General features: G+C 40.1%; 2 protein-coding genes and 1 non-coding gene across 8 annotated transcripts in view; 1 reads left to right on the top strand and 2 right to left on the bottom strand.

Annotated features, from left to right (window-relative positions):
- The first annotated feature begins 9,845 nt into the window (after nucleotides 1-9,845).
- On the top strand, nucleotides 9,846-28,860 carry LOC101432311 (glutathione S-transferase A2). The gene is made up of 7 exons (XM_004466816.3): nucleotides 9,846-9,976; nucleotides 15,558-15,681; nucleotides 18,847-18,898; nucleotides 19,920-20,052; nucleotides 25,318-25,459; nucleotides 27,218-27,349; nucleotides 28,488-28,860. Exons 2-7 carry the CDS (start codon nucleotides 15,595-15,597, stop codon nucleotides 28,608-28,610), a joined length of 669 nt encoding a protein of 222 aa, XP_004466873.1. The 5' UTR covers nucleotides 9,846-9,976; nucleotides 15,558-15,594; the 3' UTR covers nucleotides 28,611-28,860.
- A 4,761-nt stretch (nucleotides 28,861-33,621) lies between these two features.
- LOC131280534 (small nucleolar RNA SNORD35) lies at nucleotides 33,622-33,708 on the bottom strand. Its single transcript, XR_009188139.1, has one exon. It is a non-coding gene; the product is annotated as a small nucleolar RNA SNORD35 (small nucleolar RNA).
- Nucleotides 33,709-66,604: 32,896 nt separating this feature from the next.
- TMEM14A (transmembrane protein 14A) overlaps nucleotides 66,605-68,190 on the bottom strand; it is a 23,154-nt gene continuing 21,568 nt past the window's right edge. For all 6 annotated transcript variants that reach the window (XM_058306882.2, XM_071218523.1, XM_058306883.2 and 3 more), the window contains one exon: nucleotides 66,605-67,196. In XM_058306882.2, the coding sequence (XP_058162865.1) occupies nucleotides 67,157-67,196 (40 nt within the window). In that variant the 3' untranslated portion in view covers nucleotides 66,605-67,156. The remainder of the gene's footprint in view (nucleotides 67,197-68,190) is intronic.

Here is a 68,190-nt window from a genome sequence, read left to right as displayed (position 1 = left end):
CTTCACAGGTGAATTCTACAAAACATTCCGGAAAGAACTAACACCAATCCTGTTGAAACTATTCCAAAAAATCGAAACAGAAGGAACACTGCCTAATTCCTTCTATGATGCCAACATTACCCTAGTACCAAAGCCAAACAAAGACACCACAAGAAAGGAAAATTACAGACCAATTTCTCTAATGAACCTAGACGCAAAAATACTTAAGAAAATACTTGCTAATCGTATTCAACAACACATTAAACGAATTATACACCATGACCAAGTGGGATTTATTCCAGGTATGCAAGGATGGTTCAACATAAGAAAATCAATCAATGTAATACACCATATAAACAGATTGAGAGAAAAAAACCACATGATTATATCTATCGATGCAGAAAAGGCATTTGACAAAATACAGCACCCCTTCCTGATAAAAACACTCCAAAAGATCGGAATACAAGGAAACTTTTTGAACATGATAAAGAGTATATATGAAAAACCTAAAGCCAACATTGTTTACAATGGCGAAATCCTGAAATGCTTCCCTCTAAAATCAGGAACAAGACAAGGATGCCCATTGTCTCCGCTCCTATTTAACATTGTCTTGGAAGTACTGGCTCGAGCACTGAGACAAGAACCAGATATAAAAGGCATTCAAATTGGAAGGGAAGAAGTCAAAATTTCATTATTTGCAGATGACATGATCCTATATATAGAAAACCCTGAGAGATCTACAACAAAGCTCCTAGAACTCATAAATGAGTTTAGCAAAGGCGCAGGTTATAAGATCAATGCGCAAAAATCAGTAGCATTTCTATACACCAATAATGACCAAGATCAGGAGGAAATCAAGAAACAAATACCATTCACAATAGTAAATAAAAAAATCAAATACTTAGGAATAAATTTAACTAAAGAGGTAAAAAACTTATACATCGAGAACTATACAAGATTGTTCAAGGAAATCAAAGAAGACCTAAATAAATGGAAGAATATTCCCTGTTCATGGATAGGAAGACTGAATATTATTAAGATGTCTATCCTACCAAAACTGATCTACACATTCAATGCAATCCCAATAAAAATCAACACAGCCTTCTTTAAGGAACTAGAAAAACTAACTGTGAAATTTATTTGGAATAGAAAGAGGCCCCGAATAGCCAAAGACATATTGAAAAAGAAAAACGAAATAGGAGGAATCACACTTCCTGACTTCAAAACATACTACAAAGCTACAGTAGTGAAAACAGCATGGTACTGGCATAAGGAGAGACACACAGACCAATGGAATTGAATTGAAAGTTCAGATATAGAACCTCATGTATATAGCCATATAATATTCGATAAAGCCACCAAACCCTCTCAACTGGGAGAGAATGGCCTATTCAACAAATGGTGCCTGGAGAACTGGATAGCCATATGTAGAAGAATGAAAGAGGATTACCATCTCACACCTTATACAAAGATCAACTCTAGATGGATCAAAGACCTAAATATAAGAGCCAAGACCATAAAGACCTTAGAAAGCAGTGTAGGGAAACATCTACAGGACCTTGTAATAGGAAATGGCTTCATGAATATCACACCAAAAGCACGAGCAGCAAAAGAACAAATAGATAAATGGGACTACCTCAAAATTAAAGCCTTCTGCACCTCAAAGGAGTTTGTCAAGAAAGTAAAAAGGGAACCCACACAATGGGAGAAAATATTTGGCAACCATATATCTGATAAGAGACTTATAACTTGCATATATAAAGAACTCATATATCTCGAAAACAAAAAGATAAACAACCCATTTAAAAAATGGGAAAAAGATTTAAACAGACACTTCTCCAAAGAAGAAATACAAATGGCTAAAAAGCACATGAAAAAATGCTCCAAATCCCTAGCTATCAGGGAAATGCAAATCAAAACTACAATGAGATACCATCTTACTCCCATAAGATTGGCAGCCATGAAAAAAACAGTAGAATACAAATGCTGGAGAGGATGTGAAGTAAGGGGAACACTCATCCATTGCTGGTGGGAATGCAGAAGGATCCAGCCATTCTGGAGGACAGTTTGGCAGTTTCTCAAAAAATTATCCATAGATTTGCCATATGACCCAGCAATACCACTGCTGGGTATATACCCATCAGATCTGAAAACAAGGACACAAACCGATATATGTACACCAATGTTCATAGCAGCATTGTTCACCATTGCCAAAAGTTGGAATCAATCCAAAAGTCCATCAACAGATGAGTGGATCAACAAAATGTGGTATATACACACAATGGAATACTACTCAGCTGTAAGAACCAATACACTACAATCGCATGTGATAACATGGATGAACCTTGAGAATCTTATGTTGAGTGAAGCAACCCAGGCATTGAAGGACAAATACTATATGAACTCAATGATATGAAATAAGTTAACTGCCTCAGAGAGCTAGAGTCTGGAAAAGTGGCTTACTGGAAATCGGGGGGTGGAGGAAGGCTGTGAGTTAATGTCTGTAGGGGTGGAATCTGTGATGAGCTGGGGGTAAGTATGAGCACAAAGAAGGGACAAAATGGGGGCAAGGGGTTACCTTCGGGTGGGGTTTTCTGGGTTTGAGGGGGGCTGGGGATGGGAAGAGGGGTAATATGGTCCAAGAAATAGGTGGGAGGGAGGGGCAACATACAAACATGGGAGAGTGCCAGAAGTTCGTTGAGAACTAAATGTTGAGTAAAACGTATCAAAGTATAAGTAGGAGGGTTACCTGGTTAGGACGCTCAGGGGGTATGGTCTGATGCAGGACGGACTCCGGAGGGAATAGCTGAAGGCTCATTTTGTCAAGGTGGGTTCTACCATTGGGTGGGGTGGACCCATATCCTGGGGAAGACTAATGCCGTCGAATAGAGAGAACTGTATCTCTCGTGAGAAAGGACGGCTCCCAGGGCATTAGATTGGCAGGCGTTGTGGGCCCTAAGGGGAGGGGAAAATGGACGTGCAATGGATGGAACAAAGGTAAATAAGGGGGCAAAAGAGGAGTTATGTGAGAGTACACGAGGATAAATATAAAACAGCTAATATTACACCAAAAACATATAGGGGACGACAGACTAATAATGAAAACCATAAGACAAAACATAGGATAACTAAAAAATTTAGAAAACTGTACAACCTAAAGTATGGACCACATAGTAAGCACAAATGTTACCTTGTTTGAAAACTATAGTTTCGGAATCTGTACATCAGTTTCAGGAAATATGATATGAATAAGTTAAAAGATTATTGCTGTGGAAGGGAAAAGGTTTAATGGTGGATCTGGGGAAATACTGTATATTGTATATATGAATTTTGGTGATCTAAGACTCTTCTGAAGCTGACATTATGTTGGGATTCACTTTACGGGAAGTTTTGGATCACAGAGTGGTTCAACAATGGCAGCGGAGGAATACTGATATGGGATGTTATTGACAGGATATATATGGTTGACAGGGAGTTATACAGGGCATATGCCCAGGGTATATGGTAATGTCTATATATACTCATAGTGGAAACAATTAAAAACAACAGCTGGGGGGGTACTGGGCTCCTGGCCGGGGGGTCACTGTTGTGGGCCCTGGGAGAGCAGCGGCAATCCTCCAGGTGCAACGGCAAGAACCAGGAAGGAAGGAGGGCCCAACAGTGGGCTCTTGATACTAATGGCTACACTTTTGAGCCTATGCACCTGCAATAAGAACAAGGCCTAGAGTAGCATTGTGCCTGGGGGTTTCCTCCTGACAGCCTTCATGTTACTCAAATGTGGCCACTCTCACAGCCAAACTCAGCGTGTAGATGTGATGCATTCCCCCCAGCGTGGGACACGACACCCGGGGATGAGCCTCCCTGGCACCGAGGGATCACTACCACATACCAGCTGAAGAAGCAACTAGAAAATGACCTTGAATTAAAGATTCAATGCGAAACAGCAGAATATACCTGTCTACATATAATAACATGACTTTGGGAAGCGGTTTGACCTAATGTAAGGGGGAAATGGAAAGGAGAAATGAGATTATAAGGCTGTGAGTCTCTAAAAAAGAGTCTGGAGGTTGTCAGAAGGAATACCCCTATGTACAACTGAACAGAGTCTAAGAGACAGATAAGGTAGATACAACCCCAGGTATTGGTTCTTTTGAGGGATAAAGAGACCTACGGGTTCTATGGTCATGGCAGAAGGGGTTCACTGCCATGACAGATGGCCCTTCTTTGGAGCTGGTGTTTCTGCGTGATGGAAATGGACTCAGAGGGGATCTCTTTTCACAAGACTTGCATGCTACTTTATTGGAATTATAGTTGGTGCTGGGTTTAAGATATATGTAGGGGATTTGAATCTCTGGACTGATAATATGACACCCAGGCCCAGAGCCTCAACAGACTTCAGCTCCTACACTTTGACTTATTGGACTTACTCCACTCAGCTAACATGGAGTTGAAGAAGGTCAACCACCACAACATGGAGCCTAGAGTGTCTACAACTAGAAGCGGGAAGAGTGCATCCAGTACCCATGTGGAATCTAAGCCCTCACTTGACATAGGTGTGCAATGGACACAACCAATCCAATGTCCACAGAGAAAATGTGGAATGGGTGTGGGAACGGTAGCCATGGGGGCTGCTGGGTGTGGGGAACGGGAGGAAGAGATGAGATGTGGAGGCGTTTTCGGGACGTGGAGTTGTCCTGGATAGTGCTTCACGGACAATTACGGGACACTGTAGATCCCCCCAGGGCCCACTGGATGGAACGTGAGAGAGTCTGGGCTATGATGTGTTGACTATGGGGTGCAGTGATGCTCAGAGATGAACTTACCAGGTGCAATGGATGTATCACGATGATGGGAGAGAGTGTTGCTGTGGGGGGAGTGGGGGGCGGGGGCGGTGGGGTTGAATGGGACCTCATATATATTTTTTAATGTAATTAAAAAATAATAATAATAAATAAATATTAAAAAAACAAACAAACAAAAAAACACAAACTGCCCACAATGACATGCTGTAATTTAAAATCTGATGAGCTCAGCACTCTGCTCCCGCCATAGCATGTCGTGAGTCGCTGCACTAGCTGCCTCCAGTCTCCGGCCCTGGGCCCCCAATCACCCCTGAGTCCTTCTACAACCAGATCTTCATGGACAGTGAATGGCACAGTTCTGCCAGCCAGAACACCTTCCCCACTGTCAGCACATCCACTGGAGAGCTCACAGCCAGAACACCTTCCCCACTGTCAGCCCATCCACTGGAGAGCTCACAGGTCAGACAGCCGAGGAGACAAGGAAGGTGTGGGCAGGGCAGCAAAGCTCCTTGTGCCACTTCCAGCTGGATTCACTGAGGGACAAATTAATTTTGATCTCTAGTAGAAATATAGACAATAATTCAATACACTCTCCAGAGCCGTTTCAGGCAAGAGACTCTTTAAGTGTATTTTCTCAGTGTATCTTCTGGGAAAAGGGAGACAGAATTTAATGCTACTTGCTTATTAATCTCAGTATGGTAACTTCAACTGCATCCCTGCAAAAGGTGTCCATGCCAGGGGCTTTCTGACTCGTCAATGGAATTTAACTGCAAGACAGCGAGGGAGACCTCCTTCATTTTTTGGAAGATAATGTGAATAGGCAACTGATTTCATTTGTTGAGTGTCAAGCATCCTTAGCCATGAACAGTGCTGGGAAAAAACATCAATCACTTCTTCTCTGAGTAAGTCATTAAAAAATTAAATATAGTAATCTCATCAGTTAAATTAAAATACATTTGAAAAAATAGGTATAACATGGGGCCATTTTCAGGACTTGGGAATTGTCCTGATTTACATTGCAATGACAATTACAGGCTATTATATATCTTGTCATAAGTTAAAAATTGTGTGGGAGAGAGTGTAAACTACAATGTAAACTATAATCCACGCTTAGTGGCAATGCTCCAAAATGTGTTCATCAGTTGTAACAAATGTACCATACGAACGAAGGGTGTTAATGTGGGAAAATATGCCAGCGGTAGGGAGCTGGGCATGTGGGAACCCCCTATATTTTTGTAACATTTATGTAATCTAAGTACCTTTTTTAAAAAATTAAAAAGTATATATAAAAAATAATACAGTTGGGCACTTTGCATTTTTCCTTAGAGCTGTTCACACCGTTTGTTCCTCTGCCTGCTAGGAATGGTTTTGGGAGACCTCTGGTGTTCTTTATTGGGAACTGAGAAAGCCAGTCTCACCTGTAACATATTTATCTTTCAGGGATATTATCCTTTATTTATGTATGTATGGATAATCTCAACATTTTTTTTTTCACTTTACTTGTGGTAGTAATCTTCAACCAGAATTTGGCGACAAATTCAGAAAAACATTTCCTGAAAATGTTTGTATACAGCAGCCCACCTTGTTTTAATCTTAACAATCCTCTGGGCTGAATTCTTGCCCCTAGCTTTCAGAAAAAGGAAATGAGGATCATAAATTTAAGGAACTTTCCCAAGATCAAGCCATTGATTAGTGAATGTGCCCAACTTCACATGGCCTGCTCCCTGAAGCATTTACTTCATCAAAAACCTACTGTCCTTTCCTGATCCTCAGTTACCATTGAGTTAATGATAAAACGAATAATAAATGTGTGTGGGGGGGAAATTCTGCAACTTTAAATATGCACCTCAATTTAAAGATAAGTAGATACAGCTCAAGTGGTTGAGCACCTGCTTCCCATGTTCCAGGTCCTAGGTTCGAGCTTCAGTACCTCCTAAAAATAAAACCAAACAAGCAACAAAAAACCCCAACTCTCACAGGGAGGCAGATGTAGCTCAGAGGTTGAGCGCCTATTTCCCACGTACTAGGTCCTGGGTTCAATCCCCAGTACCTCCTAAAAAAAAAATAAAACAAAGATACATCTTTGTTTCCAAAATGCTAAAATGTAAAATATCAAATGCCATCCTTTCTCTTCAGTCACTCCTTCTTGGTTCGAGGATGTATGCCTCTTCCTTCAGGGGCACTGAAGGCACCCTGAAAGCAGGGATGTGTGTTAGACTTCTTTTTTTTTTTTCTTTTTTTAGTTTTAAATATATATATATATTTAATTGCATTATGATGGCCGCCTTGTCAGTCACGAGGTTGCCACATCGCAGACAGTATTAAGGCTGTACATTACATTTCAAAGTGAGGTTTCTACACCTGTTAGACTTCTTTACGTCCCCCACAGGGCTTTGGCACAGTCTTGGTCACATGTCTACTTATGACTGTTGCATAAATCAATTGTCTGAATTCGTGTAATTCACTCATCATTTTAGCCATCTTTGCTGAGGCCTTACTATTTTGTAGCGGGACTTTCCGTAATGACTAAACATACATGAGTGAAAAAGACTTATTCTTTGGGAACTCACTTAATGAGCCATCATACGTATTTTAAATGATACCATACAAAAGTTCTACTTAGTTAAGAAGGATATTTGGGGGAGAAAGTGTTAATATGCTTAAGTGCATATTGTATGGAGAGTGCTTTACATAAATCACCGTAACTCATCTTCTTGGTAGCCCTGGAGGTATTAGCAGGTTTTCCCTGGTACCCAGGAGTGGAAGTTAACACCGCCCTGTCACACCTCCTGCATGAGGTAGATCTGTGGTGCAGGCGCTTTCCTTCTGCCCCCAGTAACCCCAGAGTCCTTTCTTCTTACAGATCTGAGCTGAAACCAGCTCCATCCTGGGCATACATCTTTCTCCTCCTTTCTGCCCAGATTACCCATTCTAACTCAGTCCAAAAGCTTCAGGCTTCTTCCTCTGGCTGCCCGCAGCCCACCTCCAACTTCAGGCCCCTCAATTCAGTTCCTTGAGACCAGATTCGGGGTCTGCCCCCAGGTCTCCTCCTCTTCCTCTCTGTTCCCTACCTGAAAGAGTGCCAGCACTGGCAGCTTGGGTCCAAACCAGCCACCAGGAATCATTCTTGGCCATCTATTTCCTTGCCCAACCACAGCCAACTCTACTCCTAAATACGTTGCAAATCTCTCTCCTCATCCCATTCTTTTCCACTGCTTGAGGTCAGAACCTCATTATTTCTCATCTCCCCCACCCGGGTGGTCTCCCAGTGGGTTCCTCTGCCTTTAGTCCCCACTGGCTCCAGTCTGTACTTACAGCCAGAGTGATTTTTCTAAAATGCAAATCTGAACATTGTTACTCTTCTTTAATTCCTTTAGTGATCCCCATTGCATACAAGAATGCCTCCTCACCCTGTGACCTCCCACCAAAGCAAACACCTGAGCATGGCGGGTCCTGTAGCCTCCGTGCCTGGGCACATTTGCTGCCCTGCCTGCTGAGCTCCTTCTCACTCGGCCAGAGTTAATTCCCCACCTCGTGGCTTCCCAGAGAGAGTTGGTTCCTCCTCTGTCTCCTCCCATACAGGTCAACAAACCTAAGGCCACTGAACCCTTCCTTTGTTGAGGCATGTCTTGTCCACCATTCAGCGAGCCCCTGGTGTGGCGACATGGATTCCTGCTGGGTCCCCAGAGCTTGGTCACAAGGAGATAACAATGTCATGCACAACTCCAAGCAGACATGAATGACCTAAGAGTAAAAGTCTGAGCTTTGAAATCCCTCACAAACCCCCACAGTATCTCGTTTGCTGCAAGTCTGAATTCACTCATCCATTACATCAAAAAAAAAAAAAAAATCTAAAAACATTTATTCATATGACTCAAATGAAATGTATGGACCTTGCTTGGATTCTGATGCACATAGACGAAAAGTCAAGAAATCTTCCTGAGACAATTGGGGAAATTGAAATGCTGAATATTTGACAAAATTAAGGAATTATAAAATTCTAGTGTGATGGTAGAATAGTGTGGCTATGTTTAGAAAAACAGTACTTACTTTTCAGAAATACAGGCTCAATTATTTATAGAAGAAGTGATATGCTGTCTGGGATTTGCTTCAAAATAATCTTGTGATAGTAGGGGGAGCAGTGGGAATATAGACAAAAAAAAAAAAGATTACTGGCAATTGCTGAAGCTGAGTGATGAATACATTGGGGCTTTTTTATATTATTCTCTCTGCTTTTGTATCTCTTAGAAATTTCCCAATAAAATATTAAATAATTTATTCAATAAATGTTTTGAGTTCTTCCTATGTGCCAGGACTGTGCCCGAGTGATGGGGACCTGACTGTGAACAAGACAAAGACCCTGCTATATGGGGGAAGCAGATATTAAAAACATGATGTCCTAATAACGTAATATAAGTCATAATAGGGAAGTACAGGAGTAGGTTAATTTAGAGTGTTCCAAAGAGAACAAACTAGCAAGTGTGAAAGCCAGGGCGAGGGGGCTGCCTTGTGTGTAGTGGAGTGGAGAAGGTATACAGACAGGGAGGCAGGGAAAACAAAAAAACAAAGCAACACAGGGCTCCCTGCTAAACATCAAGTTCAGATACACAACAAACAATTTTTTAGTGTAAGTATTGCCATGCATTATTTGGGACATATTTATACTAAAAAAAAAAAATCACATTTAACTGGATATTCTTGTTTTTTAATCTGGCAATCTAGTGCAGAGGACTCCAGCGTTCCATCTCACTGCTTTTCCTAACATCACCCCATGCCACACACACACACACACACACACACACACACTCTCTCTCTCTCATAGTAGAGACTTTTTTATCAGGTTATGGCCTTGGATCCAATTCATTGAAAACCCCCACAGTAAGTTTCTTCAAAAAGCCAGTCCCAATGACTTGCAGAAAAAGGTAAAAAAAAATCTGAAATTGTTTCAACCTCTTATTGCTAACCCTGAAAAAGAACATATTAACCAAGCGTGCAGTGATAAGGGGATGACTTGTCATTTTTCTTCTAACCTAGTGTAGAGCTAATGATTTCCAGAAAGCTGTGGGAGTGGCTTTTATCAAACTGGACTCCATCCCTTTCAGAGGGGAAGAATTGTTCACCTATAAAGTCAGCTTACAAACAGATCAAAATTCCCGCTGAGTTGTCGAGCCAAGTTGGAGCCAGGCTTTCACAAGGTTAGTACTGATCATAGAAATCTTCATATATTGCCTCACATCTCAGTCTCCAGGAAAATACTTTAAAATGTGCCCTTAGTATAAGAAAAGTGTTCTGTTGTTCATTCATGTCACACTTTAGTGGTGTGGTTAGGTTGTTCAAGAGTGGTTTATTCAGTGGCTGTTAGACCCATCTTCATGGAAATGTAAAAATGACGAATTTAGAGAACTAGGGCATGATGATATGAGAAAATTTCATGATATGACAGAAAAAAGGGATGGCACCATTTTATACAATCTGAGAATATGACCAGTGCCAGAGGGAATATAGGGGTTTAGGCTAATGTTGCTTTCTCGATAACACAATCTTAATTTATTTCTCATTGGTGGACTTTACACATATCAGCTCTTTCCTTCATAAGAGATACTTAGTGATTTGATGGCAACACTTGATGCCATTGGCTTTTCAATGTCTCTTTAATGTTCCCATGCCCTAAAAGGTAGGCAGAGTTTCTTGTGAAGAACTGTCTGAAAATTGAAGGTGAATTTAAATATATAGAACTTTTAATTTTGTGACACAAGAGGACCTGGATTTATGGCTTGAACAAAATTAAGAACAATAATTGTTATATCTCCAGTTCAGCAAGTATTTGCTAATCCTTCCGTTTGCCCAGTTAGACATTCCTGTGGCTACTCTGCTTTTTCCATTTCTCTTGCTTAATCTGCTTAGTCCTTATGTATCTCCTTTGTGGGACAGTCTCATTGCTTTGTTAATTATGTTTAAACAGCACTTTGGGTCTGATAATCAGGACTGGTTGACTCATCACAAAGGTTCTAGCGTTTTTTTGTATAATATTCATTCTTATCAAGAAAGATCAAAGGAGGAAATTGTAGAAAAGTGGGTGACAACTAAGATATCTAGCAATGTAATTCAATTTATCAAAGTATCACTTTAATACTTTAACACATGCTATGTACAATGCACTGTGCTGAAAAAAAAAAGACAAATACGTCTCTTACCCTTCAGGAGCTCACAGTTTAGTAGGACTACAGATGTGTACGTAAATAAGTGAAAATCCAAAATTGACATTCATTATAATAGGAATAAGTCCGGAAGTCAAGAAAACTAGATTCTAATACATTCCTTGCCTCTACATAGCTGGCTGGCAAGTTATATTCTCTGGCTTCAAGCAACTTACTGCAAACCTGGAGAAAGTGCTGCAGAAGGGTTTCTCAATATTAGCACTACTGATATTTTGGAGTGGGGAATTCTTGACCACGGGGCTTGTCCTGTCCCCTGTAGGCTGTTTACAGGCACCCCTGGCGTCTACCCTCTGATGCTGTAGCATTCATCCTCATATTTGAGACAACTTAGTTTTGTTGAAGTCATAACAACACCTCCAGTTGTTGCCAATTATCTCCTGGAGTAGCAGGAGAAGATTCACTCCTGGTTAGGAACCACTGGAATCTATATGACACAAGCTTTAAAACTCAGAAGATCTTGAAGGGAGAACTGGATAATCACTGAATATAATTAATTAGTTATAATTAGTTTTTATAAAGCACATGAAGCCATCCAGCTTAGAATATAAGTTACAGAGAGTCAAGAATGCCCTGGAATAGCATTTATATTGGGAAAAAAAGAAAGGCCTTTTATGCAGGGCAGACTGTGAATCTCAGTGAAAGCCCGAGAAAAGTCCAGTATTGGACCTGTCCAGGGTACAACATAATTCACAGGGAAAAAAAATAGAGTACCTATGGGAGAAGCAATTGTAATGTCAATGAAGAAAAGCACTTTGCAAGGTGCTGCAGAGAGCAATGCTTGGACAAGATGAGGTGTGAGCCTAATTTGAAGAGAAAGAAGGCAGATATCAGAGAGGTAAAAAAGCCACTGAGCTGGAAGCTGTGAGGCTATCTTGAAAGAAAGAATCTGACCTGGGCAGAAGGGGCAGGAGCCACAGTTTCCTTAGCCTCCTCACCTTGCTGTGACCTGCTTAGTAAAGAGAATCATGGCTACTGCACTGGAATTCTGGGCACCCAATTAAAATGATGTCAGTTATGGACTCATTCTGCTGTGATGGTTGTTTACAATCCATTTTTTTTCTGATTAGATTTAAGTCCCTTTTGGTCAGGGACCAATTCAGATTCCAAGCCGGATACCTACAAACCCTCATCATTGCTTGATGCACAGAAACCTGTTTATGAGTGTTAGTTGAGGAAGCTGGAATGAAACTTTTTAAAAGAAGGGGATGCATTTACATGTAAACCAAAACAGAGTGTCAAAGAAGGGTCAATAAAATGTCTGTGTTTCCAGGACAAGAAGCAGGATGTAGGAGAGAGGTGATGGTTTGATCAAGTATTGAAAATTAGCACCAATTAGACCTTGCACTGTGCTTGAAGAGATGGAGAGAGAAGCAGTGGGTCTCCCAAAGGCATGTCTGGAATCCATGCAAAGGGGAATGTTCCAGAGTCCACAGGATGGGGAGTGAGGGGCAGCCAGGGCCTGCCTGAGGAGAAAGGCTTGACAGGTGTACTGACAGGGGAGGAGCCAGAGGTCCACAGCAGGGTCTCAGGGCTACTTCAGGCTGTGTTTAATGCGCCAGGCCACCCTGAATCTTCACTGAGGATGCCCTGTGAATCCTGGTTAATTAATTAGTGACTATCCTTAGCCTTTGCACAAGAGCTAAATAAAAAAGGCCATTATTTGACTTAACTGAAAAAAGTCTGAATACATATAAAATCTCATTCCTACCCAGAGCTCAGTGGTCCAGTGCAGATAAATACAGATGGATTCAAGAGGGCCCTTCTACTCCCCAGCACAGTCAGACTTCCCGTCTCCAGGAACAGGGGCAGGAGGCAACTCGCATTTGCTGAGTCCCTATTATGAATGTTATGTACATTTAACTTCCTCAACAGCACTCAAAGGCAGATACAACTATCTCCATTTCAGAGAGAAAATCGGGGCTTAGAGATTATGGAACCTGCCCAAGTTTATACACCTCATAAGGAAAGGCATTCGAATCCAAACCAGGACTGTTCTGAGTATCCTTTCTCTCTGCTAAGAAACACTGTTAATTATGATCTTCCCAGAGACATACCCTTCAATTTGCCAGGAGATTTATCATAGAACGTACTCCTTTCAAAACAAGCCTACTTTCTTATTAAGTTAAAATATACTAATATTTGTACTCAATTTACTCACATTTTTTTAGGATGTCATGATAAAGCAAGGCATGCTTTTATTAATTTTCCCCCACTCAAATCATCCAAAAGTCGCTAATAATTAGATGTTCCACTCTCTCCCTGACCTTCTAACCTTCAGTTGGCTAATGGGCTCTGAATGGAAAAATAAACAAGGATTTCAGAGAAGCACAGGGATTATGTAAGCATGATGTGGTTGAATGAAAAAACCTTGGATTGGAAATCAGAAAACTGAATTTAATCTTGCCCAACACTCACAAAATGCTCTTCTTTAATACGGAATATTAGAAGGTATTTCACAGGGTTGTTGTAGAGTGCTGTCACGTTTGCTAGATATTGACTGTTAATTAGGAACACAAGAGTGTAGACTGCAGCAGATATTGAATCTCTCTAGTTCTCAGTGTCTGTTGACAGGGCAAAGTTTTATGGTAACATATATTCCAGAATTGATCAGGCCTCTGAAAACCCAATATTCTGAATGTGAAGAAAGTTGTTTATAAGGGAGAGCATTATCATAAAATGTTGTGTAAGATAAAAAGTCATTGCCCTTTGTTTCACGAGTCCAGCAATGGCTAAGTGAGCTTAGTTTGAGGATTTGTATCATTTAGCTCTGTGAACTCTGGCCCATGATAATTAAATGCTCTTAACCAAGTTTGTACCACCTGTATTCTCCTTCCAATTCTGCTAAATCATAGCATCTCTAACTCCCATGAAAAGAAGGCACAATATATAAAATCTCTGATTACAAGACAGATGAGTGGGTTAAGTATATTCCTAAAATATTCTTTACTTTCTAAAAGACTTGTATACCAAATTCCACATTTTAAAATGTGCATATTTAAAACATTTTTCCTGCCTAAAATTTGTTACACTTATTTTTTCAGAGATGCATCCAGAGTAAGAGAAATATATTTTGTTCAAAATTCCATGTACTTTTCCAGAATAATCTTAGTATTTTCTAACTAGAGTTGGGGATTTGGAGAGAAAAATATAACTGATCTTCCCTAATTCCTGGCCATAGGACGCCTGCTTTTAATTAACCTGTACGTTCCTATTCACATCCATGATAAAACTTAAATCTCAGGTTGAAGTCATTGAGTTGCATGCTCTGGTCACTGCTATGCTGTCCACTTCCCAAGTGACCTGGGATAGAGCAGGGGCTTCCAAACTTCCTTGCCTGGACCAATCAATATAGCACTTACCAATTATTACCACTAAATGAGCATGCACGTGTGCACACATTCATACATGTGACATGCGTATTATTGAAACTAAAATCTCCTACTATTCTATATGTAATGCACTCTCTCTTTTCTACTCTCTTCTGCTTTATTTTTTTTAAATAGTGGATTTCACAATCCTCTAAAGGGCCATCACATGTATTTTGAAAACCACTAATATAGACTATAAAGCCTAGACTTTGATTTTGAATAGAAGTGGGCTTGAATTCCAGGTCCATCTACTGCTTTGGGTAAGTTACTCTAGAAACTTCAGAATCACTAACTGTAACATGAGAATCATAATAAAATAAACTCCAAATGGTTTTTGCAGGATGAAATGAAGATAAATTTGTGAGAATGCCCAGGGTTTTGGTTAAAAATGTTCGTCCTTTTCCATATACTGTAAAATTAATGCAATAACTTTCCTTTTTGTGGATTTTGAATAGGGTACACCCTATAGAAGTAAAATGCAGAATTCCAAAAGAAACAAGGAATTATCATCCTCATTCTGTGGAAAGAATTTGGATCTTTTGGGCAAGTCTGAGCCCTGATTCCTACTCTTGAACAATGGCAGCATAACAGCCAAAAAGCTGGAGAGTGATTTTGCTCCTTCTCTTTGCCCCTGTCAGAGAAGTTCTCTGGTTCCAAGGACCCCTCACTGCTCACAGGGCCTTCACCTGTGTGGGATCCAGCCCTTACCTCTCTTAGTCCTACGTGTGAATTCCCATGTCTGTACCTGGTATGTGACTGTGCACATGTCATGGAATCTCTCTGAGCCTCATTTTTACTATCACAAAAAAATGGGGATAATAGCAACTGATTCATGAGGCTATTATGGGATTAAAGACCAGGAACATTAGGAAGCTTTCAGTGCTAGTTCTCTAATCTCTCCCTCTCCGTTAACATCCACACAGCCATCTTTACCACAGATTCTCACTTATTGGGCTCCCTAGCATAGTCATATTTTCACCAAGGGAGAGATGAGACTGGTTGGGTGCCATTTCACAAAGGGGGCCACTGACAGGTGAGAGTTGGGGCCAAGGAAGACATTCCTGGGACCCCTTCCACCCTGCCATGGAGAAGCCAGATATTCCACCCTTCTGTATGGTTGATCCTCTTCAAACATTTAAGAAATGCACATGTTTGTTTCTGTGGTCTCCTTTATTCTTTCATTCATTCAGTCATTCAGGTTTTGAGAAAACCAGGAGATCTGCTATCATGGCAGGGAAGCCGATACTTCACTACTTCAATGCACGAGGTAGAATGGAGTCCATTCGTTGGCTATTGGCTGCAGCTGGAGTCGAGGTGGGTTCTGAGTGAGGTCATCTTCAAGTAGGTCTAAAATTCTGTATCAAAATACTCTTTCACATAAGCCGGGTAACTCCCATACTAGATCGCCTATAGTAGTTTTATCTTTAAAATAATATCAGTTATTGAGAAAGAATTTGACAGGCTTGACAAAATAAAAATAAAAATGACAGTTCATTGAAAAGAACTCGACCCTGCTTAGAGAAATGTAAGAAACATCAACTGGTAACAATGTGTGGGCCTTATATGGGTTTGGATTTAAACAAATACACTGTAAAAAATAAGTTGTGACATTTATACAGAATTAAAACTTGAGCACTGTTAAATATTTATGATATTAAAGAATTATTGTTAATTTTTTAGTTGTGGTAATGTATTATGATTATTTTTAAAACAGTTTTTGTTTTAGACATGCATATTGAAGTTTAAGGATAAAATGATACAGATAGTATTTGTTTCAAATTATTAAGCCAAGAGGAGAGTAGGTGAGAATATAGGTGAAACAAATAGGCTTGAATTTATAATTAATGAAACTGGGTGAAGGGTACAAGGAGGATAATTATGCCCTTCTGTTTATTTCTATACATGCTAAAATTTTTCACAATGAAAGGGTAAAAATACATAATATAAGAAAACAAATGTAATTAAAATATAAACAACAATTGGAGAGTGGGGGTGGGTAGGAAACTGCCCATTAAGATTTGATACATTATTCGGCAATGATTTGTTGAGCACCTATTAAGTGGTAGGTTCTGTGCTAAATCCAGGAAATACAAGATGAACCAGAAGGACTTGGTCCCTACCCACAGGCACCTTACAGTGCAGTGAGACAGCATACAAGTAAATAAGTGATTAAAATAAGGAGGGGGACCATCTGGGTGTCCACTGAAACAGGACTTCAAGTTAAGCCCAGCAATAAAATGCCATACTTCCTTGTGTTCACAGGAAGAAATGCTGGTAGGTTTCTGGGGAGGGCTCTGCTGTGTGCTGCCCCCTAGAGGTGTCACTGGGAAACACACTTCTCAGTCAGATGAGAAGCTGTGGGAGGGTTTTCCTGGGGAGCAAGACATGGACAAATTCAGGACATACTGCCCCTAAGATAGGAACAGAAAAGGAGGCTTTTCACATGGGAAAGACATTTTTAGTGAGCTCCTTTAGCCTCCTAACAATGTGTTTGCCTGAGCCCTGGGAGTACACATTGTCCATGACTTCATGAATATTTGAGACTTTAGCCTAATTCTTTTCCAATGTTATAAAGAAACAAGCCAACAAAAAAGTCCAAATAATGCCATTCCAAGTTGTATTCTTCCTATAAATGAATAATAACCCGTTTTGTCGAAGTCCAGACTTCAGGTTTGCAGTTCAGAGCCGCTGGGAAGGACAAGGGTGAAGGAGGGGGCAATTTAGCAGCAACCTGACTTCCTCTTTTCCATTCCAGCCTGCGTGAAGAGGGGCGTGGGCGACACCTGACTAGAGGCAATTGCTTAGGGGTCCTGGGTTCTCTGTGCCCAAAGACTGACCATCTCCTCCTTCTGCCTCACAATCAACATCGCCCTCATCAACTCTGTCCTTCTTGACCGTCTTCCCCTGATTAACACACCCTATCCCTTACGTTTGTCTTGAACTGCATGCTTGATAAACTGCTGCACACACCTCCCGAAACGATTGATACAGCCTGACCTCGTGGGATCATGCACACGCACAGCAAACTTTGTTCCACTAAGACCTACACCCCCAAATTCCCAACCTTTTCACCATCAAGAACTCCTTTTAAACTATAAAAGTCGCCACAGCCGCCTCTACTGCTTGTTACTTTTTTTGTCACGGGCCACGTCCTGTGCTGTACAGTTGAAACACACTACAATATCCTGTGCAAGGAATGTTCTACTCCCGTTTTACAGATGAGGAAAGTAAGCCTTGGAGACTTTGCCCACATCACACAGCTATTATGAGGCAGAGCAAAGACTGGAGCCAAATACATTAATGACAAATCCATTTTCTTGATAACTTTCTCCTTGCACTTTTACTTTGATAGATTCTGCTTATTTAACTGCAAAATTATCTAAAACTTGATTTTTATATTAATCTTTGTATTAAAAATCTGTCGCCACTCAGAGTTCTGGTCAGCCTGAGACAGACTTGCTTGCCTGCTATTCCAAACAAAAGAAATTGCATCAAGGGAATGTGCAATTTATACAAAGGTTTAATATACTGGAAATAGACCATGGACAATATAAATTTTCAGTAATATTGGAAATATGGATGGAGCCCCTGCATAATGAAGCAGCAGCCACCTCAAAATTTTAATGCCAGCTTCCATTTTCTGAACACAATATGCACCTGGTGCCATTCTAACACACTGCATCTTTCACATTTTATCCTCACAACTAAAACACAGGTACCATAATTACACCCATTTATAGATGTGGATACTGTGGCACAGTGAGGCTCAGTGATGTATTCAAGTCACAGAGCAGGTGAAGTAAAAAGAACTGAGATTCAAATCAAGGAAGTCAAGTCAGACGCCAAAATTTTTTTGAAAAACAAACAAAAACCAGGCCAGGGATTCTAATTTCTCTTCCTAGAGAGAAACTGTGCTCCAAGGTGTCCCATATTTTCCAGGAGAGGAAATTTTGAGTTACAAGACTTAAAGGCTGTGCAGCAACTGTACCATTCTGTGCTTGGCAGGGTCCCTGTGGAACTGGGGGATATAAATCACAGTGAAGATGCTCGGCTTCAGAAGTTTTGGGGATTATGGATCCATGGCATACGCATTCTAGGGCATACACGATGTCTTATCCTGATCTGACTTTTAGGGAAGGCTTTTCCTGACATGTAAAACCTCTATAATTACAAAGACTTCCGAAGTCCTCTCCTTCAATACCGTGCCTCTCCCAAACTGCATCTTAATCATCCTCATTGGTAGGGACAGGGCAGACAAAGTGAACCTGCAAGAATGAACACAGCTGCTGTGACTTTTGACTTTTCTCTTGCCGGGTCTTATCTAATGATTCTGAATCATGTCCATGATCAGACTCCTCTGTGTACCTCATCAAGCTCAGAAATCCTACCGTCCTCATATGAGGTACCAATAGGGAGTTTCAACTGTGAAGATTTTATCATGTTACGGATGGAACTAACTTTTCTCTTTCTGCTTTCCAGTTTGAAGAAAAATTTATAGAAACTCCAGAAGACTTGGACAAGTTAAAAAGTGGTAAGAATAATTTTCTAAGGCTACTTATGAGGAAATCTAACAGAAGCTATGGGTGGAGGTTTTAGCATCAGGCAATGTGCATGTGGGTGTGGTCTGTATGGTGGTAGCTGGAGTGGTGGGAGAGGGGAAAAGTGGTTAAAATGAAGGGGAAGGCCTGGTAAATGAAGGGGGAGGTTTGGTAACTCTCTCAGGACTAGGAAGGGCTAGAACTCTGGGAGTACATCCCAAGGAACTATTCCCCAGTGTCTTGTCAATTTAGTCTCATTACTTTTTCATGCTTTTCTGCACCAGGAATGAGTTGCAAATAATTCTGGGTTCCTTCCTGTGCTTCTCAACAGAAGACACACAAAGGCATTCAATTAGGGTGAAAAAAAGTAGAAACAACAGAGGCAATTACCTTGAGTTTGTTTCTCTTACCGAATATGATAAGGTAATAGCCAAGCAATACTGCAGACTCCTGTAAGTGAAACTAGGGGGCTACAGCTGAGTTAGTTGGGAGGCTGGTGAGAGGGTAAGGAGGGAGATAAGTGAGCTAAACTGGCAGGACTGGGGTCAGAAAACAGGCCTGTTCTGCACATACCACCTCATGGTGTGGTGCGAGGAGCACAGGATTCACTCTCAGGACTGGACTTGCACGGCACAAACACCATGAAACTTGCTGTGGGACCTTCTTATCTAAAATAACAGTTGGCTGGCAAACCTGTTGCAGCCTCTCCCAACTTCTTCCTGTAATATCCATGAAATCAAATAAAAAACATAAAATACTCAGGAACTACCAGGTACCTGAAAGGAAAATAGCAAGATAAATGAAACAACAGGTTAAAAATGAAAGGGAGATTGGTAAAAACAAGGACTACAAGGAAGATAAGACCATGTTGCTATTATGGGTTGAAAAGCTAACAAGTTATAATTTTTCATTTCTTTTTGTGTCTTTAGTTATTTTAACAAGCATTTTTTTTTCATACTGAGTGTGATCCATAAAACTTTTCACTCCCTTTTCTTCTTTTCTTTCTTTCCAAAGATGGGAGTTTGATGTTCCAGCAAGTCCCAATGGTTGAAATTGATGGGATGAAGCTGGCACAAACTAGAGCCATCCTCAACTACATTGCCTCCAAGTACAACCTCTATGGCAAGGACATAAAGGAGAGAGCCCTGTACGGTATATTTTCTTTTCTTATATCAAAAAATAACTCAGGAAAAATTTAGGTCCTTCCTTGAGTCACTAAGACACATTGGGATTGTAGCCGAAGATATGAGCAGGAGCAGAAGCACCAAGACTGAGTGGGACCATAACTGGCAGGCTGAGCCTTTGGCTATGGCCTGAAGTCCAATACAGTAGAGCCCTGCGGGGAATGGGAATGGTAAATTTAGAGTGAATTCAGGTGGTGTGATTATGTATGAAGATGCAGTCCAGGGAGAGAGCACGGTGCCTGAGGTTTCCAAACACTGATGAAGCATGAAGTGAGGAGGATGGTGGTATCGTGGGACCAGGCTCTCTGGCCTTTAGGAGTTGGACCCAGCCAAAAGCTAGGAATAAGGGACAAAGTGTCTGCGTATCTAGAGAAGAAGGTTGGGGAAGGGAAGGATCCAAAGGAGCTGATTTTTATATTCTAGAAATTATAAGAATGATGACCATGAACTTAAGTTATATGAACTGGCCAGCACGGTAAGAGAGAGCAGTGGATTGGCTCCATGACTCCTCTGGTGCCTAGGACTAACTCAGGCATCTTGAAACAGGCCTGAAGCAGCCAGACTTATTCAAAACCCCCAAAGTAAATACATAGATAGAAAGTAGATCAGTTTGCCAGTGGCTGGAATGGGGAATGACTGACTGCTATGGGGATGACATTTCATTTTGGGGTGACAAAAATGCTCTGGAATTGAGGGTAGGATGCTTTTAGAACTCTGAGAATATGCTAAAAAACACTGAATTGTGTTCTTTGAAAGGATGAAATTTATGGTATGTGTAGCAGTTTGAAATTATTTTATGAATCCCAAAAAGAAAAAGATTATCTTTATGAACAAATCCATTCCTATGGTGCAAGACCCTTTCAAATGGACTATGTCAGTGAAGCGTGACTTAGTTTGAGTTTCTGACCTTTTGCTGGATCCAATAAAAACAGAGCCACAGAGACAGAAATAGAAAATGGAAGCCACCATATTTGATCTTGCCATGTGAGAGGAAAAAAACCAGTTTTGCCTACAACTGAACTGCAAGGATAGAAGCTCCTGAGAGTCTCAGATTGCTGTGGCCCAGGGAGAGATGAGCCATATGCCAGATAGCTTACAGCTTAACTTGGGAAGAAATCAGAACACCTGAGATTGATAGAAGTGGCCCAGAAAGAGATAAGCTCTATGTCTGGTTGCCCTCAGCTGAGCTCAAAACTTGGCAGAGATAGGTGGTTATCTTGATCACCACACAGCAGCTGACTTTGGTGAGAAAGCACCTCTTATGGTGCCTTGAGTTGGATTTTTTATGGTCTTGGAATGGTAAGACCTTACCTCAAATAAATCCCCTTTATAAAAGCCAATGCATTTTAGGTACTTTGAATTGGCAGCCCTTTGGCAAACTCAAACAATATACGAGTCCTATTTCTATAAGCTGTTATTTTTTAAACTCTTTCATGAAGTCCAGTATCTTTTTCTGAGTCTTTTGTGACCCCCCCGAAAAGTTAGTTCTTAAACTAACCCATTTCTGTGCATGGAAGCCTGTTGTATATGGGACCTTTTGGTGAGATTCAGTTAAGGAACTTTTGATTAGATCACTGTTAATTATATCACTTTAGGGTCTCAGTGAGATGTGACTGAGGTTCGGTCTCGGCCCTCTTGCTGGAGTCTTATATAAGCAGAGAACTAAAAGCAGAAACATACAGAGCTGCTAGTTTTACACTGACATGTGAGAGAGGACTCCAGGATTGCCTACAGACACAGAGAGACAGAAAACCTGAGAGGCTGAGAGAGAAAGGAGGCAGGAAACAGGTTGAACAGCCTGAAGCTGAAGAGACAAGGCCCAGGGAGAGACAAGCTATGTGCCTGATGGCCCACAGCTGAGCTAGGGGAGAAAGTGAGTGTGGAGGAAGCACACAGAGACCCACCATCATTTTGCCTTGCCATTTGGCCTGAGTCAAGGATCTGCCAGCAGTCAACCAGGGGTGAGCCAGTGTCTCTGATGATGCCTTGATTTGGCCATTTTTACCGCCTCGGAATTGTAAGATTTTACCTAATAAATTCCCATTATAAAAGTCAACCCATTTCTGATATTGTTGCATTGGCAGCCTTTAGAAAACTAAAATATCCAGTTTGGAATAAAAGAAAAAAATACATCCTCTGCAAAATGCACTGGTTGGAACTGTATACAGAATTGCACCTATACAGAGGATATTTTTAGTGGGATACTGAGAAGTGCAACCATGTCCAGAATTGGGAAGCAATACATGGAGAGGGTTGTGGAACCATGTGGCCTGGATGGTATACCAGGATAAGAGAGGGAGAAGGACATGACTGAGATACCTGGGCAGGGGCCTCTCTGCTGAGATTACTTGGGTGTAGCTGTTCAGCCACATGAATCGCAGCCTGTTCACAAACAAACCATAACAGAGATGATAAATCCAAGGTATAGAGACAGTGACTATATCATTTCTATTTGGCTGTGACTCTAGTCAGGTTCCTTAGGCTCTTTATACCTATATTTGGTCATGTATATAACAAAACTTTTAGATATATATCTACCTTCATGACTTTTATAAAGTTCCAATGTGAAAATGTAAGTAAAAATCGTAGCATACTGACTGCATATAATAAGCACTCAATGATGGTGAACTCCTTTTCAAACTACAAATTCCAAGGCACGGTGGATTGTGGAGTAGGTAGCTCCAGGAGTCAGTCCTTCCACAAGAACAACTATGAAATAGGCAGGAAATGTCTGAAACAACTGTACAGCATCCAGGGAAAAGTGGGAGGAAGAGGCTGGTAAATTACAATAAAGACCAGCAAATTGATCTCTCTGTGTGGCGGTTACTGTCGTCCATCCCCCACTCTAACAGAAGGCCACCGTGAAGTTCAGCCCTTAGCAGGCTCACTGGTGACAGACAGGGGCAGAAAAATCCTTTTCCCCAAGACCAGGAATGGCACGGTCAGTTGCTGACCACAGCTTTAGATTAGCGACTCTGGATCACTGGGGGCCCGGCTCTGAGAGCAGCCATTGTTCCAGCCCTCCCTGGACAAAGGTGGTGGTGGAGGGGTGGAGGAGATGTAAGGACTCGTACACCTCCTCACGGCTGTGGGGAACAGTTAGCTGAAGGGCTGCATTGGCTGGGCAGAGCAAGAAAGTTCAGCTTTGGGGTGCGATGGGATAAGCTTCTGGCACCTGTCCTGATGCCCTTCCCAGGGCACTTGGAGCCAGTCTGAACCCCCTTTGTGGATCCTTGGCCTGTTTCAGCTGGGAAGGACTGACCATGGAAACTCCTCTCCAGCATGCCCCCCCCCCCCTTTCCAGAATTTGTCCTTCAGGCAAAAGCAGCTTGAGACAAGGAAAGGAGTGAAAGAAATGATAAAGGCTGAAATCTTGGGGCAAAGTCTTGCCTTCTTCAAATGTGCAGGAGAGGTAGGGTTGTGTCCTGGGCAATAGAGGAGGCACTCACACTGCTTTAAACTGGAGAACTCCAAAACAACCAACAAAGCCCAGGACAAGATACAGGCCCAGATATGACAATGAGGACATTGCACACTGCATTCACTGTGAGCAGACTGTCCTGATAGGAGGACTGAAGCTCAAGAAAATCTCTGTCCTATCACAGCTATTTACAAAATCAAGATACAGACACCTCAGAGAATAAATCACAGAGTTAACATCATAAAATATTAAAATAATATTTGGAGACAAAGAAACAGGAAATGATGTCCCATCCAAAGGAAGAGCATAAAAATCCAGTAAAACCCAATGAGGAAGACCAGAATGTGGACATACTAAACAAAGACTTTCTGAAAAATTATCTTAATAATAGAGGAGATGAAGGAAAATATGGAGAAAGAACTAAAGGATACTGGGAAAACAATGAATGAACAATATGAGAATCTTAGTAAAGAGATAAAAATTTTAAAAAGAATCAAACAACTACTGGAGTTGAAAACCACAATCACTGAAATGAAAAATTCCCAGGAGGTTTAGGAGGTGATTAGAGCTGGCAGAAGAATCCATGGACTCAAAGACAAGACAATTAAAATCAGTCAGACTGAGGAGCAGAGAGAAAAGAAGAATTTTATAAAGCAAAAATGTCCTAAGACATCTCTGGGACACCATCAAGTGTAGCAGTATACATACTATGGGAGTCCTAAAAGGAGAAAAAAGAGAAAAAGGCACAGAAGAAATATTCAAAGAAATAATGAAAGAGAAATTCTGAAGTTTAGCAAAAGATGTGACTATGCATATCCAAGAAGACCAGAAAACATCAAATAGGATACAAATGAAGAAAAAATATTCCCCACCATATATCGATCACACTATTGAATGCAAAAGATAAGGATAGAGTTCTGAAACCTGCAAGAGAGAACCAACACTTTATGCTATAAGGAAGTGCCAATTGGATAGAGTGCTGAAAGCTAAGTATAGATTTACCAAATGATCTGGAAATCCCACTACTAGATAAATACCTAAAAGAATTGAAAGCAGGGCTCCATGATGTTTATAGCAGCATTATTCACAATTTCCCAAAGATGGAAGCAACCCAAGTGCCAATCAATCAATTAACAGATAAATAAAATGTGGTGTATACATAGAATGGAAGATTATTCAGCCATAAAAAGAATGAAGATCTGACACATGCGACAACATGGATGAACCTTGAGGATATCCTGTTAAGTGAAATAAGCCAAACACAAAAGGAAAAATACCATATGATCTCACTGATTTGAAATGATTAGAATAAGCATACTCACAGAGTCAGAATCTAGAATATAAGTTACCAGAGGACAGGGTAGGGAGAGGAAATGCAAAATGTACAGGGGTCCTATTTTGAATGATATAAATGTTTCGGTAATGAATGGTGGTGATGGTAGCACAACATTGTGAATGTAATTAACAGCACTAAAATATGTATCTGAATGTGACTAAAAGAAACTTTCAGGTTGTATATATGGTAAAAGAATACAATTTTTTAAAAATCCGTAGAACTGCCCTACACAGACAGTAAACCCTAAGTTAAACCATGGACTAGAGTTAATAGTACAATTATTAATATAAAAATGTGCTGTCATCAATTGTAACAAATGTTCCACACCAATGCAAGGTGTTAATAATAGGGTGGTATACAGGATGCTGTTTTTCATGCAAGATTGTTCTGTAAACCCACAAGTTCTCTAATAATAAAAAAAAATCCAAGTAGGTGGCATTCGACAGTTTTTTGGTCATTTTTGTCTTTCAGGATTGATATGTATATAGAAGGTGTGGCAGATTTGAGTGAAATGATCCTTCATTTGCCACTATGTCCACCTGAACAAAAAGATGACAAAATTGCCCTGATCAAAGACAGAACAACAAACCGTTACTTTCCTGCCTTTGAAAAGGTAACTGGAAGCATTTCAGTGTTTAGGGATACTAAGGCTTTAGAGGGCAGTAGAAAAACAGTGTTTGGATGTTCCTTAGGCATTGACCTTCAATTCTAATTAGCCTTCCTTAATTCTAATATAGCACCCCTGTATCACCAGAGATTACACTAGATCTTGCAGGACACCAAGGGGTTTTGATCCAAAAGGAAAATGATGAAAGTGTTTTGTCAGAAAATAATCTGACACCATATTTAGGGAAACCAGATAAAAGCTGCCTATCAAGATAATGTTGTAGTGTTTGGAGACTTGGGTCAGAAGTGTCTAAATAGAGATGGTAGCAGTAGGATGGAGAGGAAGCAACAGATGTAAGAAATGTTACAAAAAAATAATCTATGGGATTTATGGGATTTGGGGGCATCACAAAAATTTTTGAGGAAAGTCATGCTAAACTAAGGAAATAAAGTTTTGTCATCATGAATGTAGTACATATTTTTGCTATTTTTTTCTTGGAAGGTGAAAGGAGAATGTATCAAGTGGAAGCCCAACTAAAATAATGCTAAATATAAAACTTGAGCCAAAAAATGATTATAAGAGATTCTTGAGACTTAAAATATAAATAAAAGGGTTAACACCTAAAAAGCCATATGTAAAAAAAATTTGTATCTTTCTCTTACTTATTCAACAAATGTTAATTCATTGCTTATATACTGGTCCTATCCATGGAGCTATGCATTTAGCAGTAAACAAGGAAATGCGCCCTCTTGTCTCTTGTAATATTGACAGTATGTGACACACTCACATGATTTCAAGCTATACATCCATTCCACATTATGTATATCTATAATTTAAAACTCAAAACCCTGTGATAACATATATGAAAAAATACATTACAACATAGTATGTGAGTTTTTACTCTGTTATTCTGCAAAAGAGGTATACATATATCTATCTGTATCTGAAATGGTATTTGTCAAACTGCTAAACGGGTTGATTTTTAGGTCTTGGTGCCATGTGTGTTTTCTTCTTTTTTTCTTTATGATTTCCATAAAGTTGCATTATTTTAAATAAACCAAGTATTTCCCAGCATTTTATTACAAAAAAAATTTCAAACATACAGAAAAGTTGCAGGAAATGCACAATGAACACATATATATCAACCATCTAGATTACAAAATTAACATTTTATCTTGTTTGCTTCCTCATGTATCTTTCCCTCTCTTTGTCCATCAAAATTATTATTTGTGGATGAATTTCAAAATAATTTGTAGGTATCAGTTCACTTCCCTCCTAACCACTTCAGTTTGCAGATTATAATGTAATCAAATGTTCTTGACAGACACAGGTAAGTTTGGAGTCAAAGCCAATGTTGTAAGGAAGTTGATGAATTCAAGTTGACGCAGGTTTATTTCAGATTAGGAAATGAGGAGATCAGACAAGAGGAGAAATGTAGACTCTGAAGTAGTCTGCTCAGGGGTGAAGAATGGTGTATGAAGATGGAGACCCTGCCCAAGGAAGAGAGAAAAGAGTGGATTCTATGTGATCTATTAACTTTAATAAACATTTAAAAGAAAAGAAAAGAAAAGAAAAAGAGTGGAGAGCCAGGCCTAAAATTTCAGGGCTGCACACATTTAGGACTGGGACAGACAGAAATAAGATCGAGCAGGTACTGAAGCTCTGTAACTCCCCAGTGAGGCAGCAGAGTGGGAGAGCTGGGTGTGAGGGAGTTGGGAGAGAACCAGTGCATGTATTCATGATCTGATCCCCTCAAATCACCAGGTGTTGAAGAGCCACGGACAAGACTACCTGGTTGGCAACAAGCTGAGCAGGGCTGACATTCACTTGGTTGAGCTTCTCTACTACGTGGAAGAGGTGGACGCCAGCCTTCTCGCCAACTTCCCGCTGCTGAAGGTGATCTGTTTCACGTTCCATGTCTTGCCTTCTTGGAATCTAATTTTAGCCTCTTAGACTGTGGTGTTCTGAGATTTTCTCAGGGCTACAGCCCACATGTGGCACCAAAGTATGCTTCTAGGTCCCAGTTCTGAGGCATGGAAAGTCTTGTTAGGTCAATTTTAAAGAAGCTTTAGATTACATAAGTGTTGCATCCCATGTATCCTCCCACACATCCACAGTTTCGCACATGAACATCTTTCATTAGTGTAGTGCATTTGTTAAAATTGATGAGCACATACTGAAGCATTGCTGCTAACCATGATCTATAGTTTACATTATAGTTTGCACTTGTCAAAGAAATTTGTGGTGGATGGTACCTCAAGCACATTTTGGCTTTTGTAATAAGGGCCTGGGGCTGGGCATCTCCTCCCCCAGCCCTGTAGTCCACTGTGCTCTCTGTTCTCGATTCCCTGGCGGTCCCTTTATAACAGGTCCGTCCTCCTCTTCCCAGCCCTTAGTCTGCCTGAGCTGGTCTCTGTCCATCTGATTTCCTTCACTCAGCTCCTGCTACTCCTTTCAGTCGTTGTGTCTCTGCACAGCTCTCTCCTCTTCCCTCCAGACTTTTTATTTTAAGGTTTATTTTCTTTATTTCTCCCCTCACCCTCGCTGTGTCTATTGGTTGTGTGCTCGTCTTTCTATTTCAGGAGGCACCAGGAACTGAACCTGGGGCCTCCCATGTGGGAGGGAAGCGCCCAATTGCTGGAGCCACTCCGTTCCCTGCTTTGCTGGGTCTCTCCTACATCTCCATTTCCCGTGTTCGGACATTTGATCTGTGTTGATGTCTGCCTTGCAGACAGACATCCTCCCTCCTTGCACTGAACAAAAGCAATGAACGCCCAGCACGTACCTGTAAGGAGGAAGAAAGGGAAGCCTGTGCTCCACATAAGTCTCAGACAAAAGCGTCCATAGGGAAAGCACCGCGGAGCCCGATGTCCTTCCTCTACCTTGGTTCTCACGGGGCCTGTGTTTGCTCGCCTCCGTGTGGGCGCCGAGGGAGGGGCCCCTGTGGAGTGCTCCCGGGTCTCGGGGGCGGGGCTGCGGGGCTGCGGGGCTGGTCCCGGGCCCCGTGCTGAGCCTGTGCTGCTGTGCCCTGCAGGCCCTGAAGAGCCGAGTCAGCAGCGTCCCCACCGTCAAGAAGTTCCTGCAGCCCGGCAGCCAGAGGAAGCCTCGCCTAGACGAGAAAGCTTTAGAAAAAGCCAGAAAGATTTTCAGGTTTTAATAAAGCAGGCGTGCATGTCAAGGACATGCAGGACAAATCTGTAATTTTGCAACAATGAAGTGCTTACCAAAACATAGATCTGGCTACTGTGCGGCTGACAGTCTTTCCCAAAGTGCAGGGGTTAGTTTGATTAGAAATCAGCTCTGTGCAGATTTAGTTGTAATGCAATTTTTAAAAATTTTGATCAATTATAAAATTATAATCACCTCCAGGCTATGTCTTGAAATTAAAAATAAAGGAAAAAATGTTACATAGTCTCTTTGATCTATTAAAAATTCTCACACAAGTATCATACACCTTATCAAAAATAATTGAGCAGAAATTTGCATCTGATGCTCTCAGTTACGTATAGTTTTTCCCCTTGTATTTTGCTAACTTTTTTACCAACAGTATAATTGTTTTTCTTTTCTTATAAAACTCTTTTCCTTTAGATAACTGACCTTTTTCCTATTTATTTAATGAACCAATTATTATTTTATTTCAATTATAGACCAATGCTCTAGAGGCTGGGGAGTAATGCATAACAAGCAAGATCCAGCTTCTGTCCTCACTTTAGTGATAAAAGCAAGAAAACAGGCCACTCAAATCCAAAATCATGTATGCCGTGGCAGCGGATGAGACTGCTGGGCAGGCAGCTCATCAGGACACCTTTGTGGGAATCTGCACATCAGAATGGGCTTTGCAAGGAGGGGCCTAAGGTTGGACGTGAGGTCTGGGGCAGAGCAAGGAGTTAGTGAGATGGGTGGAGCTGTGGTGGGGAGTGGGAATGGACAGAATCCAGGCAGGGGCTCAGCAAAGTCAAAGGCCTGCCAGAGAGGGATAGAGCGCAGCCTTTAAGGAAACAGCAATCGTCCAACAGGAATGCAGCATTAGGGCACAGGATGGGGAGGGGTGAGACTGAGGTAAGATGAAAGAACAGGGCTTGAGTCCTAAGCACCCTGAAGGCCACAGCAAGAAGTCTGGGTTTTGTCCTGAGGAAAAGAGGGAGCCACTAAAGTGTGACCATATGCCCTGCTTGACCAGCATGACATATGCAAAAATAAAATCTTTTAAATATTCATATTGAGTCACTCAAGCATCCCTCTCAGAATACGAAGAATGTTCTTTCCCCTTGGGAGTCTCTTTCCCATGTTAAGTTCAACAACCTTAGAGGTTTACTCCATCCGTGGAGTCAAGTAGCCATGAGATCAGTAGAAAATCCCATCAGCCCTCTGCTGCCATCCTTGATCTTTGTTGCTATTTGTGCCACATGGAAATCCCATTGTCCCATAGATCTCTGACCTAAGGATTAAGGATGTTCTGTGGAAAAGCAGGCTGCCATTTGTCTGGCTGAGCAGCAGCATCCTCCCCTTCTGTAACTGCAGAGGTAAGGAAGACGAGGTCTCCTTTCTTAGACTCGCTCAGGTCCAGGATTCCAAAATACAGATCAGAATATAACGTCTTTACCCGTGGTCCCCACTCCAGTATGCCTCCGTCCTGGAGAGGCTGGGAAGGAGGAGTTTCTAGCTTCAGCCACCTACTGGGTGCATAACTAGTAGCCCCTCAGGAAACCTAGGTTCTGTGGGACTAAGCCTGTGTCACTAGTCCGATTGCCCCTTCTGGTAGCATGAGCTTCTACATGGTGGGGTGGGGTGGGCCAGACACAGGCATAGGGCATTGGCCTCATGTTCATTCTGCTCACCTGGTGTTAGGTCATCTCAGTACTGGGATGATGTTCCAAGATGGCCTCCCAGGAGGCTCTCAATTCCCTTTACATATTTGCTGACTCCTTCTCTGGTTTGAGACTCCTCAAAAGAGTTATGAGGAGGAGAGGCCTTTGTTAAACATCCCTACAACAATATGCTCTTATTCCCTATTCTAGAACCTCATCAGACCCAGCACTCCCCAGTTTACAGCATATATTTTATAATGTCTTTTATTATTCTGACTATATAAGTGACTATATAGGTAGGATTTTCCTCATTGTTGTTGAGGAACACAAATGGAATGTTATCACCCTACCTTAACACAATGGAATGTTATCACCCTATCCTTCAAGGGATGCATAACTGAAGTGAGGAAAAGATATGCATACAAAGACTCATAGATCATTGTGAAGTTGTAGCAATGAGGGTCCTAGCAGGAAGTAAAGGGACCACTCAGAAATGGGGACATAGAAGTTTGGCTAGTTTAGGAATTCCAAAAATAGTTATTGGATTTTGTTTGTAAACTGGTCTGACAGTTTAATTGATTATGATTAGGACTTTGATTGGGCCATGTCAGCAGGGTGTTGAGTCCCCACCCCCTGATGGGCGCCAACTCACAGAGAAAGGAGATGGTGAAGGACAGAGTTGGAACTTTGGGAGTTAAGCCCTGGGAAGTGAACACACAGAAGAACACAAAGGAACAGAGACAGCTCCTTAGACAAGGCAGAAGCCTCAGGGAGACAGACAGAGCCATTCACCTGATAGGCTACAGTGGGCCTTGTGGAGAGAGCACAGCAGCTGAGCCTGAAGAAAGATGGAGCCCCGGGAAGAGAGGAACTCAAGAAGCCTGAACTCTTGGCAGACATCAGCAGGCATCTTGCCCCAACACGTGGCAATAGACTTTCATGAGGGAAGTAACTTACTCTTTATGGCCTGGTAACTGTGAGCTTCTACCCCAAATAAATCCCCTTTATAAAACCCAACCGATTTCTGGTATTTTGTATCAGCACCTCTTTAGCTGACTAATTCAGGGACTGAGGAGAGTTTAATGAAATACCTGTTTACAAAGTGGGGGTAGGATTAAGATGCCCACAAGGGATGGTATGGATCAAACACCAAAGGTTAGCAGTACCGAGAAGCTTCTACTTCTCCCACCCTTCAATGGGCCAGTAGGAACTCACTGAGAGTCACAACTGCAGGAAAACACCGCCCCCGCACCCACACCCCCAAACAGGAGCTGATGGCCTTCAAAGGGGGGGTACTCACTACCAACCTGCAGCCAAGAGCATGCGGATGTCTTATAAAAATAACAACAAATGATTGGAAATTATTACAATGATTTGTGACTGATTTGCATTCTAGGTTTACCAACTTTTTTATGCTATCTGTGGCTTAGTTTAGTTAGAAAATGAAAGGAAATAATTTTTAAATTTTTGATACATATACTGATTTATACATTAATTTATATTTACTGTACTATAGGTTAAATATATCCCCTCAGCAGAATTGGTAACATAATATTATAAAGAGTTTTTCTAAGAAAGAACTTACACTTTTGTAAGCAATCCTTATGCCATCCCCATTTTCCAGAGAGATTCTATATATATGTACTATTGAAATGAAAGTGGATATTAATTTCCCCAAATACTGGGAGAACTGGATCAAGATATGGATCCTTGTATATGGTAACATGGAAGCCAAAGATCTGTTCTCTTCCATATAGATTTTTCCCAGCAGATAACAGTATTTCAGAAAGTATAGTTTCCCATTGTAACTATTTGAAAGCATAACTTGAATTAAAGAAAAAATTAATTAGTTCCTGTACCAAAAAAGGATGATAAATCTGAAAATCAGTAATAATGTGCAGATTTGCCACACCAAATTAAATTACCTTTCTGGAGTTTAATAGATAAGTATGTTGGTAATATTTGTAAAATCTGTAAAATAAATGAATTTTAACACTTCATAATACAGAAGAGGGGCCAATTAATAGCTATGACTGAGACTAATATTTGCCAGGTATAGTTTCACTGAGAAGTAACTGTGAGTCAAAACATTTTAACAGAAAAAATTTAAAATATTCGGTGAGACTACTACTTAAAGAAACTCACCAACTCATTTCAAAACCAAAAGCAGCTCTGTGAAAGAACTACAAAAAGGACGGGGGATAGAAAGGTACTGAAACATAGTTTGTATATACTGTACTCTTGAAATTAAGTTGGTACCAAAGCAAATGAGATTGTTATAGATTTAGGATGTTAAATTTAAGCCCTGTGATAACTACAAAGAAATATCAGAGAATAGGAAAGCTTATAGGGACAGTACAGGATGCTAGGGGTGGGGAGCAGGCGCATGGGTAGTTAGTTCATGATGCATTTAGAGTTTCTGTTTGGGGAGATGGGAAAGTTCTAGTAATGGAAGGTGGTAAAGGTGCCACAATATTGTGACAGTGATTAACCCTATTGAATGGTATGCTTGGGAGTGGTTGAGATGGGAAAATGTGTATCGAGTCTATGCGGCCACAATTTTAAAAAAAGAATGACTAAAGAGATAATGACAATTAAATGCAACATATGATACTGGATGGGATATAGCAGGGGAGGAGAAAATGCTCAAAGAGGTATTATTAGGACACATTAAATATTGTAGTATAGACTGTAAGCTTTATATCAATGTTAAATCTCTTGAACTTGATAACTGCATTTAAGGTGGTTACACAAGTGAATAGTCTTGTTCTTAGGAAATACACATGGCAGTATTAAATGTTCAAAGAGCATGAGGTATACAACCTATACTCAAGTGTTCAGAAAATGAACAGATAGACAGTTAAACAGAACGATATGACAGATGTGGCAAAATGTCAGAATTGGTTAATCAGGGTACCTGGTGGCATGGGGTATGTTGGAATTCTGTTTGGGGTTTGTATTATTTTTGCAGCTGTCCTATACGTTTGATTGTATTGCAAAATACAAAGTTTTTTTTTAAAAGGCAGCCCTGTAGCAGTATGAACAATTGCCTGTAATATTGTGTTTTATAGAATTTTTTTTTTTTTTTAGGTACTAGGGGCTGGGATTAAACCCAGGACCTCATATGTGGAAAGCTGGTGCTTAACCATTGAGCCACATTGGCTCCCCTGAGTTGGTTTTTTCATTTGTTTTTGCTTGTTGTTTGTTTTTGTTTTTAGGAGGCACTGGGGACCTAACCTGGGACCTCCCATGTGGGAGGTGGGTGCTCAACAGCTTGAACCACATCCATTCCTTTATAGATTAATCTTTTTATGCTAAGCTTTCTTTCTTTCTTTTTTTTTTTTTTTTTTCCTTTTCTTTCCTCTGGAATCACCTGAGCCACTGGCATTATTGGCAGCACCTGCAGGGTCATCTGCAGACCACTGTGAGAAAAAGCCACCATTTGCCTATGCTAAGCTTTCTTGAAATGAAGCTTCCAATACAAGAATGCATATATATGCTCACACATATGACTTCACACACGTACAGATATGCGGAGAAAACACCTCTAGATGGTTAAGGCTAAAATTTCTCTTAAATGGAAAGTTCCATGTTTTAAAATTGGTTGACAATTTTTAAAATACTTTTAAAAAATTTATGTGGTAACCTATACAACATAAATTTTCCCATTTTAACCTCTTTCATGTATCAATTCTGTGACATTCGTTACAGTCACAATGTTGTGCTACCAACACCACCATTCATTACCAAAACTTTTCCATCACCCCAAATAGAAACTCTGTACAATTTAAGCATTAACTCTCCACTCCTACCCCTACCCCTGCCCCTGGTAACCTAAATTCTAATTTTTGCTTCTGTGAATTTGCTTATTCTAATTATTTCATATCAATGAGATCCTATAATATTTGTCCTTTTGTATCTGGCTTATTTCATCCAATATGATATCTTCCAGGTTCATCCATGTTGTAGCATGTATCAGAATGTCATTCCTTTCTATGACTGAATAATATTTCATTGTGTGTGTATACCACATTTTGTTTATTTTTTCATCTGTCGATGGACACTGGGATTGTTTCTACCTTTTAGCTATTGTGAAAAATTCTATTCTGAACATTGGTTTACAAATATCTGTTCGAGCTTGGCTGACAATTTTGAAACATAAAATTAATGTTAAATTTGTTAATTTAAACATTAATATGTCATTTGAAATTCTTAAAGTAAAAATTGATTTTGCTTAATTTAAGACCTTTCCAAATCAAACTAGCAACACATGCCATGATAGCATCTTTACTCAAGCAAAGCAACCCTCACCTTATGTCCTTAGCAGGACATACAGATTTTCTATAACCCTAGAAATACATATTCAATACCCAAGGACACATGAAAATGTACTGTGTGCTGGGTTACTGGATTGACTTTTATTGATGGGGATATCTTCTTTCTTTCTCTGAAATTATTCACATTACTAAAATCTGCTTTCAATAAACAAAGTAGAATGGGGGCATGATGCCAAGACAATTGGTGAGAAAACTTCAGAAGGCTGAGGAAAAATATCATTTGAAAAGACATTCAGTGTTACCAGTATATTTCATTCCTTTTAATCTTACACACTTTAAACGATGGATTATAACCTTTGAATTTTTACTTCAAATACACATTTGAAAGCTTTGGAATTCTCTGCTTTCCTGCTTTGCCTTTGCTGAAGTGCTTCTGGCTAGAATGAGATAAATGCATAATAATTGCTTCTAATCCCTCCTTTTCTGTAAATAGGTAGAAAGACCTGTGATCATTGATCTTGGAGCCTTTTAAGCCTACTTTTAATGATGTCCCTTGACTTAAAATTTAAAAAAAAGATACTTGGAAGTAGTTGGGAAAAGAGAGCTAGAAAAAGATGGTGCAAGGTGTTATCCTATTAATCCTTATTGCTCATAGTTGGATGTGGTGTCATTTGACTGAGGAAGTCAGCACATTTTCAAGCAAATAAATTCAGTTGTTTAAATCTAACAATTCATCTAGAATTTGTTAACTATATGCATGATAGTAAGTCACAGATGCTGAAACTATTTATAATTCTTTCAAAGAAGATAATAAATGTATAGCTTTAATGAAAGTTAAAACTACGACTCATGCTTTAAAATGAATTGAGGGAAGCGGACTTGGCCCAGTGGTTAGGGCGTCCGTCTACCACATGGGAGGTCCACGGTTCAAACTGCGGGCCTCCTTGACCCGTGGAACTGGCCCACGCGCAGTGCTGATGGGCGCAAGGAGTGCCCTGCCACGCAGGGGTGTCCCCTGCGTAGGGGAGCCCCAAGCGCAAGGAGTGCGCCCCGTAAGGAGAGCCGCCCAGCGTGAAAGAAAGTGCAGCCTGACCAAGAAGGGCGCCGCACACATGAGAGCTGACACACAAGATGATGCAAAGAAACACAGATTCCTGGTGCCGCCAATAAGGATAGAAGTGGTCACAGAAGAACACACAGCGAATGGACAGAGAGCAGACAAATGGGGGGGGATAAATAAAAAATAAATCTTTAAAAAATAAAATAAAATGAATTGACCTTCTGATTCAGTTATATTTGCCAAAGACACTTCTTACTCTCTCACATTGAATTAATAATATGTACACTTTGGATGAATAGACTGAGGAGTTATCATTATATGGTACACCTATGGATAATTTTATTTAAAAATACAGCCTCATGGGCACACAATATAATGGCCATATGTCTAAATAAATCAGCAACTTGTTCTCCATGCTTGAAATTTTCATTTCAAATTTATTTGAATTATTTACAAGTCTTTTTTTTGTTAGGTAAAATGACTTGAAATCAAATTTCATATAAATTAGGGTGCCTTAGTTCTGATTTGCACTTTTATATAATTGCATGGTCTTCAAATGATCATATAATGTTAAATCTTTTCAGCTATAATCCAGCTTCATTGACTTTTGAGAGATAAATTTCCCAGTAGAATATTAAATTGAGACATTCTGACTCAAAATATTTAACACAGACAGTTAAATTAGACTCTTGCATTCAGACTATATTTCTGCATTTAGGAAATCTTAAAACCTTGCTGGTCATGCTGTTCAGAATAAATTTTATCCAGGCCATCTCTTGGGGATTATATACTTTGAGATCTATCAGAGTCCCAGAAATTATTGTGAAGAACACAATAAAAAACAAGATGCTTTTTCCTCTATTTCCTGCAAGGCAAAATGCATCTGTTGTATGGTTTATTTTCTTTTGAAAATATTGTACTGATATTTGAAACATGATTCTAAACAATATCAACTCCATATAGAGAACACTATGTTGTATGTGTAGTTAGGGATGATTCAGTTCACTAACTCAAGTGTGTAAGACTTTCTTTATATTGCTATGAGTTCAATACCTTTTTCCAGTCCCATGTCACCAAGGGAACAGACTAAATCTTTGCCACTTCTGGATTCCTTCCCCATCACCTACACTTACATTTTCTCTAGGATTGCATCTAAGTTTCATAAGCTTATGGAGTCCCAAGAAGCCAGGAAGAGGGATATTCTGTTCTCAACAGACACCTTTCCACCCAGGAGACTGCCAGGATATCCTCATTCCCATCTTGTCTCCAGGTGATGGGCTTAGCAATAACTGCTGCACCCCTTTGGTTAATACCACAAGGTCTTTCGCATTTAGAACTGTGCTTTGGAAATTGCTTGGTTCTTCCAGGGCCTTCCTGGGATATGACCTCTGGGGCTGTCTCATGCCCATCTACCTAGACCTTGCCCCCAGACATTTCCACTCAGATGAGTCATTCTGGATTTGGAGGAAGCAAGGCTAATGTGTTCCATGCTCTCAGATACCCCATACCATATCGGGGTTCTGGTATTTCTTAACTTGCCCCTCTCAGTTTGACTGGGCTGATATGAGGAATTAGAGGAATTTCCTTTCATGGATACTTCAGTGTCTGAATTTTCTTCTTTTCTCCTCCAACTGTCTACCTCTACCTCAATTCCAAAGCATAAATGGGCTTCTCACTAATTCTAAATCTTTTGTTTATGGCATGTGTTGGATTAAAGATGGCAGCAAATTCTTTAGCACTTCTTCCATAGAGAAGTGGTAAGGAATTCCTCTCTTGCTGAATCTGGGCTGGCCCTACTGACTTGCCTGAAACCAATATAATGTGATGGCAGTACCACTGCATGACTTTTAGGCTACATGGAAGATGGCTTGCAGCTTCTGCTTTGGTCTTAGAACACTCCACTCCAGATACTCCCTCTCAGAGCCCACCTGCTCTGCTGTGGGAAGCCCAAGTGATGTCAATAGCCCACGTGTAGGTGCTCCAGTTGAGAGCCCAAGCTGAGCTTCCAGGCAACATCAACAGCCAGCCACATGAGGGAGCCATCTCGGGCACCATCACAGTTGAGCCTTCAGTTGACTGCACCAGCCAACATACGACAAACTGAACTAAGGACCCCAGATGAGAACTGCTCATTTGAGTTCTTCCAAATTCCCAAATCCCGAAATCATGAGTACAACTTAATGGCTGTTTTAAGCTGTTAAATTTTGGGATAATTTGTAGGCAGCAAAAGATAACCAGAATATAATGTATACTTGAGTCTCTTTTAAACTCAAAATCCAGGTTTTTGCAACTCCATGTCTTTGTTTCTCTGCCATTCGCTGAATTCAGAATTAGTTGGGAGATACATTGGGTAACAAGAATAGAACAATTATGGAGGAGGTATGTTATGTTCCAGTTTCAGTCACACACAAGAGTTCCAGTGCCAAATTCCCAGGATGAGGATAGACTGGGTTTCATTTGAGTCAGGTGATCAATGGACCTGGTCAAGTCAGTTGTGATGGGGTTGGAATTATGTAGTACAAACATGATTGGCAGGAGTCCATCACCTCTATGCCAGGTGGTGGGCAGTTCAGAGAAGGGTGTCATTGTGAATGGATCGTTGAGCCTGAATTCAAGAGGCTCATCTGGGCTGAGCATTCCTCCCTCACTGTAACAAACACTGTGCCAAATCTCAGGATTCAGAAGCAACCCCAGAACCTTTAATACTTCAACCTATTAGGATAAATGACAATCTTTGCAAAGCAGTTAAAAATATTTTTATGTTGTGAAATTTCAAACATTTATGAAAGTAGGGAGAAGAGTATAGTGGATGCCATGAATCTGTCACTCAGCAAATGTACTGCAGCAATCAGCAACACAAGACCACGATTGTTGCATCTATATCCCACCCACTCCACCTGATAATGGCATAATTTGAAGCAAATCCCAACATCACATTATTTCATCCATAAATATTTTAGTACAAGTCTCTAAACAATAAGGACCTTTTTAAAAACAAAACATAATGTCAATAACTTACCTAACAAATCAACAGCAATTCCTTAATATCAAGTACACAACTCCAGACAGGGTGCAGGCATGCTACAGGGTGAGTCGTGCACTTGGGGTCCCGTGTTAAGCCTTTTTATTCTTAATTTCTTTTTTTAAATGTATTTTTTATTTTTAAATCGTTAAGCCCTTGAAGACCTTTCCTCCTTCCCCTTCCTAATGTTGGGGAGGGGCCCAGATGTTTCCTGTTCTGATCGGTTCCTTATGATGGGCCTGTAGCTCTCAGAGGACCAATAAAGAGGCCTTTTGTTTGGAGTTATCTGGGGCTTCCTCTTGAGCCGCGTCTTGGCGGGGGCTCTGAGTGTTCGGAGCCCAGCACCCCCCCAAGGTTACTGACCTCTACTACGAGTCTCATAGGCTATCTCAGGGTGTAAGGGTGGGCTCTTATTTTCTATATTTCTGCACTATTTTAACCTGCTCAGAATGTGCATGGATTATGTGCAATAAATATATTTTCGTTTTCAAAAGAAAAAGAACATGTGAAAGGACACTTTGCAATTGCACTTTAAATCCAATTGAGACACTGAAACTCTTTGGATTCTGTGCCTGGACTTCCAAGGATGGCAGGATTAAAGCATTGATATTCATTTGGAAAGCAAAAAACTTCAGCCTCCTGTAAACCAACCGGTTTGTTCAGTTTAGGCTTGTCCTGGCAAGGGAAGGAGGAGGATCTGTACAGAAAAAAGGCAAAAAGGGAATGCTAATTCCTGCCACCAGCCTCTGGAGGAAAAGCTGGTCAGAGGCTTGCTCTTGAATTCCTTGCTTCTGTCTGGTGTCCTCACTTTCGTCCTCTACTGTTATTGCTACAGCACCCTGTGGACAGATCTCCCTCTTTGTGGGTACGTCTGTGAGGTCTTTGTCAAAATGGTCAAGGTTACAATGTAAAACGCTTTGCATATAGAGCAGCAATCTCTGGTTTTTCAGGACTCCTTAAGCATGGCTGGAACCCAAGCGTCACTACATTAGTGGAAAAGGCAGAATAGAAACCATCCAATGACTCTTGGCCACAGGTAGAGTAGGGGTAAATGTTGGATTTTATTCATACCTTTGTCTTGGGCTCACAAAGGGAACAAGTGTAGAAAACTTGGCATGATTCCCAAACAGAAGAAGCAATTTTTACCACCTGCTCTTTAAATGCTGGTATATTAGGGTTCTCCAAAGAAACAGAACCAACAGGATATCTAGCTCTCTCTTGCTCTCTCTCTTTCTCTATAAATAAAGATATTTATTTTGAGGAGTTGGCTCACGCCATTGCAGGAGCTGACAAGTCTGAATTTTGTAGGGTGGACCATCAGGTTGGAAATTCTGGTAAAGGTGATATTGAAATCTTGAGGCAGAAGATCTTTGGATCCTGGAACCCTCAGTTCTTCCTTTTAGGACCTCCAGCTGACTAGATGAGGCCCACCACATCATTGAGGGTAATCTCCTTTATTAAATGACTATAGATGCTAATGCCATCCGCAAACTATTTCCACAGCAACATCTAGGCCAGTGTTTGAGGACAGCTGGAGACCATAACCGAGACAAACTGACACACAAAATTAACCATCATCGCTGAGCTGTGAGTGAACTAGTTCTTTTAAGTAAGTGTCAGAATGCTGTGATAACTGGTTGTTGATACTGAGCTAATCTAAGTTGATGCAAATAATTTCCTATAATGTGGAAGGAAGGAAAGAAGGAAGGGAGAATTATGAAAGGAAGGAATTCTATCACATAGCTTCCTTTTATTTTATTATCAACAGCCAATTATATTTGTTTAACATTTGTCTCAAGAATATTAAAGAGCAGGTAATTTTCTTTAAACATATAGGATAGTCTCATAGGTAGGTACTGACATAAGAACATATCATTCACTACCAAATATATAATGGTTAATAAATTATTTGTAAAATTCCGATTTCAACATACTTACAAGCTAAGTGACTGAATTTTATAAAGATGCTACAAAATAAACATTGTGTCTGTATAAACATTAAGAGTGCATATAAACAATGGGTCTCTTATATAACTAATACCAAAAAAAATTTTTGTTTTAATCACTCTGAAATGAGCTCTTAGGTCCAAAGTAGAAGTGGGGAGTTTTCTTCCAAGTATAGATGGCAACATTGTGGTTTAACACGAAAATAGCAAGTAACCCCAGTGACTTGGTTTTCATTAAAATGCTGGATAATCTGTTTTAGCCCTGATGGAAAGCACTAAGCTCATTTGTTCCCTAGAACTGAAATATGTTATGGGAAGTCAGTGTTGACTGAGAAATTATAGACTGAGAAGCAAGGCAAAAAAAAGCATTTTTGGGGGGGGTCTTGGAAGTGCAGTTTGGTGAGCACAGATTCAGGTAGCCACCCAACTGTGACCATCTGGCGGGTTCCAAGCGAGGGTTTTTAAAGAAAAAAAAAAAAGATTGCATAAGTTGTTTGTAAAAAATTATTATTGGTGGACACTTGGGGCTTTTTGAATGTCCTTCAAGTTCTTCAAATGTCCCTCAAATTCCTTTACTGATTTCCTTATCTTGTGGTTGTTTCATGGCACCAGATGTCCTCAGAAACACTGAAGCTTTTGATTTTGCAGACCTTGGCTTCGTGACGTTGGCTGCCTGAGGGCACCTTCCTGAAGAGCCTCCCGGCTCCATTTTAAATCTCTTAGCCATAGTAACTCCATTTTTAAAAAAATCTCCTTTCTCAGCAGCTTAGAACATTGCTTATATTTAAATAATCTATGAAATGTACCATTTTATATAATATGACACCAAAGAGATTTATAGAAATTTGGACGAATCTGAAGAAATCTATAAAACTGTTGCCTAGAAAAAAGTCATACATAGATATAATTTGAGGGGCTCCTAGAATGCCTTAAATACATCCTGGGTTTCTGAGACCCCAGGTTAAGAACTTCTGCTATAGTCATTCAGAAAAGTTCATCATTATCCCTTTCTAGAATCTTAGTTTTACATTTTTAAAATTAATTAAATATCTTGACAATGTGTAAAGGAAAGTACAAAGGATATTATAATAAATGAACATGTTCTCTCTACCTGGAATTAGCAAATATTATTATTTTGTCATATTTGCCTTTAGTATTTAAAAAACACAGGTGAAATATTCATAAAATTTTCCTCTAAAAATAAAACATTAATAGATAAAGCTAAAATTCAGTTGGACCAATACCCCTGACTAAACCCCTCCCTGACTCCCCTTAAGCAACCTCTATCCAACAATATAAAGCATTGATGCATGTGCCATTTGAAATAATTTGTTTAAATTATCCTTTTATGTATCATTCTATATTTTCTTCTTTCCATCCAAGACTATGTTTTGAGATTTACCCATGTTGCACTGGAGAGGCGAGGGATGGATAAATGATGAGAGAGAGAACGAGAGAGACAGAGACAGACTCTGGTTCTTTGCTTTTTACTGATTTTGAAATCTTTATTTGCATATATTGTTGCTTTACAGTTAACTCTGAACAAAATATGATAAAACCTGTATAGGACGCAATGTGATCCCAAAGCCTATCTATCAAAAAGACTCCAGTTACTTTGAGGAGGCATTACATAATTTTCAGCATTAAAAAAAAAAAAAGGCACAACTTGAATTGTCATTTCCTTTTCTGATGACTGCATTTTTGCAAAACAATAAATGGCCAAATTCTCCTTTCTGAGCCACATGAAGCTCTCTTATGGATTATCTGACTTCTCTTGGGTTTTTTGATTCAGTGTCATCTGATCATAGATTGAGTTAGAAGGAAACTCTATAGCCAATTTCTATTCCCTAATTTTCCTTCATGATGCAAGTTTTAGCAAATTTTCAAAGGTTAAAAAATCATGCTCTACCAGATACAACTTTGCTGAAATGCTGTGCTTGGAGTCCCCACAGGAGCTAATTCAGAACCTCATGGAAACAAACAAACAAACAAACAAACAGAAAAAAGAAAAAAGGGGGGAAAAGCGGAGACTCAAGGAGAGAGTAAGCCTCTAAGCAAAAGACAAAATTGAAGAAAACACACCATTTAAATAAAAAAGTTTCTGGTGGGAAACTTTTAGTGTGATCTGGGGAAGTTCAATCTAAATCTATCAGAAAATTCCTCAGATAGTGTATAATCTGAGGAATTTGAGTAGATTCCCTACCATTTCATGTACAGGCTCAGAATCTGACTGCCAGGGTAGCCGGCTGCTGCCAGTCAGAGCACTGCTCCCCCCAGCTCCTGTCAGGGCGCAGCCTTGGAGCCTGGCCAAACCAGACATAAAAGTTTTCCTGGAGTTCTTGATGTGAGAAGTTGTAGGAGAAATTAAACTCATAAACACGTTTGCTTTCAACACGTCAGAAGTCATCTTTTTTTTTAAAGATTTATTTATTCCCCCCCATTCTTCCCCCATCCTCCCTCCCGTTCCCCCCATTGCCCCCATTGTCTGCTCTCTGTGTCCATTTGCTGTATGTTCTTCTGTGTCTGCTTGTATTCTCATTAGGCGGCTCCGGGAACCAATCCTGGACATTCCAGAGTGGGAGAGAGACGATTACTCTCTTGCACCACCTCATCTCCTTGTTCTACTATGTCTTCTTATTTTCTCTCCTCTGTGTCTCTTTTTTTTTTTTTATTCATTTTTAAAAAAATATTACATTCAAAAACTATGAAGTCCCATTTAACCCCACCGCCCCCACCCCCCACTCCCCCTACAGCAACACTCTCCCCCGTCATCATGACACATCCATTGCATTTGCTAAGTACATCTCTGGGCATCACTGCAACTCATGGTCAATGGTCCACATCATAGCCCATACTCTCCCACGTTCCATCCAGTGGGCCCTGGGGGGATCTACAGTGTCCCGTAATTGTCCGTGAAGCACCACCCAGGACAACTCCAAGTCCCAAAAACACCTCCACATCTCATCTCTTCCTCCCATTCCCCACACCCAGCAGCCACCATGGCCACTTTTCCCTCACCAATGCCACATTTTCTCTGTGGACATTGGATTGGTTGTGTCCATTCCTCTGTCTCTTGTTGCATCATCTTGCTGTGCCGTCTCTCACGTTGGCTGGCACTCCTGTGCAGGGCGGCCTTCCTGCATGGGGCAGTATTCCCACATAGGGCGGCACTCCTGCGCCAGGCCGTATTCCCTTGTGGGCCGGCACTCTGCATGGGCCAGCTCGCCACACGGGCCAGTTTGCCCTCACCAAGAGGCCCTGCGCATTGAACCCTGGACCTCCTATATGGTAGATGGGAGCCCAACTGGTTGAACCACATCCATTTCCCAGAAGTCATCTTTAAATTAAAAAATAAAAACTTTTTGGAAAGCTCTGTTTTATATCTTGACTATCCCTATACATTCATCTTCTTGTATTTGATATTGATTTTGGAACATGACTTCTTCCTATAATATTTAAATAAAAACTACACATTCACCAAGATGATAATATCAAAAATAAAGTGGATTTGGCTCGTCCATCATTTAGCTGAGAGGCTTTAAGCAAGTCACTTAACCTCTCTGGGCTTCTTAGCATCAAATGAAGACTCGCAAAAGAAGAGTTCCGCTATTATAATGCTAGCTGTTGCCTTTTTTTTTCCAGGTGAAATTATGAGAGGGTAAAAAGAAAACATCAGCTCTTTATTTGAACCAAGAACGTTTTTTGGAGCACAGAAGGAGTGGTGGAAAGAGATCAGGAGAGCACTTAGCATTCAGCACTGTTAAGAAGACTCAGAGATAACCGTTTTATAAAAACAAAGAGCAAGGGAGAAAAAAAGACCCCCTCCCCTCCACAATCCTACCCGCTTGTTTTGGTTTCCTTGATGAAAATGAAATACCATATGCTGGGTTGGCTTAACAACAGGTCATTATTAGCCCTCAGTTTAGGCTTCTTTCCTCTAGGGCAGGGATTCTTATCAAGGAGTGTGTGAGCTTAATTGAAATGAAAAACAAACAAACATTATTTTTGTGAGTATGTGTTAGTGCAGGTGTGATATATTGATTAAATAATACACAGTATAGTATAGACTTAGTAAGGGGTCTGTGGTTTTCATCTGACTGGCAAAGGGGTTCACAGAACAAAAAAGGTCAAGAACCCCTGCTCTAGGGTTGGTATCTGCTGACTGGTGGCAATCTTGGGAGTTTCTTGGCTTTTCCACACATGGCAATGCACTTGGTGGTATCCTCTCCTTTCTCTTCTGGGTGCCGTTGACTTCCAGCTCCCTGTGGCTTCTCTCCATGTCCAATTTCCTTTGTTTTTCAGGACTTCAGCCATTTTGGACTAAGGCCTGCTCTGATTCAGTTTAGATACAACTTAGCTAATAATATATTCAAATGTCCTGTTTACAAGTAGGTTTATACCTGCAGGACCAGGGTTGAACATGTCTTTAGAGTGGGACACGATTCAGTCCCATCACCCCCACACAAAGGTTCTTTTTAAATGCAGTAAGATCCCACTTCTGTCTTCTGAATGCTGTATTTCTGCTTAAGACATCATCATTGGAAAAAGAACATGTCTACGAAGTATCTGACTATTTTTAGAGAAAAGGCCAAGAAAGTAATTTTGAAAAATCTTTTAGCTTGCCCATATTTAGTGGTTTTTTGAGTTATGTAATATGTACGATAATATTGAAACTATTTTAAGTGAAATGGGGGAAGACAGATTTTTGCATCTATCTCTTATGAAAATGGCAGAATTCCCTGGAGTTGAAATGTTTCTTACTCTTGGATTTAGAGTTGTATTTAATGCAGATGGTACTCTGGGTATTGGAACGAGGGCGATCTGACACCTCGGATTAACATTATTTAATATTAAATATTCAGGGAACCATATATACATATCTTTTCGTAATATTTTTAATTCCACATTGTAACATTAAAAATTTTAGTTGCTAGAAAGAGAATAGCATAGATTCTTCAGAGAAAATATTTTCTAATTATGTGCTGGTGTTTACAGCTCTAATCATGCTAGAAAATAATAAAGAAAAACTCATGGCATTTAAATTTTATATTAAAGAGGTACTATGCAAACTTAACACATTCAGTGTATGGATGTATTTTAAAGAAAGAGTATCCAGAAGTTAATTAGTAACAATCTAACAATAAAACTGCAAACAAAAGACACATTTTTAAATTCCTGAAAGAAGCAAGAAATAAACTACACTTTGATTCATGTTTCCCTAAAGAATGCAAACAAGGATCTTTTGAGTGAATTCTACTGTTAGACTGTTATCAAGTAACTTCAGAGATTTGTTGCAATTTAATTTCTCTGTGTCTAAGCCTCCTGGGTTTATAAAACAAAATGAAACAGACAAAAACCATGATCAGGTATTTAGCCGGCATGAGTGTTAGTCTTTAACATTATTTCATTTAACCATCATGACACCACCTGGAGTAGTTATGCTTCCTTTCAGATTAGGAAATGGAAATTAGAATTGGGTTGATACGTTAAATTACACCAAAAATGTATAGGGGCCGATCGGCTAAAATGTAAATCATAATGTAAAACATAAGATAACTAAAAATTTAGAAAATTGCATAGTCTAAAATATAAACCATAATGTAAACCCAAATGTTACCTTGTTTGAAAGCTATTGTCTCAATATCTGTATATCAGTTTCAGTAAATATAGTATGAATATGTAAAAAGATTATTGCTGTGGAAGGGAAAAGGGTTTTATGTTGGATATGTGGGAGGACTGTATATTGTATATGTGAATTACTGTGATCTAAAACTTTTGTGAAGACAAGCTTAATAGGGGGAAAAAAGAAAAAGAAAGGACATAGACACTGAGGAAAAGATGGAAGAAGTTGCCTTGCCTATTTGCATACAGGGCAACATTTATTGCAGTGATGGAAGGCAAAACATCAAAAACAAAGCTTTTGCATTAAAAAAATTTTGATACCCCAATTCATTGTTTCCTTAATTTTTAAAAATTAATATGTATTCTATATCTAACCTTTAAACTCATCACTAAATTCCATTTTACTATTAATGGAACCTGGCAATATATTGGGCTTCATTTTTGAAGAACTTTTGGATTACAGAGAGGTTCAACAATGGCAGGGGAGGAATACTGGTGTGGGTGTGGGACACATGGTTGGCAGGGAGTTCTCCAGGGCATATATCCAGGATACATAAAAATATTTGGATATTTTCATAGTGGTTACCATTAAAAACAACAACTGAGGGAGTGCTGAGTTCCTAGCCAGGGGAGCTCTTTCACATGCCCTCAAGGAACAGAAACAATCCCCCAAGTGCAACGGCAAAAACCAAAAAAGAAGGAAGGTCCAACAATGAGCCCTTGATACTAATGACTATGCTTATAAGCCTGTGCACCTGAAATAAGAACAAGGCCTAAAGCTGCAGGGTGCCTAAGATTTACCTCCTGAGAGCCTCCGTGTTGCTCAGTGTGGCCACTCTCTAAGCCAAACTCAGCATGTAAATGCGTTGCCTTCCCCCCAGTGTGGGACATGACTTCTGGGGATGAGCCTCCCTGGTGCCGAGGGATTACTACCAAGTACCAGCTGATGATGTAACTAGAAAATGACCTTGAATAAAAGGGTGAACTCAGACCAGCAGAATATCTCAATCTACATATAATACCATGAGTTAAACATGCTTTTTGACCTGAATAAAAGGGGGAAATGGAAAGGACAAATGAGTTTATATGACTATGAGTCTCCAAAGAGAGCTGGGGTTATCAGAGGGGTCATCTTTTTGCACACCTGAGCAGAGTCCCAGAGACAGATAAAGTAGATACAACCTCAGGTATTGGTTCTTCTGAGGGCTACAGAGACCTACAGGTTCTATTGTCATGGCAGATGGAGTTCAGTGCCATGTCAGTTGGCCCTACTTTGAAGTTCGTGTTTCTGTGTGATGGAGCTGGACTCAGATATGATCTCTGTCCACAAGCCTCGCCTATTACTTTTACCGGATCTGTAGTTGGCGCTGGGGTTTAGTGTATACCCAGGGGACCTGAATCTCTGGACTGACCATGTGATAGCCAGGCCCTGAGCCTCAACAGACTTGCAACTCCTACACTCTGGTTTATTGGACTTACCCCTCTCAACTAACATGGAGGTGAAGAAGGTCAACCACCACACCAGGGAGCCAAGAGTGCCTACAACTGAAAGCAGGAGAATTGCATCCAGCATCCATGAGGAATCTTAGCCCCTCTTGATATAGATGTGGAGTGGACACAACCAATCCAAGGTCCACAGGATGGAGGAATAAAGTATGGATTAGAGTGGACTTACTGATATTCTATTCATGATTATTGTGATTAGTAATCGAAGAAAATGTGGCATTGGTGTGGGGAAAGTGGCCATGGTGGCTGCTGGGGGCAGGGAGTGGGAGGAAGAGATGTGATGTGGGGGCATTTTCGGGAGTTGGAGTTGTCCTGGGTGGTGCTGCAGGGACACTACTGGACATTGTATGTCCTCCCATGGCCCACTGGGTGAACTGTGGGACAGCGTGGGCTATGGTATGGACCATTTACCATGAGGTGCAGTGGTGCTCAGAGATGTATTCACCAAGTGCAATGAATGTCTTATGATGATGGAGGAGGTTGTTGTTATGGGGGGAGGAGTGGAGTGAGGAGAGTGGGGGGTATACGGGGACCTCATATTTTTTTTTAATGTAACATTAAAAAAATAAATAAAGACAAAAAAAAAGAAGAATTGGGTTGGTAACTCTTTTGGGCTAATTAAGGGGGGTAGTTTCCACTCAAGGTTGAGGTCTCAGTAGTTGACAGGACAGGCTACTTGTGTATAACAGTAGATATAGATGTAATGGAATCAATTAAATTCAGTAAGCCCTTTGCTTTATTTAGTTTTATATAAAAAGTTCCTTGGTTTCTTAAGGCCCAGAAACAGACAGCATGGGTTCAATAATTATATGAAAGATTTATTTAATTGGTGGTTAGCTGCCCCCTTTAAGAAAATCTCTTTACCATGATAAAAACAATAATAACAACAATACAAATGAAAATAGCAACATACTCATATTCTTTCTTTAATTTGAAGAACTTAAAAAAATTTTTTGTACTTTAGTTTGTACATTTAATAATTGAAAATATAAACAATAATTGAAAAATAAGAAAACACAGTTGAATAAAGACATTTCTCAATTAAATGTACTGGACACATTTTAAAAATTCTTTAGAATCATACAATATGCTACACAATATATTTGGTTCATAGTTACACAGTCATACAGTATTTGTCCTTTTGTGTCTGGCTTGCTTTGTTCAACATAATGTCTTACAGTTCATCCACGTTGTGATATGCTTTAGGACTTCATTTCTTCTTACAGCTGCATAACATTCCATCGTGTGAATACACCACAGTTTGTTTATCCATTCATCGGTTGATGGACTCCTGTGTTGTTTCCAATTTTTGGCAACTGTGAATAATGCTGCTATGAACATCGGTGTGCAGATGTCTATTCATGTCACTGTTCTCAGTTCTTCTGGGTATATACCCAGTAGTGGTATTGCAGGGTCACAGGGCAAGTCTATATTCAAATTCTTTAGGAACTACAATCAGTCCTCCACAGTGGCTGTACCATTCTGCATTCCTGCCAATAGTGAATAAGTGTTCCTATCTCTCCATATTGTCTCCAGCACTTGTAATTCTCTGTCTTTTCAATAGTGTCCATTCTGATAGGTGTGAAATGATATCTCATTGTAGTTTTGATTTGCATTTCCCTAATCATTAGTGATGCTGAGCATTTTTCCATGTACTTTTTCTTTTCTTTTTTTTTTTTTTTTTTGCCATTTGTAGTTCTTCTTTGGACAAATGTCTATTCAAATCTTTTGCCCATTTTTTAATTGGGTCATTTGTCTTTTTATTGTTAAGTTGTAATATCTCTTTACATATCCTGGATAGTAAACTCTTATCGATGGGAAGCAGCTGTGGCTCAAGCAATTGATCTCCTGTTTACCATATGGAGGACCTGGGTTTGATCCCTGGGACCTCCTGGTAAAAAAAGAAAAAAGAAAAAAAGAGCCTCAGAACAGTGTGGCGAAGTGATGCACCAATAATGTGATGATGCAATCAGATAGAAAAAAACAAAAACAAAAACCCTTATTGGACATGTGATTTCCAAATATTTTTCTCCCATTGAGTTAGCTGCCTTTTCATCCATTTGACAAAGTCCTGTGAGGAGCAAAAGTGTTTAATTTTGAGGAGGTCCCATTTATCTATTTTTTCTTTTGTTGTGTGTGCTTTGGATCCAAGAAACCATCACCAACTACAAGTCTTTGAAGATGTTTCCCTATATTTTCTTTTTGTAATTTTATGGTCCTGGCTTTTATATTTAGGTCTTTGATCCATTTTCAGTTGATTCTTGTATAGGGAGTGAGATAGGTGTCCTCTTTCATTCTTTTGGTTATCGATATCCAGTTCTCCAAGCACCATTTGTTGAAGAGACAGATTTGTCCCATTAATTGGTAGGTTTTTCAAAAATTAGTTGACTGTATAGGTGAGGATTTATTTCTGGATTCTCAATTCTATTCCGCTGATCAATGTGTCTATCTTTATGCCAATACCATGCTGTTTTGAACACTGTAGCTTTGTAATATGTTTCAAGGTCAGGCAGTGAAATTCCTCCCACATTGCTCTTCTTTTAGAATGCTTTTGGCTGTTCAGGTGCACTTTCCCTTCTAATTCTTTAAAGTAGGCTGTTGTGATTTTGATTGGTATTGCATTGAATCTATAAATCAGTTTGGGTAAGATTGACATCTTCATGATATTTATTCTTCCAATCCATAAACATGGAATGTCTTTCCATTCGTTTAGGTCTTTTTAAAATTTTCTTTAGCATTGTTTTGTAGTTTTCTGCATATAGATCTTGTACTTCTTTGGTTAAATTAATTCCCAGGTATTTGAGTCTTTTTGTTGTTATTGTAAATAGAATTTTCCCCCTGATTTCCTCCTCAGATTGTTCAATACTACTGTACAAAAACATTACTGATTTTTGCGTGCTGATCTCGTATCCTGCCACTTTGCTGAACTCATTTATTATCTCAAATAGCTTTGTCGTGGATACTTCAGAATTTCCTAAGTACAGGATCATGTCATACACAAACAGTGAAAGTTTTACTTCCTCTTTTCCTATTTGGATGCCTTTAATTTTTTTCTTGTCCAATTGCCCTAACTAGAACTTCTAGTACAATATTGAGTAACAATGGTGACAGTGGGCATCCTTGTCTTGTTCCTGATCTTAGAAGGAAATTCCACTTTTCCCCACTGAGTACAATGTTGGCTGTGGGTTTTTCATATATGCGCTTTATTACATTGAGGAATTTTCCTTCTATTCCTATCTTTTAAAGTGTTTTTATCAAAAAAGGATGTTGGATTTTGTCAAACGCCTTTTCTGTGTCAATTGAGATGATCATGTTGTTTTTTTTTCCTTCAGTTTGTTAATGCGGTGTATTACATTGACTGAGTGATGTGTAAGTCTTTTGTTATGCTTTTTTATCTGATTTTCAAGTATTTTCTTGAGAATTATTGCATCTGTGTTCTTTAGAGAGATTGGTCTGGGAAGTAGATGTGGCTCAAGTGATAGAGAGATTGGTCTGTAATATTCTTCTCTTGTGTCTATATCTGGCTTTGGTATTAGGGTGATATTGGCTTCATGAAATGTGTTGGGTAATTTTCCCTCCTCTTCAATTTTGTGGAAGAGTTTAAACAGAATTGGTGTTAATTCTTTTTGAAATGCTTGGTAGAACCAGATGGGAAGCCATCTGGTTCTGGGCTTTTCGTTGCTGGGAGATTTTTGATGACAGATTCAATCTTTTTAAATGTGATTGGTTTGTTAAGTTCTTATATTCCTTGTAGTGTCAGTGCAGATTGTTTGTGCATTTCTAGGAATCTGTCCATGTCTCCTAAGTTGTCTAGTTTGTTGGCATACAGTTTCTCATAATAACCTCTTGCAATCCTTTTTATTTCTGTGGAGTCAGTTGTAACTTCCCTCCTTTCATTTCTGATTGTATTTATTTGCATCTTCTCTCTTTTTTTCTTTGTTAGTCTACTAGGGATTTATCAATTTTACTGATCTTCTCAAAGAACCAGCTTTTGGTCTTGTTGATTTTCTCTATTTATTTTATTTTATTTTTTTAAATTCATTTTTAAAAAATATTACATTAAAAAAATATGAGGTCCCTATTCACACCCCACCACTCCCCCCATAGCACCACTCTCCCCCATCATCATGACACATCCATTGCATTTGGTGAGTACATCTCTGGGCATCGCTGCACCTCATGGTCAATGGTCCACATCATAGCCCATACTCATCCACGTTCCATCCAGTGGGCCAAGGGAGGATCTACAATGTCCGGTAATTGTCCCTGCAGCACCACCCAGGACAACTCCAAGTTCCGGAAATGCCTCCACATCTCATCTCTTCCTCCCATTCCCTGCAGCCAGCAGCCACCATGGCCACTTTTTCCACACTAATGCCACATTTTCTCGATTACTAACCACAATAGTTCATGAATAGAATATCAGTAAGTCTACTCTAATCATTACTGTATTCCTCCATCCTGTGGACCTTGGATTGGTTGTGTCCATTCCACATCTATGTCAAGAGTGGGCTTAGATTCCACATGGATACTGGATGCAATCCTCCTGCTTTCAGTTGTAGGCACTCTTGGCTCCATGGTGTGGTGGTTGACATTCTTCAACTCCATGTTAGCTGAGTGGGGTAAGTCCAATAAACCAGAGTGTAGGAGCTGAAGTCTGTTGAGGCTCAGGGCCTGGCTATCATATTGTCAGTCCAGAGATTCAGATCCCCTAGATATATCTTAAACCCCAGCACCAACTACAATTCTGGTAAAGTAACAGGAAAGTCTTGTGAAAAGAGATCACATCTGAGTCCAGCTCCATCACACAGAAACACCAACTCAAAAGAAGGGCCAACTGACATGGCAGTGAACTCCATCTGCCATGACCATAAAACCTGTGGGTCTCTTTAGCCTTCAGAAGAACCAATACCTGGAGTTATATCTACTTTATCTGTCTCTGAGACTCTGCTCAGGTGTGCATAAGAGCAATCCTTCTGATAACCTGCAGACTCTTTTTTAGAGACTCATAGCCATATAAACTCATTTGTCCTTTCCATTTCCCCCTTAATTTAGGTCAAAAAGCATTTTTAACTCCTGTTATTATATGCAGACAGGGATATTCTGCTGGTCCAAGTTGAACCTTTTATTCAAGGTCATTTTCTAGTTATGCCATCAGCTGGTACTTGGTAGTGATCCCTCGGCGCCAGGGAGACTCATCCCCGGGTGTCATGTCCCATGCTGGGGGGAAGGCAGTGCATTTACATGCTGAGTTTGGCTTCGAGACTGGCCACATTTGAGCAACACGAGGCTCTCAGGAGGTTTTTGTTGTTGTTGTTCTCTATTTCGTTTATTTCTGCTCTAATCTTTATTATTTTCCTTCTGCTTGCCTTGAGACTGGTTTGCTATTCTTTTTCTAGTTTCTCTAGTTGTCTATTTAAATCTTTGAGTTCAGACATTTCTTCTTTTTTTTAATATAGGTGTTTAGGGATATAAATTTCCCTCTCAAGACTGCCTTCTCTGTATCCCATAAGTTGTTTTTTGTTTTAATTTTTTATTCCCACCCTTGCAGCTTGCTTGCTGTCTGCTGTGTCCATTTGCTGTGCCTTCTTCTCTGTGTGTCTGTATTTATTTATTTATTTATTTTATTTATTCCACTTCCCACACACAGCTTGCTTGTTGTCTGCTCTCTGTGTCCATTCACTGCACGCTCTTCTGTGTTTTCACTTGTCTCCCTTTTTGTTGCGTCATCTTGCTGAGTAGGCTCTCCATGGTGCTTGCAGGCTGGCAGTGCTCCGCAGTGCTTGTGGGCCAGTGGCCCTCTGCAGCGCTTCTGGGCTGGTGGCATTCCACGGCATGCAGGCGAGCCTGCCTTCACAAGGAGGCCCCAGGACACAAACCCAGGCCTCCCATATGGTAGATGGGAGCTCAACTGATTGAGCCACAGCCACTTCCCTTTCATAAGTTTTGATAAGTTGTATTCTTGTTTCCATTTGTCTCAATTTATTTACTGATTTCACTTGCAATTTCTTCTTTGACACACTAATTATTTAGGAGTTGTTCAGCTTCCACACATTTGCAAATTTACCTTTTTCTTGTCTATTACTGATTTCCAGTTTCATACCATTATTATCTGAGAAGGTGCTTTGTATAATTTCAATCTTTTTATATTTAGTGAGAGCTGCATTGTGCACTAACATGTGGTCTATCCTGGAGAAAGATCCATGAACACTTAAGAAGAATGTATAACCCTGTGTTTGGATGCAGCATTCTGTATATGTCTGTTAAGTCTAACTCATTTATCATATTGTTCAAGTTGTCTGTATCCTTGTTGATCTTCTGTCTAGTTGATCTATCTAATGATGTGAGTGGGGTATTGAAGTCTCCGATGATTATTGTAGAGATGTCTACTTCTCCCTTCAGTTTTGCCAGAGTTTGTCTATGTACCCTGGTGTAGCAGTTTGATATGGTTATGAATTCCAAAAATAGATATTGGATTATGTTTGTAATCTGGTCTGTACCTGAGCATGATTAAATTATGATTAGGGTTTTGATTGGGCCACATCATTAGAGTGTTGAGTCTCCACCCCTTGGTGGATGGGGACTCAGATAAAAGGCATGGCGAAGGACAGATCTGAGGGATTTTGATGTTGGAGTTTTGATGTTGGAGTCTGATGCTGAACCCTTAAGCTGGAGCCCCAGGAAGTAAGCACACAGAGGAAAGAGAAGCAAGCCCTAGGAAGAGAGGAACCTGATCCCAGGAAGAAGCAAGCCCTGAGAAGAGAGGAACCTCGAACCCAGAGAGAAGCAAGACCCTGGAAGGGAGAAACCCAGGAAGCCTGAACCTATCTTGCTCCAAAACATGAAAATAGACTTTGGTGAGGGAAGTAACTTATGCTTTATGGCCTGGTATCTGTGAGCTCCTACCCCAGATAAATAAATACCCTTTATAAAAACCAACCAATTTCTGGTATTTTGCATCAGCACCCCTCTGGCTGACTAATACACCTGGTTAGGTGCATAGATATTTATGACTGTTATCTTCCTGGTGGATTTTCCCTTTTATTAATATATAATGGTCTTCTGTATCTCTAACTTTTTCATTTTAAGTCTGTTTTGTCCAATAATAGTATAGCAACCCCTGCTCTTTTTTTTTTGTAAAGATTTATTTATTTATTTAATTGCCCCTCCTCCCCCGGTTGTCTGTTTTCTGTGTCTATTTGCTGCATCTTGTTTCTCTGTCCCCTTCTGTTGTCATCAGCGGCATGGGAAGTATGGGCAGCGCCATTCCTGGGCAGGCTGCACTTTCTTTCGCGCTGGGCAGCTCTCCTTACGGGGCGCACTCCTTGCGCGTGGGGCTCCCCTACGCGGGGACACCCCTGCGTGGCAGGGCACTCCTTGCGCGCATCAGCACTGCGCATGGGCCAGCTCCACACGGGTCAAGGAGGCCCGAGGTTTGAACCGCGGACTTCCCATGTGGTAGATGGATGCCCTAACCACTGGGCCAAGTCCGTTTCCCCCTGCTCTTTTTTGATTTCTATTTGCATGGCATATCTTTTTCCAACCTTTCACTTTCAGCTGGTTTGTATCCCTGGGACTAAGGTAAGATTCTTGTAAGCAGCATATGGATGGTTCATGTTTTTCAATCCATTCGGTCATCCTGTATCTTTTGATTGGGAAGCTTAATCCATTCACATTCAATGACATTACTGTAAATGCACTATTTATTTCCACCATTTTATTCTTTGGTTTTCATATATCATATCAAAATTTGGTCTGTCTTTTTAGTCTTGTGATTATCCTTTTTGCTATTTTTTCTTCTATACTCTCCTACAGGCCTCTCTCTTCTGTCTTTTTATTTCAGGTTCTAAAGCTTCCTTTAATATTTCCTGCAAAGGTGAATTCTTTTTTGCAAACTCTCTTAGTTTCTATTTTTTGTAAATATTTTACACTCGCCTTCATATTGGAAGGACAATTTTGCTGGATAAAAAGTCTTGGCTGGCAATTTATCTCTTTCAGTATCCTAATTGTATCAAACCACTGTCTTCTCACCTCCATGGTTTCTGAAGAAAAATCCATGCTAAGTCTTACTGGGCATCCCTTACATGTAATGGTTTGCTTCTGCCTTGCTGCTCTGAGAATTTTCTCTTTATCTTTGACATGTGACATTCTGAGTAGTATGTGTCTTGGAGTAGGTCTATTCAGATTTATTCTGACTAGGGTACAGTGCACTTGGTGGACATGTAAGTTCATTTCTTTCATGAGGGCTGGGAACTTTGGAGTTATTATTTCCTCACATACTCTTTTTGCCCCTTTTCTCTTCTCTTCTCCTTCTGGAACTTCTATGACATGTATGTTGTTGCATTTTATGTTGTCATTCGATTCTCTGAGGCCCTGCTCAATTTTTCCCATTCTTTTTTCTCTTCAATTTCAGCTGTTCTATCTTCTGTATCACTTATTGTTTCTTCTATCATATCGAGCCTGCTTGTATTAGTCAGCCAAAGGGGTGCTGATGCAAAATACCAGAAATTGGTTGATTTTTATAAAGGGTATTTATTTGGGGTAGGAGATAAAGCAGGCCTTAAAGCATAGGTTACTTCCCTCACCAAAGTCTATTTTTATGTATTGGAGCAAGATGGCTGCTGATATCTGTGAGGGTTCAGGCATCCTGGGTTCCTCCCTTCCAGAGTCTTGCGTCTCTCCGGGTTCAAGATTCCTTTCTTCCCAGGGCTTGCTTCTTCCTGGGACCAGATTCCTCTCTTCCTGGCGCTGGCTTCTCTTTCCTCTGTGTGTTAACTTCCCAGGGCTCCAGCTTAAGACTTCAGCATCAAACTCCAACATCAAAACTCCAACATCAAAAACCTCAACTCTGTCCTTTGCCATGCCTTTTATCTGTGAGTCCCCACCCATCAATGCCCTAATGACGTGGCCCAATCAAAGCCCTAATCATAACTTAATCATGCCCAGGTACAGACTAGATTACAAACATAATCCAATATCTATTTTTGGAATTCATAGCCATATCAAACTGCTACACTGCTGTTGTATGCCTCTAATGTGTTTTTGATCTCACCTATTGTGTCTTTCATTCCCTTGTGCTCTGTTACTTTTCTGTTCAGGATTTCAAATTCTTCTTTGTGCTCACTCAATGTCTTCTTGATGTCATTGATCTCTTTAGCCATTGTCTTTCAACTGGGGCTTTGACATATTACTTTTCTTGGACCATGTCTTTCATTTTTTTAGTATGGCTCATAATTTTTTGCAGGTGTCTAGGCATCTGATTAGGATGTAGTTTACTCAGATGCTCAGTTTCTTTTACTTTTGTAGGGATTTAGCAGTAGGAGGCTGTGCTTTACCATTGCTCTTTGATTCTTGGCTCGACCGGGATGTTAGGATTATGTCTGCTAATTATGCAAAACTGAGCTTTGGACCCAGTAACTGGTTGCTGACCTGCTTCCTAGGGACTTGGGGAGGGAAGCTATAAAGGCTGGAAAAAGCCTCTCTCACTTATTTTCAATTTTCTCTCATGCACTTCCTTGGTCTGCCAGCAGATGGCAATCTTTGGCAGCGCTCAGTTCAATGCCTGGTCAGAGTGCTTTTGTTGCAACACAGACCAGATGGATCAATATGATAGAGCTTCCTGTCTGCAGGTTGTGAGCCTTGTAATTCAAACTTTCTCTAGCCTTCTCTGGCAGCCCCCTCCCTTTTCCAGGGTAGGAATTATTTTCACTCCCCTCTGAGTCCTCAAAAATTAGTCCTGCTTAGTAAAGAAAGCTTTTGGAAAGGCTGTATATATTTAGTCCCTTGCTGGCTCCCAGGGCAAACAATGGCACACAGCCCCACCGGGCCTGGAAGGGCTCCTGGGACACAACAGACCAAATTTGTGAGTGAAAAGCTGAGTTAACTCACAGTACTAGGCGTATTCCCGTCCTTTGTCCCTCTCTCTTCTGGGCAGTGTCCAGCCTTTACCTGGGGAGCTAAACCCTAGAAGTTATTTTTCTAGGCTGTTTCATCCTGTATCTATTATCCTGGAGAAGAGAGTCACTTGACTTCCTATTCTGCCATCTTCCTGTAAGTCCTGAAGAACTTTTGAAAATCATGAAGAATTTTAGAAATTAATCCAAGGTGAGATAAAGACCTTGGTCATTTTATATTAGACCGAGGAGATGAGATTGTCTTGCCATTATTACAAAAGGTAGACACATTCATACATAGGCACACAAATTCAAATATTCTAAACCAGAGCAGTGAAAATCATTTAGTCAATATCACAAAGGTCAGGCTTTTGCAATAAGTTTATCGGAATTCCAATACAAGGAGCCCTCCCTCCAGCCTTCTAAACTGTAACAATCCCAGCCTCTGCCCTGTTTCTCCAGCTCTAGGGATGAGATCTCCTTTCTCAACTTACCACCTTCCTGATACTGCAGGAACTTTGTTGCCTTTTCAGTCCTCCAGGACCTGGTTAACTATTTTTTATATTAAATATATTAAATATTATATTAAATTTTCTCTGTAAAGTGCCTGGTATGATTCTGTCTCTCAGATGGATCCTGAATGATGTGACTGTGAAGCAGAGAATGTCTTTACAGTTAGATCTGGTAACAAGAGCAGAAAAGACAGGAAGTCCTTGCATGGATGTCTGTACTAATGCCAGCACTGGAGAGAACTGGCTCAAGTTTACGGTACTAAGTAGGAAAAGTGCAGAACCAGCATTACTGTTGCCCGTCCAAGTGAAGAGACAGACAAAATGACACAGAGAAATTGAGAGAGACAGATGGAACGTATTCACCCATTCTTTTGAATTAAAAATTTTTCCCCCCAAGATGCCTTGGAAGATTGAAAAATTAAGCCCAAAACAGAAAGCTGTCCCCCAGATGGGAAAGCACTGAGATTCAGAGCTAGGAAAGATCATGAAAGACCATGGAAGTTTCACGGAGGAGAGTGGTGAGGAATGATGTGTGGAAGGCTCAGAGGCAAGTGTCAAGGAGGGCTTTGAACTTCAGGGCAATGAGCTTAATAGGATTCTCTTACGAGCAATGGGGAGTCATGGAAAGGTTTGAAGGAAAGGTTTTCCTTCAGGAAAACAATTCAGACAGGGTAAAAAAGAAGGGCCTACCTGGAGGCCAAGTTAACTGGACATTATCATGGTAGTTTAGAGACTAAAAATAAAAAGCATCTAAATTAGTAGAGCAGCCATAGTAATGGACAGTAAGTAATGCAAAAGGGTCATCCTTAACCAGACAGAAAGCTTTGTATGTGCCTGAGTACTTAGCATTTTATCTTGTACTCAGTCAACTTTTGTATGAATAAATGAATAAATACTTTTCCTTTTAGATTAGTCCCTAAAAATACTTTGATAAATTTTATTTTATAATAGTCCCATTCTGCAGCACCTTTAGAGTTAAAGAAAACCTAAGTTACTCCATCAGGGATAGTAAATAATCCAACTTTCCTTTGAGTATTTAAGGTAGAACACTGAGGTATGAACATATGCCTATGGTTGAAATTGAAGGAATGAATTTGGTAGAAACCAGAGCCATCCTAAGATACGTAGCTTCGAAATATGACTTGTACGGAAGGAATCTGAAGTAACAAGATGGTACAATAGTCCTTTCTTGCTTAGAACAAAACTTAGGTAGAGAAATTACTTTAGGCTTTTAAGCAGTCATATGTAATCTAGTTCCTGATAGATTAACAGAAAATTTGTCTCTTGTTTTAACTTTTTATTATGGAAAAATATAAACAAATATAAAAAAATCAATTCACAGTCATTTGCTTAGTTTTTAAAATTTTCTGATGATCAATTTAGTTAGTGTTAAGCAGTTAGTTTTCATATACAAGGCAAGGACAAACACTTTAGTAAAGGAAATCTGCCACTTTTTCTGAATCTGTGCTTGCCTCCACTAGGTGGGAGTAGCACACAGAGTAAATCTTACCAAAACAGATTCAGACCTTGTGTTCCCTCTAACCCTGTAAGATTGATTCTGGAAGTGGCTGATGGAAACCATTCATTAATTTTTTGTCACACCAGAATCCAATCTAGCCTTTCAACAGTTAGTTAATTCTCACATGTACACACCAGTCCCTTTGCAACCAGCCATCCCTTCTACAAACTGGCAATATAGTTCTGTCTTGTCGAGCTACATTTGAAGTTTATTTATTTATTTATTTTTAAGATTTATATATTTCTCTCCCCTTCCCCCCAACCCTCGCACTGGTTGTCTGTTCTCTGTGTCTATTTTGCTGCGTCTTCTTTGTCCGCTTCTGTTGTTGTCAGCGGCACGGGAATCTGTGTTTCTTTTTGTTGCGTCATCTTTCTGTGTCAGCTCTCCCTGTGTGTGGCGCCATTCTTGGGCAAGCTGCACTTTCCTTCCCGCTGGGCGGCTCTCCTTATGGGGCACACTCCTTGCGCATGGGGCTTCTTTACACGGGGGACACCCCTGACTGGCATGGCACTCCTTGGTGCATCAGCACTGCGCATGGGCCAGCTCCACATGGGTCAAGGAGGCCCTGGGTTTGAACTGCAGACCTCCCATACGGTAGATGGATGCCCTAACCACTGGGCCAAGTCCACTTCCCCATTTGAAGTTTAAAACAGCAACTGAAATTGTAAATTATTACACAGGGTTTGAAAACTATTAGTCAAAACTTCATTTTTACTAAGTGAAGTATGCTTTAAATAAATATCTCATTGCTTAAGCCATTGTTTTATTTCAAAATTTCAATTATTTTCAAAACAACTTCAAATTTCTAAATGCAGTAAAAATTTGTAAATGAACTTATATTTTAAAATCTCAACATAACCTTTGTCCTTTTCAATAGTTTCTAGCTCCCAGATTTCTGTTGATTGCATCCCTGCAGTAGTTTAACATGCTCCTCTGTCCTGTGTATTTCCTAAAAATTGGTAGTTGGATCTAGAAGTTTGATCAGGTTTGAGTATAGTGGGATTTTGTCTATTTGTTTGCTTGCTTGTTTTGCAATAATACTTCATAGATATTCATGCACAACTCCATTAGGAAGCATTAAATGTCTGCTTGTCCATCCTTCATATTAATAGCCACTGGTGTTCAGAATCTAGATCCATTATTTCTTTACAGGAGGCAAAATGGGTGTATTCTAATTCTGCCATTCCTTCTACATTTATTATCTGGAATACTTCTATAAGGAAAAACTTCCTTTCACTATTTGCTTACATAGAGATATGGTTGCTTAGAGGACAGATGTGACAGATGCACGATTCTTTACCTTCGCTTACCAATTTTAAAAATAATTAGTTGGTTCTACCTGCATCCTCCAACAGGAACTAATTCATTGTGGGTTTCTTTGTATCAAAATGAACTCATCAGTTTAAATAAACATCTTTGATGTGTTTTGATTCATTTCAGTTATTATTATTCTTATCAATGCTCAAATCGCCCTGCCTTTGGCCAGTGGAAGTCACGTGACTCCTGGGAACTTTCGGCCTGCCCCTAGCGGTCTCTAACGTCCTTATTATCTGGTGTGATGGGATGACCCAGGCTAATCCTGTGCATCTCTTGCCCCAGAACTCGGATCAGCCTTTCTCTAAGGCGCTCTGGTTACTTTTAATGCAAATGTTTTTTAAGCAGATTTTTCTGCTTAAACAAACAAACAAAACCCCACTAAACCCATAAATAATGTTTTTTTTTTTTTTTAAAGATTTATTTATTTATTTAATTCCCCGCCCTCCCCTGGTTGTCTGTTCTTGGTGTCTATTTGCTGCGTCTTGTTTCTTTGTCCGCTTCTGTTGTCGTCAGCGGCACGGGAAGTGTGGGCGGCACCATTCCTGGGCAGGCTGCTCTTTCTTTTTACGCTGGGCGGCTTTCCTCACGGGCGCACTCCTTGCGCGTGGGGCTCTCCCACGCGGGGGACACCCTTGCGTGGCACGGCACTCCTTGTGCACATCAGCGCTGCGCATGGCCAGCTCCACACGGGTCAAGGAGGCCCGGGGTTTGAAGTGCGGACCTCCCATATGGTAGGCGGACGCCCTAACCACTGGGCCAAAGTCCGTTTCCCCCATAACTAATGTTGACAAACTGAAAATGAATTAATGACTTATTAATAAGTTACCTATAATTTACTTAGGGTATAAAACATAATTTATTTATGCTGCCTTCATTGGTACATTATTATGACAAAACTTTGTATATATCAGAAATTTTACCCTTAAAAACTCTTCCAAGTATTAATATATTATCCCACAACCACCTCAATGCCCAGAATGGGTACTCTTCTGGTTATCTACTGCTGCAGAACCGTACCTCTCACAGTTGTGCGAGTTGACAGGGCTCAGCTGGGCTGTTCTCTCTGAATCTCTCAAGCAATTTTTCCCTCATGCCTGGCATCTGGGCTGGAAGGTGGGACTAGCTGGGGCTGACTGGGTCTCTCTCCACAGGACCTCTCCACGGATTTTTTACTTGGTGACTGGCATTCTACTGGTCAAGCAAGTCACCAAAGTCTGGTCAGATTCAAGGGAAGGAGAATAAGAGTGATTCTCAATGGGAGGAATAGCAAAGAATTTGAAGCCATCTTTAACTTTTTACAGACACCCACTTCTATCCTAGATTAAAGCTAAAGAAACTGTGGTTCAAAAAGTTTAATAGACTCATCTTGAATAAGGACTGAGATTTCCCTATGACTGGTACTCTTTTCACTCTGCCATGGGGTACTGACAAACACAGTACCCATCCTTACATTCATTCTGGCACAGAGTCGTGGGTGGTGACAAGTGGCAGCTTGCAAGGAAGCCTGTGACTTACTAAGTTGGTCAGCTAAGTTTGAGAACCCTCAATTCGGGAGAGATTTTTGGCAGTAGAGAGGCCTTTGGTTACCTAGTCCCCCACCTGAATCAGCATGGACAATGTCACTATTATTACAATATTAAAACAGCCAAATACAATCTTTGCCCAATTTACCACTTCAGCATTATTTTAATACTTTGTGTGTGTTTTAATTAACATTAGCTTTACATAGTTGATATGCATGTATATATAATTATTCATATACTTGGTCTTATAGTTTCCATATCTCTCAGATCAATTTTTCTTAATACTCCAAAAGAACAGCATGCAGGTAGAAAAACTTGGCTTTAGCTCATGGTATAGTGAGACACATGATAACCAGGCAGGTGAAAATGAGGCACTGATTGAAATGATTCTCTGTCCCATGAAAAGACAGTTCCCTTTATCTGGAAATTCTTTTGATTTATCACCCTCTCTCGGACAGACATGTATTTGGAAGGCTTGAAGGACCTGAGTGTCATGATTATGTTCCTTTTACTCTGCCTGAAGAGATCAATCTTGAATACTACCTTGAAAGAGCCACAAGAATCTTCCCTGTCTATGAGAAAGTAGAAAACAAACTGTTGCTTTTCTTTATAACTTGCAGCAATAGGGAGAAAAACAAAGAAAACTGAAAATAAAGAGTTTCATTGGTGAATAAAAGATCCCAGAATCAGGGAAGTAGACTTGGCCCAATGGATAGGGCGTCCGCCTACCACATGGGAGGTCTGCGGTTCAAACCCCAGGCCTCCTTGACCCGTGTGCAGCTGGCCCATGTGCAGTGCTGATGCACGGAAGGAGTGCCCTGCCACGCAGGGGTGTCCCCCACGTAGGGGAGCTCCACGCGCAAGGAGTGTGCCCCGTAAGGAGAGCCGCCCAGCGCGAAAGAAAGTGCAGTCTGCCCAGGAATGGTGCCGCACACACGGAGAGCTGACACAATGAGATGACGCAACAAAAAGAAAACACAGATTCCCGGTGCAGCTGATAAGGATAGAAGCGGTCACAGAAGAACACACAGTGAATGGACACAGAGAGCAGATTGGGGGGGGGAAGGGGGGAAGGGGAGAGAAATAAATCTTAAAAAAAAAAAAAAAATCCCAGAACCATTTATAAAAGCTCAGAATTCTTCCTTCAATTGCAATTATAAAACACATCCGCCTTGTTCTTTTGGACTTTACTTTTTTAAGATTTTATGCTATATATATAACTTCAGCACCACTGGTGTTGATAAAAAAACTTCAGTCACCTGATTTAAGTCCAGGGTAAAATAATCTTATAAAGAGGAGTGGGGTGAGGGGATCCTACACTATCAGTGAGCTGGGAAGAAAAGGATATTAATTTTAGAAAACACAGGATAGCACCAGGGCTCAGGGCAGTTTACAAAGGTTTGGCAGAATTCTATGTAATTCTGAAAGTTATGAAAAAATGTGTTTGTTCTAAAAACACTATTTTCATCTCTCTGCATTTTTAACAGCTGAAAAATAATGTCTGAAAAATAAGCTTTAAGCAAAAATTTAGGGCATCCCTCCCTAGCACCAAGGTTGGACAGTTTTTAAACTACCAATGTTCTTAACCTCCTGGTATCTTTATGATAATCCGTAAACATGGGAAGGGATGAAGAAAACTAGAATTTGCTAAAAAATGAGTGACTTTCTGGGTTAAATTAAACAATGGTTTTAAGTGAAAGATTTAATACACACATACAAATATACTTATCATGATCAACAATCTTAGAGGCTAATTGTGCAATGCATATTATTTACTACCTACATATTTGGCACAGATTACAAATGCCCTAACTCCGTAGGTGGTACTTTTCCCTTAGATTGCATTTACTATCAGTCCCCTTCCACTGAGATGCTCAAACCGTGACTATTGTACACCCCAGGCTTTCTCCATATCACTTCCTTTAAAAGCATGTGAATTAATATATTCATTAGTGCTCAGCATATAATTTGAGAGCTCCTCATTTTATAATTTTACTAATACTGGCAATGAAATGGCTGTGTAACACTGTTTCCAGTGCCCGAAGTTTTTGTTGTACAACCCTAGGAAGTACACAAACCTCTCTCGGGGTTAAAAATAGTAACAATGGCACCATTATAAACAGTACTAAAGCCAGGACTGCCCTTTATTAGGTGCTTACGGTGCGTCATTTGGCGTGCGTTACCTCATCTAATCTTCATAGTTACTCCATGAAAGAGGTACTACTATTATCCTCATTTTACCGATGAGGCACCTGGAGCTTTTTTAAAAGAGCAAAGTAATTTGACCAGTGTCATACAACTAATAAAGCTGGAGTTTGCACTCAAGTCTCCCTGACTCTTGAGCCCAAGCCTGAGTATCACAAAACCAGAGATTTTTAGGCAAAAACATACCTTAGTGTTCTCCTGCTCCAATATTTCATTTTGTGAATCAATCAAATTTGACTCAGTTACCCATAGGACAGAAAGTCCTATTAGAAGAATTTTTGCTCATAAAAATGAGATGTGGTTCTCTTGGAGAATGATGTTCTCCCTGCAAATAAAGCACCTTTCTAAGGACAGCACACCTTAGGAACCTGCCTGGGATGATATAAGCATAGAATGTCATCGCGGACCTGAAGAGTGTCCGATCCAGGCTACAGAGGTGACACCGTTCTCTGGAGGCTCACAAGGTAGGTAATGGGAGGTGAGAGGGAAATGAAAAGCACACAAGATTATGATATTTCCCATGTTCAGAACATTTCTGAAGTTTTTTTGTTTTTGTTTTTTAGGAGTACTGGGGAATGAACCCAGGAAGCAGGTGCTCAGCTCAACCACTGAGCTACATCTGCTTCCCAATGAGAGTTGATTTTTCCATTTGTTTGTTTTTAGGAGGCACCAGGGATCTCATAAAATAGTAAAACACGAATTAATCAGAACCATCCAAATAAGAATTTTTCCGCACAGTACTTATTGCAAAAGAGTAAAATCACAAGCAAGCATGTGGATGCCAAGGATTTCTTTAGACAACACATACATTAGCATCACCCACTTCCACCTTTTGAGAAATCCAGGACACAGCACAGCTTCAAAGTAGATTCGATTCTTAAGCTTTCAATCCCTAGAGAATTGGCAGTGGGAATCAATCAAAATGGGCACCTTGAAACTCAGCAAAAGAAAATCAATTGCCTTTATTTTCTCAATTCTAAACTATAATGAAATATAAGAAACACCATTAATTAAATGTGTGTGTGGGCAGGGGGGGACAGAGGGATGGGAGACATATATTAAGATGAGTATATTAATTTATTATCTTACCACCAGATAAAGTATATGTTTCTATGACCAATTTCACATTTAGTTTCTACTTTAGTAGAATAGTCACAGTTTGCATTTAAGGTGATGTCAGTCTGAATCTGAAGGTTCTTGTGAATGATCTCTGGCAGCTGGCAAACAAGAGGAGCAGCCCAGCAGTGACTGCTCTCCCAGCCTTGCTGGTGGCAACAACGTCTTTGGCACTGTTAGGACTAATGGGATATTTCTTTTTTTAGTATTTCTAATGATTCTATATAGGTTTTCTATTTGGTTAAACTGGTAGGTTTTTTTCCCCCCATTCCCTTAATTATTTATTAATCTCTTTGAAAGTCACTGGGAAAGGTGAGAGACTTCACACTACCATATTGCCTGGCTGTTATCCACTGGGGTTCCACACACCATGTCATCTGTTGAAAGGGCTTGACATGAGATACAGCCAACGGGCCCAGAACTGCAGATTTTTAGAGTTGTAAGGGGTCTTGGAGACCATTTAGCTTAAATTGCTCCTTAAGGATGAAAACTGATTCCCAGACAGAAAGTGGAAGAATGAGGCTGGGCCTCAGGTCTCTTGGCATTCACGCTGCAGCTTACAAGTGCTTAGGATGGTGAAAGTGAGAATTACACCTAAAAATGAAGGGGTGTTTTGAGTCAAAATCATTTTTGTTTCAGAATTATTACTGTTTTTTCAGAGAAAAAGAATACCTCTGCTCTGAAGGAGGCATAGATTTTTGGGGTAAATAACTCCCCCTCTCAATTCCTTTCATTAATAACTCCACATTTAAATGTCAAAGATCATTCATATATATATATATATATATATATATATATATAGAAAAGACATTAAAATTTAAGAAGTGGGTTTAAAACTGAATGTCTTTTATTTGAATACTAAGTAACATTCTGTTAGTACACAAAATATGCTGAGAATGGAAATTTTTAAAGGAAAAATATAACACAGCAATACAATTAAAAGGGAAAAAACATAATTTCTGGCAATTTCTAATACAATACAAATGGCAAATAGATACAATCAATCAGCATTTTGTAATTACACTCAAGGCATTCCATTATCTGATAAAGTGTAGCTTAAATTTACTTGAGACATTAATATTCAGAATTGTCAAAAATACCACATATATTAATATAAAAATAGAATGAAAGGCAGTTTATCATGATTCATTAGACACCTTTAATAACAGCAGTGCTTGACAATCAGAAAACAGTTAAAGGTTTTGTTTAAAAAACAACACCACCTCAAGCCAGTGTTACATTAGAGGCGACAGTGTTACTTCTGTTTCTAACGTCAAATGAAACTGACATTCCTTCTTGAGACTGATTTCTTAAATACAGTTTGCTCCGCTGCCACAGTAGAATGAGGTGAATTCTGCTCTTAGCTCCTCTGGATTCTCAAAGCAGCAATAAGACAAGTCTCAGAATCATCATGAGGCTGGATCAAAATAAGAAAAGGCCAAGGCAGGGTCACTCAGACCTGGTGTAAGGCAATGAGGGCCGTGCACCCACCCAGTCGCCTGCCACCAATGCTGCCTTCCAGAGCTCTCTCCTCCTTGGGCTGGGGTGGCTTCTTTCTCCCCCTGTACTAAGTTCCAGACATGACCAAATTAGCCACTGAAAAATGCTCACTGAATGAACAAGAAAAATCAGAACTCACTGGTCTGAAACTCTGGAAGGAGGATTTATGAATGAGAGGTTTGGAAAGAAGCACAGAACTTTCAAAAGCTAGTAAAGCAACTTGAAAAAATGCTCCAGGAGCAATTGTGGGGCGGGGGGTGGTATTACAATCTCAGCTACTTTCTGATAACTGGGATCTTCTCTTCTTGATCCATGAACTCCACTCCTCACAATTCCCAACACCAAGTATCATTTTTAGAACAGGGCTATCTATAACTCAAAGCAGCTCGCTGTAATCACATTTTTCCCCCTAATTATAAACACAATATGTCATCATTAATAGAAAATTCTATGTGAAAGTAGAAAGAAGAAAATTAAAAGTACTTATTATCCTACCACCCAGAGATAAACGCTATAATATTTGAGGTATTTCCTTCCTATCTTGTTTTTTTTTTATACATACATTTTTTTTTACTTGAGATCACACTACATTCAGTTGCTTTTTCTCTCCTAATACATCATAAAGAATTTCCAATGTCACTAAATAGTTTTTGAAAATATGACATGAAATGCTTACCCAATATGCCATTAACATTTATTGAAACAATTCCTTCCTAGTGAACTTTAGGTTGTTTCTAATTTTTCAGTTTATCATGTTTTCCATTAGAAATAAAGTTGCAATGAACACCAACTTTTGCGTACATCTCATTATTTCTTTGCAATAAATTCCAAAAAGTGTAAATATGTATATCAAAGGAAATGAATCTTCCTTTAAAATTTTATGGCTTTCAACATATAAAGGTGGTTTCCAC

This window comes from Dasypus novemcinctus, chromosome 11, assembly GCF_030445035.2.
Source record: "Dasypus novemcinctus isolate mDasNov1 chromosome 11, mDasNov1.1.hap2, whole genome shotgun sequence".
NCBI lineage: Eukaryota > Metazoa > Chordata > Mammalia > Cingulata > Dasypodidae > Dasypus > Dasypus novemcinctus.
This window is presented reverse-complemented; position numbering and strand designations above follow the sequence as displayed.

Coding starts and splice junctions, on each gene's coding strand:
- LOC101432311 (XM_004466816.3), top strand. CDS start 15,595: ATGGCAGGGAAGCCGATACTTCACTACTTCAATGCACGAGGTAGAATG. Junction 18,899..19,919: donor CTTGGACAAGTTAAAAAGTG/GTAAGAATAATT, acceptor TTCTTTCCAAAG/ATGGGAGTTTGATGTTCCAG. Junction 25,460..27,217: donor ACTTTCCTGCCTTTGAAAAG/GTAACTGGAAGC, acceptor TCAAATCACCAG/GTGTTGAAGAGCCACGGACA.